Source organism: Arachis hypogaea, chromosome 7 (genome assembly GCF_003086295.3).
Source record: "Arachis hypogaea cultivar Tifrunner chromosome 7, arahy.Tifrunner.gnm2.J5K5, whole genome shotgun sequence".
NCBI lineage: Eukaryota > Viridiplantae > Streptophyta > Magnoliopsida > Fabales > Fabaceae > Arachis > Arachis hypogaea.
The window spans coordinates 17,945,642-18,017,730 of NC_092042.1; the positions used below are offsets into that span (position 1 = coordinate 17,945,642).

A 72,089-nucleotide genomic window follows, 5' to 3' on the forward strand; every position below is an offset into this window, starting at 1 on the left:
TGAAAGCTCGAAACTAATCTTGTACCCATGATAGATGTTGTCTGTGTGACAAAAATGCCCTGGCTTGGATCTGAGCTTGGTTCGTGGGTTTCCGAACCTACGTGGCACTCCCAAACCCTCCCGAATCTAAGCCAACCATTCACCATCATCATCTTCATCTTCTTCACCATCACCATCACCATAACCTCCATAACCTCCATCACCATCACCTCAGTACCACCACAGCCACCTCCCTTCACCACAACCTCCGGCAACAACCCACACCGCCGTTCCCCTTTCTCTTCTTCTTCCCCTCTTCTCACCTCCGCTGAGCCCAGAAACCATAGCGCCAGCTCCTCCTCTCCATCAAAACAGCAAAATTTTCAAATACCAGCATGAATAAAAACAAACCTAAATCCACTAACATGCATTTCTAACTAACCAAATTAAGCAAAATGAACTAAAAGCAAAGAAACAGAACTCAGGAAAAAACGCAGGGGATGGAAGACACAGGGAAAAATGGAGGTTCTGTTGCTGCTTATGGTGTTTTTCTCGCCATGTTGAATTTGTGCGAGGGTACGAGGTCGCTTGAGTATGGGAAAAAGGTTCATGAGTTCTTGAGAAGATCGAGGTTTCGAGGGGAGGTTGAATTGAACAATAGGTTGATTGGAATGTATGGAAAATGTGGTAACATGAATATTGCACGCAATGTATTTGATCGAATGCCAGAGAGAAACATGAGTTCTTGGCACTTGATGATCATTGGATACACTGAAAATGGAGCTGGTGATGATGCTTTGTTGGTTTTTCAGGAGATGAAGGAGGAAGGGACACGGCCTGAGAGTGAAACTTTTGCATTGGTTTTGGCTGCGTGTGCAAGGGAAGAAGCTGTAGAGGAAGGATTATTGCACTTTGAATCAATGAAGGAGTATGGAATTGTTCCCACCATGGAGCATTACATGGAGGTCATTAACATTCTGGGTAATGCCGGTCAGTTGAATGAAGTTGAGGAGTTCATTGAGAGTAAGCCATTTCAGCCTGAAGATGACATTTGGGAGGCTCTTCGAAATTTTGCTAGGATTCATGGAGATATGGATCTTGAGGATCGTGCGGAGGAGTTGTTGGCATGTCTAAATCCTTCAAAGGCCATTGCTGATAAGCTTCCAACACCTCCAAGGAAGAAATAGTCTGCAATTAATATGTTAGAGGAGAAGAATAGAGTGGCCGAGAATCGGTGTGCCATTCCGTATAAAGAGGCTGATGAGAAATTGAAGGGTTTGAGTGGCCAGAGGAGGAGCTGGCGCTGTGGTTTCTGGGCTCAGCGGAGGTGAGAAGAGGGGAAGAAGAAGAGAAAGGGGCGCGGCGGTATGGGTTGTCGCCAGAGGTTGTGGTGAAGGGAGGTGGCTGTGGCGGTGCTGAGGTGATGGTGATGGAGGTTATGGTGGCTAGGAAGAGACAGTGATGGATGGGGATGATGGTGAAGAAGATGAAGATGATGATAGTGAATGGTTGGCTCAGATTGGAGGGGGGTTTGGGAGTGCCACGTAGGTTCGGAAACCCACGAACCAAGCTCAAATCCAAGCCAGGGCATTTTTGTCACACGGACAGTATCTATCATGGGTACAAGATTAGTTTCGAGTTTTCATGGGTACAAATGTCAGCGTTTTCATCTCTCATGGGTACAAATGGTCATTTATTCTTTTATATATATATATATATATATAATGGAATATGAGTTATTTGGTGTCTAATTTATTTTTTTAATATTTTTTATTTTATAATTTATAAAATAAAATATTTTATTATTTATTGGATAATTTCAATTTTAGTATTATATTTTGTAAAATATTAGATTAATAGACCCGTCAATGTTAATACACTAGTTGAAGAAAATGAGAGGTAAACAAATTTTAATTAAAGAAAATTTTAATAAAAAATATAACCTTTTTAATTATTTCATATAATTTAATGAATAAGTATATTTATTATTTAAATACAATATTATGTTAATAAAAAAAATTATCTACTATAAAATTTAAATTCATTTGATAAATATTTTAAACAATAAAATTTAATTTTGTAATTTTATTAATTTATTTTAAATATTAAAATTTAATTTAATTTTGATTGAAATTCTATTTCTAATGGAATTTAATTCAATTCTATAAAATTAAAAGTTTTTAATCAGACTTGTTCGAGTTAGCAATTGACTTGAACATAATGTATTAGAATGGAACCTTAAACATGGTAAAAAGAAAAAAAACTAGTGTTTTAGGTATAACAATGTTCTTTTGTTCATATTGTACCTTCAGAAACTTCGTCATGTAGTCGTATAACGACCCGTATTTTTAAAAAAATTAAATATAAATAAATTTATCATAATTAATTTAAACTCTAATCATCATAAATCAATTTAATTATTCTTAATAAATTAATTTTTAAAAATAAAAAAACTTCAATTAATAAAATAAATTATAATATATTTATATTTAAATTTTTAAAAATTTATTATATTATGATTTATATATAACTTTTTTATTATAACAAGATATTTCAAGAAAAAATAAAATTATTATTATTATTATTATTATTATTATTATTATTATTATTATTATTATTATTATTATTATTATTATTATTATTATTATTATTACCTTCTTTGATTAAAATAAAGTTTAGTTAATATTATTATTTAGTTTAAAATCTGTCAGAATGAGTAAATATTGTAAGGTCCCACATTAGTTGGGGAGAGGAACGAAGCATGTCTTATAAGGGTGTGGATACCTCTCTCTAGCATGATACGTTTTGACGAGTGAGTGTGGGGGGCTTTGACTATCATCCCTATCGTCAAAGGCAAAACTGTGAGGCCTTGTGCGCCAAAGCGAACAATATCGTGCTAGCGGGTGGTCTGGGCTATTACAGATGGTATCAGAGCCGGAACCCGAATCGATGTGCCAATGAGGGCGCTGGGCTCCCTTAGGGGGTGGATTGTAAGGTCCCACATTGGTTGGGGAGCGGAACGAAGCATGCCTTATAAGGATGTGGATACTTCTCCCTAGCATGATGCGTTTTGACAAGCGAGTGTGGGGGGTTTCGACTATCATCCCTATCATTAAAGGCAAAACCGTGAGGCCTTGTGTGCCAAAGCGGACAATATTGTGCTAGCGGGTGGTCTGGGCTGTTACAAATATCAGTACCTTTTAGTGAATTTAGCTTTGCTAATGTTTCACCGTATATCTTTTATCATTATGTTATTAATGTCATTTATATTAGTAACTCATATATATATATATATATATATATATATATATATATATATATATATATATATATATATATATATATATATATATATATATATATATATTATTACTTGTGTTTTAATATATCCGTTTAAGATATTTATAACTTAAATTGCTGACTCAACAACTTAAACGAGTGACACGTGGCCTTAATGACACTTGCCCTTTTACTAATATCATCATACAATCTTCTTCTTCCTTTCTTTTCTTTTCTTTTCAACGAAACCAAGAAAGAGCAAAACGGAGGGAGCTATGCGTGAGAGAGAACGAGAAGCCATGGAAGTTATAACCTTCGGCGTTTGATTTTTTGAGCTCCGTAACTCCAATAAAAAATCTAATCCGATTAAAGTGTTTGTATCTTTCTCCTCTTCACGTTTACGTCACTTTTATTCAGGAGAAGTTGCGGGAGGGAGCCGCTGAACCTTCCATAGCCGCAGCTGTGAGGAGCATCGTCGTCAAGCTGCCACAAAAAGAGTTAGACGAGATAGAGAGAGAGGACGTGATGGAGAAGAAGGGAAGGTGTGGTGGTTTCTTTCACCGCCGTTGCCGCCACCGAAACCGTCAGGAGCTGTCGCCGTTTTTGTTTGAGGCTAACCAAAAGAGTGGAGGTGACGGTGGCGCTTGTAACACCACAATTAGCCTAAACTTTACCTTGCATCATAAAGCAAAGATTAATCAAGGATTACGACAGTTCTAAGCTCATACATATGATATATAGAAGGAATAATATTATCTAGAAGCCTGATGAAGGATATAACTCAAAAACAGGATTTGAAAAGCGCAAAACGTACTAGCAAAACTACTAACTTAAGGCACAAAGAATATGTACGGCATAACAAAATATCATCGAATAATAGTATAATATCATAAGACACTAGCCACGGTTTGCGAAGTTTAACACGACTAGCCATATACAGACAATACATGAACCCAGATAGTAAAAACAGCTTATACAAATTTTGTTCTCTCAAATATAAGCCTCTAGGCGAAACAAAATACAAAAGTGAGAGACATAATTCAAAATAAATCCAAAGACCCAAAAGGAGTATTCAGATCCTCTGCTTCTGTCACCAACCAGACAACTCACCATGGTGGGTTATGACCTGCATATGAAAACAACAACAGAAATATGGTATGAGAACCGGAGGTTCTCAGTATGGTAACAGTGCCCAATGATGTAGGATATAAGACCCCAGGACGCCAAAGGCAATCCTAGACTCCATATTCATCACAAGAATTCAAGCTTAAAGCATTCTAAACCAAATAAGCATAACAGGTAAAACCTTAACAAAACTTAAAACCATAGTACTATAAAAGGGTAATCTATCTTAGGGGATTTCTAATCTAATCAAACACCGCTGTCCCACAGCCTTCACCAACCGATCCTCCATGCGATCCCATCGCCACCGCCTTCCGAACCTTCTCAATCCCAGTAGAAGACACAAATATATACAATACAAGTAAAACACAGATAGAAGCATATATAGCAATTAATTCAAATAGCAATTAGGCATGTTATACAGATAGAAAAATAATATCAAGTCGGCAAAGCATACAAACAGATATAAAATGCACATGATGAATGCCTGCCCTACTGGCTGTGATATCACATTGTCGATTCAACTGCCAACCCGACACATCTCCATGGAGATGTTGCCCTTCGGATTCATGGTGTGGGAACCCCCAAGATATAGTGCTCGGATCACTATCCAGGGTTTTGCGCCTATACGCTCTGATGATCCGAAGGGATGCGAGCGGGATCTATTGCCACCGACCTCACATCTAAGCGCAAGCGAGACGAACCACCGCCTTACGCCGCCGCCGCTACCTCGATAGGCAGGATCCAACCGCCGTCCCTGCCGAGCGCATAGCATCTCATAATCTCAGTAAAAACAATATATCAGTGGTTTTCAGAAAACATTTTCAGTATACATGGATTCATCCTCTCAATTCGAGTCCCCGACTCATCTCAACCACTGTCCATTCATATCTCAGTTTCTACACATCAACAGTTCATCATTCCTCAGCACACCAGAAACCTAGGCCTTTGTTTTCTAAGTTTTTCCAAATAATATCATCTAATATCCCTACATTCTTTCCAAATGTTTTAAAAGTCCAAAACTAGGCCCAAGAGTCTAAGAATAGTGTTAAGGAAGCTTACAACCTCGTTGGGAAGGTAGAATAGTTAAAAACAAATAAAATTTTGAGAAACAGGGCGTGTGCGGCTGCATAGGGATGTGCGCGCACACGCTCCAGAGTGTTTTAAAATGTGTGCGTACGCACAGGGGTGTACATACGTACAGGTGTCAAATCTTACAAAATCTGTTCACTCGCATCACCTGTGCCAGCGCCCCCAACAAACTGGCCTCCCCAACGTGTGCGTGTGCACAGGTCTGTGCATACGCATAGGTTACAATTTCCCATTGGTGTGCGCACGCAAGCTGTGCCAGTGCCGCAAGCAGATTACCTGCGTCTGCGTCTGCAGATGCACAGGTCTGTGCGTGCGCACAGGTCACAATTTTCGCAGAGTATACATGCACACAAGGTTGTGCGTGCGCACACATCAGAAAACATAAAATTTTATAACTTTGCAGATTTTATATTTTCAACACCATTTTTGAATGATCATAACTTCCATTACAAAATTCCAAATTTTACAAACTTTTTATTGATTGAAAGGGTTTTCAAAGATCTTTAATTCTAAATAAATTTCAATCAATTTTTAAAACCAAGGCAAAAGTTATGATCAGACAAAGTTCACTAAAATTCAACTTTTACGCAAAATTACAATTTCCTCAATTTCTTTATAAATCACAACCAAAACCAAACTAAACCATTCCAAACACCAATTCTCATCAAAATTAACACTCTATGGCATATTGCACCAAGCTTACCACATATTTCTCCACCTTTCTTCATCCTCAATCTCCACATTAATATATTCCTAATCAATTAACATCAATATCACAATTATCAACATAATTCACTCCCCAACTTTACAAATCATTCATCCTCATCTTACCACTATCAATTATCAATATAAAACTCAAAAATCATCATTTCATCATGCATCATCATACAATAGCATCCAACAATTCATCAACCATTCAAATCCAATCCTATCCTATGGGTCACTAGCCTAAGTGTCCATGAATATTATATACTACATAGAGGAAACCGAAACCATACCTTGGCCATTTCCCTTTATGAACCAAATGAGTTTTCAACCAAATTCCAACCACCAATGTAACTCCAACAAGCACTAACAAGCACCAACAAGCTCCAAACTCACAATAATCAAGCTATACGCATATAAATCACCAGAAAATCAACCTAGGGTTCCATTTAAACATAATATCACAAGGGTTTAGTGACTCTTACCTTTTTCAACAAATTTAAAAGCAAAAATTCAATGCTAAGCAAAGATTAGAGCAAACCTAAACATCCAAAATCACAAAAACTCATTTAACCCAAAGCTCTAAAAACCCGAAATTTAGAGGAGAGGAACTGGGAAGATTTCGAAATTTTCTTACCAGTTTCTCACATGGATTTTGTAGAGCTCTTCACAAGAAACGCGTAGCCACTGATGGCACGTAAATCGGAGTACCGTAGCTCAATATATTAGCTTGGAAAGATTGAAGTGAATAGTGCTCAAGGGTTTCTCTTCTTCCCCTTCTCTTCAGCTGAGTGTATGTGTGTTTGAGTGTGTTATGAGTGTTTGGGTTCATTAATGAACCCTTATATATGATCAGGGATGGCAGCAGTACCCGTACCCGCGGGTACCCACCCTGCCCCTACCCGGTCAGGGCAGGTTTGAACCCGACCCGGAGCGGGGCGGGTCTGACTCGTGGCGGGTAGATGAGTGGGGCGGGGGCGGGGTCGGGTTCAGGCTAAACCCGCCCCTACCCGCCGCGGAGTGCATATATATATATTATAATTTTTTAGTGATTAGGGTTAGTTGGCTCAGTTCTCACCGTCACTCAGTTACTCACTCGATTAGGGTTAGCTCACTTCCTCTGTTTCTCAGATCTTCTCCTCTCCAAGACCATAGCCTCGCCGCCTTGGTTCAGTTCAACCCACCCAGTGCTTGCCGTCGAATCTGCTCCAGTTCCGCGTCTCCTTCAAGCCGCCTGTGCCTGACTGCCTGTTGCTTATCCTTCGCGCAACTCGTGACCGCGTCTCTTCCGCATGACCGCGTCTCTCTCAAGCCGCCACTACCAGTCGCTCCTCTTCCGCGCCGTCTTTCAGTCCGAAATCCTCTGCGCTCTATCCGGCCTCCAAGTCGCGCACTAGACAAGTCACTCCCGTGCCTCCTCTGCATCGGAATCGCCCCTAGTCCAGCGTGCCTCTCCTGGTCCCGAAACACGCCACCTCCACCAGATTCTCCCCACATAGCATCGGTACAGTTCTTGCCTCTATTCTGTTTCCTTGGTTAACTTTGATGTCATTGAGTTCCTTCATTCAATAATCTTAGCTCAATTACTTTGGAGGAATGTGTCTGTGATTCTGTGAACAGCTTCCAGTGTTTTTTTATTGCCTTTTCACTAATTTGCTTCTTTTTTTTCTTTTTAAATTTCTAGGAAAAGTACTTTTGTTTTTCTCATGGAAATAATATCCAACAAACTAGTAAAATAACGAACTTTAATTTACAAGAGGAGCAAATACTCTAACTTAAAATTTTAGACTTTGTTATGTTGATAAGTTTTGTGGATTGAGGCGACCAAATTAGATTGAAGAATAATGTAACTGTTATCTTTAATGATGGTTTATTCTGGGACTTCAGGTAATCTTGTTAGCTAATATACATTTTCGATATATATTGCTGATTTGGTTGTAAGGAGGTGTCATGGTGCAAGTAGTTGTCAAAGTTTGTCTGACCTGTGTACCTATTCTCTTCCATTATTGTACTCTTACATACTTTGGATAAATTTAAGTTGTTTCAAAAATAATGTAACTGTTATCTTTAATGATGGTTTATTCTGGGAGTGGCTTGATAAACCACTATTTTATGATTTATATTATATTTAATTGAGTGATTTTATCAAGCTTTTCATCCACTTATCCATAGGATTTGTATAATTTTACAATTCCTTCCTAGTTTAGTTCTATGATTGAAAACATGCTTCTTTGGTCTTAATTTAGCTAATCTTAATCCTCTCCTATTACCATTCGATGCCTTAATCTGTATGTTAAGTGTTTCAGGCTTCATAGGGCAGGAATGGCTTAGAGAATAAAGAGGAAGCGTGCAAAAATGGAAAGAACGCAAGGAATTGAGGAGATGACCAGCGAGAAGTCACGCGGTCGCATGGCTCACGCGACCGCACAAAATGGAAGAAATCAGAGTGACGCGTTCGCGTGCCTGACGCGACCACGCGGATTGGAAGCTGCACGAACGACGCGAATGCATGGACGACGCGCACGCGTGATACGAAAAACGCTGAGTGACGCGATCGCGTGGACGACGCGGGCGCGTGACATGCGCGATCTGCAGAATTACAAAAGTCACTGGCAGAGATTCTGGACCGCATTTCAACCCAGTTTTTGGCCCAGAAATACAGATTAAAGTCAGGAAACATGCAGAGACTCGACAGGCTTTCATAACTCACAATTTTAGGTTTTAGATGTAGTTTTTAGTGAGAGAGGTTTCCTCCTCTCTCTTAGGTTTTAGGATTAGGATTTCTCTTAAAGGATTTCAACTCTTCATTAGGTTCAATATTTCTTTCACTTTATATTTCTCTTTTACTTTCAGATACTTTAATGCTCTCATTTAATTACTTATGTTGCCAGATTGACTTATGAATTCTTTATGTTTAGATTGATTTTCTCTTATTAATGCAATTGAGGTATTTCAGATCTAAGATTCTTATTTAGCTTTTTATATTATTAGCTTTAATTGATTAACTGGAAGCTCGTGAGTTATCAACTATTCAGGATTGATTGTTATGTCGACTGATTAATTGGAATTCCACTAACTCTAGTCTTTCCTTAGGAGTTGGCTAGGACTTGGAAAATCTAACCAATTGGTTCACTTGACTTTCCCTTGATTACGCAAAGGTTAACTAAGTGGGATTAACTTCCATTCTCATAGGAGTAACTGGGATAGGACTTCCGAATTTTCATATCTTGCCAAGAGTTTATTTTATAGTTAATTATTTATTTTATTTGTCATTTAATTTACTTGTTCCTCACTTTAAAACCCCAATTTACAAAACCCATAACCAATAATAAGAACATCCATCCCTGCAATTCCTTGAGAAGACGACCCGAGGTTTAAATACTTTGGTTATCAATTTATTTAGGGGTTTGTTACTAGTGACAACCAAAACGTTTGTAAGAAAGGTTGATTGCTTGGTTTAGAAACTATACTTGCAACGAGAATTTATTATAACTTCTAAACCATCAATCTTCAGTTCTTCAAAATGGCGTCGTTGTTGGGGAATTGCAAACTTGTGCCTTATTATTGGTTATTGTAAATATTTTTCTTTTACTTGTTTATTTGTTCCTTCTCTTCCCTCTTATTTCTGATAGCTACTATGAATTCTCACCCCTCTCGCTTTGAGTTTGGTTCTAATTTTGTTGCAAGGAATGGAAGCTATAACAGGACTATGCATCAAGGTCTAAGCAATCAAAGATGGATGGAGCCACAAGGATCTGATCACCACTTTAGGCAACAACATCATCCTAGATATCATGGACAAAGACCATTCTACAATGCATACCCAACTGATAGATTCGGTGGATCGCCTTGTAGCTACCAACAAGCCCCACCCTATGCTCAGAGATCATCCTCTCAACATAACTTCGAACCACCATACTCACAAGCTTCTTTTCACCATTCACTACCACATGATCCTTATCCACCCCAACGCCAATCCAACTATTCCCAAGAACCACCACACCCCTATGCACCATGTCCATATCCATCAAGCCAAGAATCATAGGTTTGCCTCGAAGAATCAGTAAAACAATTTAATGCAACCCTTCATCAACTGGAGCAAGCAATAAATTAATTATCTTCCAGACGTTCAGGCACTCAACAGACTCCCATGGCTTCATGTGGAGAATCCAATGAAGAACGCAGCACGAAAAAGACACTAGAAGCTCCAGTGGACAGCATAGAGCATAACTTCGTACTGGAACAAATAGAGGAAGCTGTCATTGTAGAAGAAGAAGAGTTGGTTGAAGATTTAGGAGATGCCGAACTGCCACCTGAATCCAGAGTTGTGGAGAATTCCGTCAAGGATATTACAATTGATGCTAAAGAAGATGTTGCGTAGCCCCCAATGCAGATATCTTACGAAGAACTGGACGGAATAACCCAAGATACAAGTTTCCTTGATGATGATGATCACAGGCCAAGTTCTCTTAGTAATGAACTTGCATCCGCAAGTAAATTCTTTGAGACAGAAGAATCTTCCCCAAGTGAATATGAAGATGATGCTGAGGTCGACTTCTCTCAACCTCCTATTTATGACTCGAGTGATGAAGAAGATATCAATGACTTTGATCAAGACATGGTTGAAGTTGAAGAAATTTGCAAAGAATGGCAGAATTCACAGAAGACCACAAGGGAGTAGAGCTTGCAGAGCCACTAGAAACACCTATCCCAAGGCCATTACCACCCAACACAGACTTCAAGTGGGTAAAATCATTAGCTTTTATCTTTACTTTTCCACTTGAATATGATTTACTTGAAACAGATGGCCAGCTTAGAGCTCTTTGTGGCTTTAAGAGCAAAAGGGAAATGACTCGCACTCAGAGCTGGTATGCAAGATTCAATGAGGCTTCGCACTTCAATTTGAGGTGCAAGGATTGATGTCAAGCTCAATTGAAAGGATCTCGGAAGCTGTTTGGTCACTACAGTGAGGATTCAGATCACTCATCACCCGGCTGGAAAGATGATGATCAAGACAAAAACGGGTGTAAAAGCAGAATTTGGGATCCTGGAATCTATTCCGACAGTCGTCACCCCGGGAGCCTGAGAATATGTTTGAAGCTGCTCAGAAGCTTTTCATGCCTAGTTTGGGACACCGGAGGATGCTGGCATTCCAAACACTGGTGTAGATTCTTGGACGAATTCAAGCACAAGCCACCCTAGTAGGAAGCTCATCAAATGTCCAACTTAAGGACTTTAACTAAAAGTACTAGGTGGGAGACAACCCACCATGGTATGATCGTTCCTTTTTCAGTTTTTATTATTAGTCTGTTTTGTTCGTATTTCAATTTTGTTTGAACCTGACTTTGTGTATAACATTCACTGCATTCTGCATTCTGCACACTGCATAATAAAAAATTTCGCACGCGACGCGACAGCGTCGCTGATGCGTCCGCATCATAGGTGCGTTAGGAAGAAAATAAATTGAACAGAGAGTCACGCGAAAGCGTGGCTGGAGGCGTGCCTTTGGCATAAATTGATCCACGCGACCACGTCGCTGACGCATCCGTGTCATGTGGGAAAAATGCCTCCCATGCGTCCACGTCACCCACGCGGACGCATAACCTGAAATTCAACGTAAGAAAGGGTGCACGACCGAAAGTTGTGCTTGAGTGGTGCTGGATTGGTGCTGAACGCGCAAGCCTTACCACGCGGACGCATGGCTGACGCGTCCGCGCTATATCCCTATAATGGCCACTCACGCGATCACGTCGACCACGCGACCGCGTCGCCCTGGAATTTGGCAATAATGAATTTTGAACAGAGAGTTGTGCGAGTGCGAGGCTGCCCTGCGCCAGTAGCACAAAATGCGTCACGCGTCCGCGTGACTGACGCGACTGCGTCAATTAATTTCAGCGCAAGTCACGCGACCGCGTCCCCGACGCGTCCGCGTCGCTTGCACCGCACAGCTTACCTTAAATTGCCAAAATATCTTATCTTTTCTTCCGCAATCCTAATTTTTCCTCCCTCCTTTCTTCCTTACTTCTTTCTTCCCTTCCTTCCCTTCTCATTCTTCTTCTCTTTCATTTTATTTATTTGCATATTCCATTCATTGCATTTTAGTTTAGTGTATATTTTTCCTTCTTTTCTAAATTCATTATTTTTCCTTTGGTGTTGAATTTTCTTATTTAACTGTGGCATCTTCTCTTGAATTATTTTGGGTGCTTAGTGACTTGTTTTATTCTGGTTAGGTAATATTATTTATATCAATGCCAATCTTTTGTACCTGTATCACTTTTGCATTGACATGAATTTATATTATCTCTCCTTACCCACACTCTCTTCCCTCATTTTTGCAAATTTTTACATTATTGATATGCCATGTGTCTCTACTGTTTTCTCACTTGCATGTTGTAGCTACCATGTAATTGAAACCCCCATTATTTGGCATTAACCCACCCAGACTTTATTTATATTCTTATTTTTATTTCTGGGTTACTTTTTCTTCTTTTCCCTCTTCTTTCAGGATGGCCACCACAAAAGGAGAGGAAAAGCTTCTTACTGGGAAGACAAACAAGTTCATCTGCTCAATCTTTGGAGAAATGCATCAGTTGGAGCAGCCCATCCACTTATACATCTTAGCATGCACCGAGGACGGTGAAATCTTTAAGTGTGGGGAGGTCGATACCAATCTCCATGGGTTAGTTATTTTCTGACTCAACACCAATGTTCAAACTTTTCTGTAGTTAGTTCTTGCATTTGCATGTTTGATTGCATTATAGTTAGATTTTGTGCATATTTTACCACCACTTGGTTGAAGTAATAAATTTCTTTTCAAGACTTTATTTTATAATATTTCACTAATTTAAATTAAAAATTAAAATTTTCTATGTGTTAAATTTGTTTGAAGTTGTATTTGGAACATGGTTTTTGAGTCAAAGAACACACAACCTGTGAGGTTTGAGCTTATTTATAAGGGTTACATTATTTAACCATAAATTTTTATTCTTGTGTGTTTTCTTCTCTATGATTGTAATCTTTCTTTTGTTCAATCTATATGTCCAATATTTAGTGTATTTATATATTTACATATGATTGAGGCCATTACTTGTTCTTGCTCACTTATCCCAAATAAGCCTACCTTTTGCATTACCCTTGTTAGCCCTCTTGAGCTTTTTAATCCCCTCTTGGTCTATAAACCACATTACTAGCCTTAAGCAGAAAAATAAAATAAAAATCCCAAGTTGAATTCTTGGTTAGCTTAAGATAGATATTGTGTATAATTTAAGTGTGGGAAATTTTATGGGAACATGGGATGATAGAAAAAAGTAGGGAATTAAATTGAATAAGTTATTTGAAAATTTGGGAAGCATGCTCATGTGAAATCAAAATAATTAATTTACTATGTACATTGATAGAAAAAAAAATATTTATTAAGTAATTGAATAAGGGGATACAAAAAAAATACAAAAAAATAATATATATATATATATATATATATATATATATATATATATATATATATATATATATATATTACCCCAAATGCAAAATAAAAAGAATCAATGCACATGGGACAAAACTCAAAAACAAGTTTGATACATGAGCGTGTAATACAAAAGTGGAAAATTTTGGGTAGCTAGGTAAAGCATTTTAAATTGTATAAAGTATGTAATGTTAGGTGAGATCTTAGACTAATCAAGGATTCACTTTGTTAGCTCACTTAGCTTTATATATACATCCCCACCTTTACCTCAGCCCCATTACAACCTTGAAAAGACTTCATGATGTTTGCATTGGTATACTAAATATTTGTTGATTGGTTAGCTGAAGAACAAAGTTTAGAAAGCATGATTAGAGAAGATTAGAGTGAAGTACCCTATACACTTGAGAGACTAGAGTGATATACACTACCAGTGAGGGTTCAGTGCTTGATTCTATGTTCCCTGCTTTCATCAGCTATCTTCTTACAAGTTTACTTGCTTTTTATTGTACGATTTGCATTAGTGGAATTTGATTCATATTTGTCTTGGAGAACTTATTTACTTTTTCACCAAGTAAGTAGAAACATTTTGCATGTAGTTGCATTCACATTCATAGGTTGCATTGCATGAGTCCTGCTTTTTCCATGCTTATTTATTTTGTCTCCTTGAGCTTATCATGAGGACATGCTAATGATTAAGTGTGGGGAAGTTGATAAACCACTATTTTATGGTTTATATTTTATTTAATTGAGTGGTTTTATCAAGCTTTTCACCCACTTATCCATAGGATTTGCATGATTTTACAATTCCTTCCTAGTTTAGTTCTATGATTGAAAACATGCTTCTTTGGTCTTAATTTAGCTAATCTTAATCCTCTCCTATTACCATTCGATGCCTTGATCTGTGTGTTAAGTGTTTCAGGCTTCATAGGGCAAGAATGGCTTAGAGAATAAAGAGGAAGCGTGCAAAAATGGAAGGAACGCAAGGAATTGAGGAGATGACCAGCGAGAAGTCACGCGGTCGCATGGCTCACGCGACCGCGCAAAATGGAAGAAATCAGAGTGACGCGTTTGCGTGCCTAACGCGACCGCGCGGATTGGAAGCTGCACGAACGACGCGAATGCATGGACGACGCGCACGCGTGATACGAAAAACGCTGAGTGACGCGATCGCGTGGACGACGCGAGTGCGTGACATGCGCGATCTGCAGAATTACAAAAGTCGTTGGCAGAGATTCTGGGCCGCATTTCAACCCAGTTTTCGGCCCAGAAATACAGATTAAAGTTAGGGAACATGCAGAGACTCGACATGCTTTCATAACTCACAATTTTAGGTTTTAGATATAGTTTTTAGTGAGAGAGGTTCTCTCCTCTCTCCTAGGTTTTAGGATTAGGATTCCTCTTAAAGGATTAGGATTTCAACTCTTCATCAGGTTCAATATTTCTTTTACTTTATATTTCTCTTTTACTTTCAGATACTTTAATGCTCTCATTTAATTACTTATGTTGCCAGATTGACTTATGAATTCTTTATGTTTAGATTGATTTTCTCTTATTAATGCAATTGAGGTATTTCAGATCTAAGATTCTTATTTAGCTTTTTATATTATTGGCTTTAATTGATTAACTGGAAGCTCTTGAGTTATCAACTATTCAGGATTGATTGTTATGTCGGCTGATTAATTGAAATTCCACTAACTCTAGTCTTTCCTTAGGAGTTGGCTAGGACTTGGGAAATCTAACCAATTGGTTCACTTGACTTTCCCTTGATTACGCAAAGGTTAACTAAGTGGGATTAACTTCCATTCTCATAGGAGTAACTGGGATAGGACTTCCGTTTCATATCTTGCCAAGAGTTTATTTTATAGTTAATTATTTATTTTATTTGTCATTTAATTTACTTGTTCCTCACTTTCAAAATCCCAATTTACAAAACCCATAACCAATAATAAGAACATACCTCCCTGCAATTCCTTGAGAAGACGATCCAAGGTTTAAATACTTTGGTTATCAATTTATTTAGGGGTTTGTTACTAGTGACAACCAAAACGTTTGTAAGAAAGGTTGATTGCTTGGTTTAGAAACTATACTTGCAACGAGAATTTATTATAACTTCTAAACCATCAATCTTCAGTTCTTCATGGCTGCTGCCTGCTGAAATTAGATGGTGTACACAGTTACCATAATTTGCTATTTGTAATATTGAATTTGTAATGTACCTATTAGAGGATTTTAAAGGAAGTAAATGCATACATTTGGCTTGACTACTTTAATTGTGCATTCTGATTTGGTTTATTCTAATTTTGTAATTATGCTGTAAAAAGAACAAATTGCCTTGATATATGTTGAATTTACAAACTAAATTTAATACGGCATAGAACCCAAATGCTCCCCAGAACCTTGCTTCATCACATAGAGCCTGCAAGTTGTGTCACAAAATTTTTTAGTTACCTTGGACCGTAACCACCACAACTTTTCTTGAAGCATAGATATTATTTTATTGCTAATGATGCCACTTTTGATTAAGTTAATTATACAGGAGAGGTAAAACATGTTTAGTATCCCAAGGAGGAAAAATTTAAAGAAAGCAAATGGTAAAATCCACATCATAGTAATATCAAAAAAGAAATAAGTATGGAAGTCAATTCTCTAGTAATATCTACAATTAAGAAAATGTGAAAAAATAAGTATTAAAAACAAAGGTCGATATTCTTTTACAAATGAAAACATCTTATGCATGTGCTAGTTTATTACAACTCATTTTTTTATAATGATATTTCTCTTTTTCTTGATTAATTTGGTTAGAACTCAAACACTTAATAGATAATCTTATTACTTCAGCAGACATACAATAAGTTCACTCCATATGTTATACCTTAATTACTTCTCAGCTTCTTGTTTGAACAATTCTACCGGTACAACACCAATAGAATCATGATTATTACTGCCCAATATATCCTTATCCTGCTTCTCAAAAACCAGAATATGTATTAATTCAATTGAACTATCAAAACATTAGTCATCACATGCTCAATAAATTAATTATATGTCATGAAATGAAACTTAGAAAATATTTTTTTGAATCATAAAACTCTAGAGAATGAAAAACACTTACCAGATTGTTTGATGTTGAACCATTTATCCGTTGTGGCTTGGTATTAAGATCAAACAGTTTCTTGTCCATTTTTCTATGACCATCAATATTATTTTCTAGCATTGTAACTGATATAACCTTGTGATTGTGACTCTGGTGGTTATCTCTTGCATTTAGCTTGATTGATTGACTCTGGTCTCTCCTTGGTTCATTTTGATCCAAAGTTTGCAATCCAAATTCATCCAATCCACCAGTTTTGTCACTTGGAAACTACTTTAATTGTGCATTCTGATTTGGTTTATTCTAATTTTGTAATTATGCATTTATGATATGATTTATGTTAATTTTATACCCTCATGTATTTTAATTTTATTAATATAGGTGTTTTCAAATTACTTCATGGCTAGTAATGCTAGAGAAGACACACAAAGCAACAGTGTTGCTCCAAATGATAATGAAGTTGAAGTTCAAAGTAATGCTAATCCAACTTCAGAAACTCCACAAGCAACGGATAATGTCTCAACTCCAGAAGGATTAACTCCTAATAAAGGTGACAATAAGGCTCATGTTAAGAGTGCTTATTGGGAGTATTTTGATCGTTTGAAAGTTGAAGGTGAATGGAAGGCGAAATGTAAGTTTTGCAAGACTGTGCTTAGTACAAATCCGAGGAATGGTACCAAGTCATTGCGGAACCATGTGGATCGATATTGCAAGAGAATAAAGGTGGAAAAATCTAGGCAATCATCAATTGTTGAATCATTGTCAAAACAATCACAAAAGCAAAAAGTGAATGAAGATGGTTTTGTGTTTGATCCTTCATTTACAAGAAAATGTGTCGCTGAAATGATTATTCTGCATGAGTATCCTATGAGTTGTGTAGACCACCATGGATTGAGGCGAGCTTTTGCTTCAATGCAACCAACTTTTAAAATGCCTAGTCGAAACACTATCAGAAAAGACATCTTGAAGATGTATGTGGACGAGAAGCGGAAGTTAACCTTTTAACTAGATGAAAATGATAGTAGAGTTGCAGTAACTAGTGATATGTGGACTTCCAACCAAGAAAAAGGATACATGGTTGTCACAGCTCACTATATTGATAGTTTGTGGAAGTTGCATATGCGCCTATTGAGGTACTTTAAACATTTTATAAACTTTTATATATTGGGTTGTTTTCATATGTTGAGCTAGGTTAAACTAAAAATGCATGTATGTTTGTTAATCTTTTCAGCTTTTGTTATGTTCCTTGTCCCCATACAAGTGAAGTTCTCACTGAAACGTTGATGAAAATATTCTAGAACATTGATAGAAAATTGTCCATTGTTACATTGGATAGCTGTTCTACTAATGATGCTATGATAGATGGACTGTTGGGGCGTTTAGATTCTTCATTCTTGATGTTGGGGGGGGGTAAATTGTTACATATGCATTACTGTGCTCATATATTGAATTTGATTGTGAAGGATGGCTTAAGTATTGTTATAGAAAGTATAGAAAAGATTCGTAGTAGTGTATTGTATTGGACTGCAACACCGAAAAGGACCGGAACTTTTGTGAGTTGGTGTGCTAAAACAGTGATCTCATTTACTAGGAAATTAGTTCTTGATTGCCCAACTAGATGGAACTCAACTTATTTGATGTTAGAAACTGCTTTGTTGTATAAAGCTATCTTTCCTAGGTTAAGACAGAAGGAACCCCACTATAAAACTTTGCCAGGTAATGAGGAGTGGGAACTTGCGAAGGAAATATGTAACAAATTGAAATTATTTTATGATGTTACTCAACTGTTTTCTAGGTCTAAATTTCTGACTGCTAATCTTTATTTTAATTTGGTTTGTAAAATAAAAGTGTCATTGGATGAATGGGAAATTTCTGCTAATCCGTTAATTGCTAATATGGCATCTAACATGAAGAAGAAATTTGAAAACTATTGGGATGAAATTCATGGCATTATGGGTGTTGCTGCTATTTTAGACCCTAGGTACAAGATGGTTGGGGTTGAGTTTCAATTTGAAAAAATGTATCCAGATCCAACAGAATGCTCCAAGCAAGTTGATGAATTAGGGGTGGCAAACGGGCCTAAACCCGTCGGGCCGGCCCGCGTAACCCGCCAAAAAAGGCGGGCTGGGCTGGAAAATTAGGACCGCCAAATAACAAAAGTCCGTTTAACTCGCACCGCTTAAACCGCGAGTTTTGGCGGGTTTTGGCGGGGCGGGGCGGGCTTCCCCGCCGGGCTTAGTATTTTTTAGTAAGGGGGTATTTTTACAATTTTTTTACCAAAACCCAACTTTTTTCAACCCAACTTACAAAAAAATGAAGATGAAAATTGAGTGTTTTGGATTATATTTATTTTGTTTTAGAGACAATATCTATAATTATGTTTATTTTACTGAGAACAATATTTATAATTATGTTTTGGATAAAAAATTGATTTATAATTATGTTTATTAGATACTTATAATTACAAAGACTTTAATGTTTGTGAATATAAAAATTATCATTTGTTTATACTTTTAGAAATTATAATAGTTAAAAGTAAAAAATAAAAGATATTTTTTATGCCTTTATATATATATATTATTTAATAGTTAAAAGTAAAAAAAGAAGATATTTGGCGGGCTTGGCCCACCGGCCCGCCGTTAGGCGGGGTAGGCTGGGATTCTGGGACCGCCTCACTAGGCGGGGCGGGGCGGGCTTCCCCGCTTGCTGGTGCACGAAATTGTGATCATCAATGGCGCCATCAACATGGTACGCACAATTGTAATCTCAACTCTTTATCACAACTTCGCACAACTAACCAGCAAGTGTACTGGGTCGTCCAAGTAATAAACCTTACGCGAGTAAGGGTCGATCCCACAGAGATTGTTGGTATAAAGCAAGCTATGGTCACCTTGTAAATCTTAGTCAGGCAAACTCAAATAGTTATGGATAATGTATGAATAAAACATAAAGATAAAGATAGAGATACTTATGTAATTCATTGGTGAGAATTTCAGATAAGCATATGGAGATGCTTTGTCCCTTTCGTCTCTCTGCTTTCCTACTGTCTTCATCCAATCCTTCTTACTCCTTTCCATGGCAAGCTGTATGTAGGGTTTCACCATTGTCAGTGGCTACCTCCCATCCTCTCAGTGAAAATGTTCAACGCACCTTGTCACGGCACGGCTAATCATCTGTCGGTTCTCAATCAGGTTGGAATAGAATCCAGTGATTCTTTTGCGTCTGTCACTAACGCCCAGCCTTCAGGAGTTTGAAGCTCGTCACAGTCATTCAATCATTGAATCCTACTCAGAATACCACAGACAAGGTTTAGACCTTCCGGATTCTCTTGAATGCCGCCATCAATTCTAGCTTATACCACGAAGACTCCGATCAAGGGATCCAAGAGATAAACATTCAAGCCTTGTTTGCTTGTAGAACAGAAGTGGTTGTCAGGCACTCGTTCATAAGTGAGAATGATGATGAGTGTCACATAATCATCACATTCATCATGTTCTTGGGTGCAAATGAATATCTTAGAACAAGAATAAGCTGAATTGAATAGAAGAACAATAGTAATTGCATTAATACTCGAGGTACAGCAGAGCTCCACACCTTAATCTATGGTATGTAGAAACTCCACCGTTGAAAATACATAAGAACAAGGTCTAGGCATGGCCGAGAGGCCAGCCCCCAAAACGTGATCAAAAGATTCAAAGATCTCGAGATGAAAATACAATAGCAAAAGGTCCTATTTGTAGAGAACTAGTAGCCTATGGTTTACAGAGATGAAAATGTTCAACGCACCCTGTCACGGCACGGCTAATCATCTGTCGGTTCTCAATCAGGTCGGAATAGAATCCAGTGATTCTTTTGCGTCTGTCACTAACGCCCAGCCTTCAGGAGTTTGAAGCTCGTCACAGTCATTCAATCATTGAATCCTACTCAGAATACCACAGAGAAGGTTTAGACCTTCCGGATTCTCTTGAATGCCGCCATCAGTTCTAGCTTATACCACGAAGATTCCGGTTAAAGAATCCAAGAGATATCCACCCAATCTAAGGTAGAACGGAGGTGGTTGTCAGGCACACGTTCATAGGTGAGAATGATGATGAGTGTCATGGATCATCACATTCATCAAGTTGAAGAACAAGTGATAACTTAGAACAAGAACAAGCGGAATTGAATAGAAGAACGATAATAATTGCATTAATACTCGAGGTACAGCAGAGCTCCACACCTTAATTTATGGTGTGTAGAAACTCCACCGTTGAAAATACATAAGAACAAGGTCTAGGCATGGCCGAATGGCCAGCCTCCCAAAGAGGGTTCAATCATAAAAACATGATCAAAAGATTAAAGTACAATAGCAAAAGGTCTTATTTATATAGAACTAGTAGCCTAGGGTTTACAGAGATGAGTAAATGACATAAAAATCCACTTCCGGGCCCACTTGGTGTGTGCTTGGGCTGAGCATTGAAGCATTTTCGTGTAGAGACTTCTCTTGGAGTTAAACGCCAGCTTTTGTGCCAGTTTGGGCGTTTAACTCCCATTCTTGTGCCAGTTCCGGCGTTTAACGCCGGGCAGTTTTGAGCTGATTTGGAACGCCAGTTTGGGCCATCAAATCTTGGGCAAAGTATAGACTATTATATATTTCTGGAAAGCCCAGGATGTCTACTTTTCAACGCCATTAAGATTGCGCCAATTGGGCTTCTGTAGCTCTAGAAAATCCACTTCGAGTGCAGGGAGGTCAGAATCCAACAGCATATGCAGTCCTTTTTAGTCTCTGAATCAGATTTTTGCTCAGGTCCCTCAATTTCAGCCAGAAAATACCTGAAATCACAGAAAAATACACAAACTCATAGTAAAGTCCAGAAAAGTGAATTTTAACTAAAAACTAATAAAAATATACTAAAAACTAATTAAAACATACTAAAAACAATGCCAAAAAGCGTATAAATTATCCGCTCATCACTTGCCACCCGTAGATAGAATTCATCAGTTGTATAATGAGTTGCTTAATGAATACACTCAAAAAATGAGTTCTGATGTGTCACATATCGGTGTTGGTGTTGGTACAAAAGAACTTAATGAAAGTGAAAATGCAAGTTTATTTGGGGGTGATGATTACATGGTGTATCTTAAAAGAAGAAAAATGACAAGGAGTTTATATGTGAATGTTGAGTTTGATCATTATCTTGAGGAGGAAATTCATCCTCCAAATGATCCTAACTTTAATGTTTTGAAATGGTGGAAGAACAATCAGATGAAATTTAAAGTTCTTGCAAAAATAGCTAAGGATATATATGCTATTCCGGTGTCCACTGTTGCCTCTGAATCTGCTTTTAGTACAAGTGGTCATGTGATTTCTCTTCATCGTGCAAAGCGCAAACAAGACATAATTGAAGCTTTGATGTGGGGCCAAAGTTGGTTGTGGGCACCTTTGGGAAGTAAAGGTGATATATTGATTAATCTTCATTTATGTTAATTTTTTTCATAGTACCAATTAATTTGTTAATTGTTATCTCTTTTAATTTTCAGGTTTAAATCTTGATTTGCAAACCTTTAATGATGATGAAGATGTTGAAAGTGATCAAGAATAAGGGTTGAAAATCATTTTATATCTAATATTGTAATTTCTTTATTATGGTGTTAAATTTGTAGTGATCTAACAATATTTTTTTTTAATTTTAAGTTATTTTAGCTAATGACATTGTATGAATTTTATGTTTGTATTTTAATTTATCTATGAATTTTAAATTTTTGTCTTAATTTATATATGAATAAGTAAAAATTAAAATATTTAATTTTTACAGGGGCGGGTTCGGGTTCTGCTATTTACTACCCGCGGGTAGTGATGAGGGCGGGTAGTATATGCATGTCAGGACGGCGGGGCGGGGTCGGGTAGGGCAAAAACCCGCCCCTACCCGCCCCACTGCCACCCCTATATATGATGGACTTGGGCTCAACTTAGGCCCGGTTCAACCCGTTAGCGTTTTTAGCTCGTTTGGCCCAACTTCGGGCCAAACTTTTAACACTAACGCCTGGCTTTTCATCTCTAATATGTTTCTAAGGTTTTCGGCTGTTTTCACTGCTTCTCGCGCAGCAGCGAGCAGACTTGAACCGGTTCGACTGTCGGTTTGTGGTTTTTCACGGTTTTTCGCAGAAAACACATTTTCTAACTCGGAAGGACCTATTGAGTCCGAAAATCATATTTAAATCCCCTCCTCCATTCCCCCCTTCTTAAACTCCTTCCTTCAGCAAAGAGCAAACTGTGCTAGCCTCCCCCAAAGAAAGCAAAGACTAGCCTCCACCAATAGTTGTCGCCGTCTGTCGGAGTGAGAGATTGCTGCTGCCGTCTGTCGCACTCAAGAACTTCCATCTTCGTGCTCTCGGGTCTCTCGCCGGATCTTCCACGTCGGGTGCTTGCATCTTGCCATTCTCCTCTGTGCTCGGCTGCTCGCGCCTCCCTCCGCCAGTGAGTGCTCGAGCTGTGCATGTTGGTTGCTGCTCATCGTCCGTGGTTGTCTCTGCTCGATTCTACCTGCTCCTAGTCTCACTCGAGTTTCATCTCAGTCACTGGCATCTTGTGGTTCGTATGTCTCGTCTCCAGTTGCAGAAGCAACTCGTGGGGTTGTTTCTTGCTTCGTCGCCTTCTGTGTGGTGGTCGCCGACTCGCCGTCGATTGTTGGTGAGTCCCTGCACCATCGCTTCCCTGTTCTCTCTTTTTCAGATTTTCCTTCTCCCTGTATTTTTGTATGTTCCTGAATTGCTAATCAAATTTGCCTTGTTGCTAATCTAAATGTTGCTGTAAATTGGGACTTTACTTGGATTTGTTAAATTTGTTGCTGTAACTTGAATTTGTTGCTGAATTTTTTGCTTCCCAGTCACAAAATCAGAATAGAATACTCAGTCAGTCAGTGTTTGGTTGATTGGCTTTGCTCACTGATTGTATTTAATGATAAATTTTAAATTGATAACTTTTAAATTTTAAATTTGCACTGCCTGTTATTGATTCACTGTTCCTTCAGTACTTTTTGTTGTTGTTAATCATTGTGATGAGCTTTATTAAAATTGGGTTGAAAACTGTTGAATTTTTTTCATTTTTCATTGTTCTTAACTTTTGTTCTTATTAAAAAATTTGCAATTGGTGATCTTTTGATTTATTATATGCTTCATGTTTTTAATTTCACTCTGCTCCTAGGCTTTGAAATCAGTTTATGATAACTGTGATGCAATTATTTAGTTGGATAACTGATGTAATTATTGAATTTTTTATTTGCAAGGTGATTTTCGGTTGATTTTTTATTTAATTTGGTAATGGTGTTTATGACCGGGGTTATCTAGTTTTTATTATTTTTTAATTTGGTAATAGTGTGATTATTTGTTGCTGTTTGTAATGTTTGTTGCTAAATGATGATTGTTCTTTCTTGCCGCTGTTTAATAATGTTTATTGAAATTTTGTACTTTTTCAATGCATATTTATATATGTGTTATTAGTCAAAGTCATGTCAATGCCATGCAAATTTATTCAATGTAGTTAAGCATTACTTAGCAAATTTATTCAATGTAGTTAAGCATTACTTGCCTAGTTCAGTATGTATGCTCTCTGATTCTTAGAGTAAATATTTTGTGAATTCATGAATATTATAATATTTTTTGGAGACAAATTCACAGTAGAGCATTGTATAATCTCATGTTAACAACAAAGACAAATTTCACCTCACTACATTATATAATCATGCATCTAAGCTCATATCTATTTTCAATTAGTTTGTAATTTTGTACTATACGTGATTTGTACATATCATCGTAAAAGAAAAAATAAAAGAAAAAATAACACTGATTACAATTGTTTGTTGAAAATATGCAAAGTTAAGTCATGAAAATTGTTTGTATAATGTGAGATCTCAGTGAATAAGTAGCTTTGCATTGTATTCAATAATTATGTTGTGTGAATGATATTATTGTCATAGAGACAAAAAGTGGGTTAGAGTTATATTTTAGGATGTTTATTTATAATTTATTTATTATTTTATTTTATTTTAAAATAATTTTTTTATTAAAATACAATTAGATCGATTGGACCAATAAACCAATAAATTAGTGACTAGAGTGGTTCGATGACTGGTCCGATTCTCATTACCTTCGTTTGAAGAGTACTCGCTCCTTGTTAGCGAAACGGCGTAACAAGAAAAAGAGAAAAATGGAGAAGAGGGAAGACCTGAGATCGATTCTGCCGTACCTACCAGTGGTGATGCGTTCTTCCACACTGTTTTGGCCGTCGCATGTGGTTGAAGCGCTCAAAGAACTCGCCAGAGGACCTCTTCACAGTCACGTTGACTCAGGCCACATCCTCTTCACCGCCATTGAAGACATCAGAAACTCTCTTTCTCTCTCTTCCAACTCCTTGGCTCCTTCCACTTCTCTTGGATACTCCCTCTTCTTCGACGAGGTAATTACACACTTCCCACTCAATTTTCAATTTTGAATTGTGGGTTATTCTAAAGTTGGGATTTTGGGGTTATGCGGTGTTGTTTTGTTTCAGCTGATGACTAGGGAGGAATCAAGGAAGTGGTTTGAGGAGGTTGTTCCAGCATTGGGGAGCTTGCTTTTGAGGTTGCCATCTTTGTTGGAAGCACACTATGAAAATGCTGATAAGGTTTTAAATGTGGGAGCTATGATTGGAACCGGTCTTCGCATGTTGGATTCACAGGAAGCAGGAATTGTGTTCCTTTCCCGGGTTTGCTTCTTTTGCTACGAGTTTATGTGATTTTACTCCAACGGCATTAGAATTATAATTACTTGCTGTATTGTATGTTCTGTACTCAATAATATAACTTGCTTAATGGCTGCCACTACTGATGACTATGGTTATTATAGTCAACCTTATCATTTCTTTGCTTTTTAGGAGTTGATTGCTGCTCTTCTTGGGTGTTCGCTTTTTTGCCTATTCCCGGACCATGACAGATACATGAAACAGCTTCAAATAATCAATTTCGATCAATTGTTTGCGTATGGAATCTATAGCTTTTCTTTCTCTTTGTTAATTTGATGTTTTTAGTCTTTTGTTTTTCTTGCACTGTTGGAGCAACAGCTGAGTTCTCTTCGTCTCAGTCTCCGTGTGACCTCAAGGTCACGGGTTCAAGCCGTGAAAACAGCCACGGATGTAATTTTAGGTTAGGCTGCGTACATCATACCCTTTGTGTGTCGCCCTTCCCTAGACCCTGCGTTATGGCGGGATGCTTGTGCACCGGGCTGCCCTATTGATATCAAGATGATGCAGCCAATGTCATGCTGTTTTCTGTGTGAAATGGTGACTGAATGGGTGTGAAAAATAGGAAGAGAGGGTATTGATATTGCTCTAGTTTCATTTTGTTCTAATATTTATCTATTATAAAATTATGTCTGGTTGCAAAAATTTCTGAATGTATTAGTAAAATTGATGTAAATTTTGGATAGAACAGATCAATTATGCTTTCTTCATTTTCAGGAGTCTATATGAAGATTACAGTCAAAAGCAGGAAAGTAAGATTCGATGCATCATTCACTATTTTCAAAGGATAAGTTCTGATATGCCTAAGGGTGTTGTCTCTTTGGAGCGAAAAGTACTACCCTTTGAAGGTGATGCTGATCTAATTTCTTACCCAAATTCTAACTTTTGGAGCACTTCGGCTATACCTCTTTGCAAATTCGAGGTAATTGAAGGAAATTCATTTTCTACTACTAGGAGGCCAATTTCTTTTTGGTTGATAATGAAATATTTACTTTACAAGGTAATACTATGGCATTTTCATAGGTTCACACTTCAGGACACATAGAAGATCAATCAGGTGAAGCTGTTGAAGTGGATTTTGCAAATAAATATCTTGGTGGTGGTGCTCTTGGAAGGGGCTGTGTACAGGTACAGTGTAGTATTACCATGAGACCTAAATTCTTGGCAAATAGGATAGCTGTTTAGATCATAGTTCCTGATACGTTTTACATGCATATGTATATGGTGTGGGGTACATTTTGTATTAGCAACTTTTATCATTTTGTAGACACTGTAGATTGAGGTATTGTTTTGCCAGGTGAAAATTTTTGCCTGCTGATGTGTAATTTTTCTTCTTTTTATTTTTATTTTTATTTTTATTATATCTTTTGTAATTGTCTGATATAGGAAGAAATTCGCTTCATGGTCAGTCCAGAATTGATTGCTGGCATGCTTTTCTTGACAGCCATGGAGGAAAACGAGGCTATAGATATTGTTGGCGTTGAAAGGTTCTCGAGTTATACAGGGTGAGCACTACAAAATGGTTTTCACTTCTATTTGGAGAAGAATATTTTTAATGCCTATTGCTCGAGTAAGGTGGAAGAAAATCATGTTTCTTCATCATTATGCTTAGCATAGTGTATTTCCTCTGTTTTTGCCTCTGTTAATGTTTGTCTATTATTTGTATGTTTTTTTTAAACTGGATAAATTCGACATCTGTTTTTCTTCTCACTGTTTTCTGTTTATGCACCGAGAAAAAAAAGGGTCAAACATTTTATTGTTCTTTGTGTTGCTGCATGTTTTCCAATATGGTATTTATTGTCCTTCGTAACCTAATGATAAAAGTATATCCTGAATTCTTTAGGTATGCATCATCATTTCGATTTTCCGGTGATTATGTGGATGAAAGGGACGTAGACAATCTTGGAAGACGTAAAACCAGGATTGTTGCAATTGATGCATTATGTAGCCCAGGGATGAGACAATATAGGGAAAAGTTTGTATTACGGTTAGTAAATCTTGGTTTATGTTCCTGAATCTCTATAAATGGGTGTTTTGTATGTATCCGCTGCAAAGTTGAAACTCTTTTCAAACTTTGTTTTAGCTTTATTTTCTCAATCATTTTGAGGAATGTGTATGATTTACGTCAAGAGATAATTATAAATAGTAGCCATACTTCATTTTTGTAATTATATTTTTCTTTCATTTATTATGGTCTTTTCCAGTTCAATTCCTTTAAACTAATGCGTATTACAAAAACAATTATTTGGGAAAATATTATTATTTGCAATGGTTAAAAAAGTTCAAATTGCTAATTCCTGTAGAGAGATCAATAAGGCATTCTGTGGTTTTCTATACCAATTTAAATATCAGAAGTATCAGAAAATATTACAAGAGAATGGATGGTCATCTGAACAGGTTGGTTTTCATCATGTCTGTCAATAAACAAAGAAATTGGATTTTTGGTTGAACAGCCATGTTTGAGTATGAAATTCTCATAAAAGATATTTCCGGACATTTTCTCTTTTGCTTTGCAGTTTGATGCTTCAACGCTAACATATATGGAAACAAGTGAAGAAGAAATTTCAAATCATGAATTCGAAAAATTTCAAAATAACTACCAACGGATGGAGCAGGGCAATAATATTGGGGTTGCAACCGGAAACTGGGGATGTAGTGCATTTGGAGGAGATCCTGAACTAAAGGCTATAATTCAGTGGCTTGCTGCTTCACAGGTAACACATATTTTGATTATTTTCATTCTTTGGTGACAATTCAAAATGTTGAATTCGTGTTGGTTCGTTCCATGCAGGCCCTAAGACCTTTCATAGCATACTACACATTTGGCTTGGAGGCGTTGCAGAACCTAGACGAGGTAATTTGAATTTTCCTTCTTAATGGTGTGTTGGCAGCTATCTTTGTGGTTTGTTTTCAATGAATATCATCATTATCCGTTGCTTCCTTCATCACTTGTTTCTCTGCAATTGGTGGATGCTGTCCATCCGTTGAGTATCTCCTTCCAGCTGAGTGCCGGCAACATTTTCAGCTTGAGATGGACTTGTTTTGATGTTAAGATTCTTAGTAGGAACTTTGGGTTCGATATTGTGCAGGTGGCTAGTTGGATTTTGTCACAGAGATGGACGGTTGGGGACCTGTGGAACATGCTGATTGAGTACTCGACAAAGAGATCAAAAGGCGAAACTACTGTTGGCTTCCTCCAATGGCTTCTACCATCATTGTATGGTCATGGTGCTAGGTTCAACTCGTCAAACTCACCTTGATCAATTGTTGATTGCCTGTCCTGCTCTATCTTTGAGAAAAACTTGTAATTACAAGAAAGAAGAAAAGGATGAAAAAGTCGTTCTTTTCTTAGAATGTGTTTTCTATGTACAGTTTGATTTGGAGACTGCACTTTTTATCATTCTTTGGTTTTGTATCATTGAAAATTGTATAACATAGTTGGAATTTAAGAATCCTTCATTCATTGTCACAGGTCCTTTGATGGAGATGGGTAGGGGTGGGCAAAAAAATCCATATTTTGGATTTTAAACCAAATCCAAACCAAACCATTTTAAAAAAACCAGTTTTAAACCAAAAAAAATCCAAACCAAATTACATTTATTTTATAATTTGGTTTTTGATCCAATCCATTTAAATGGTTTTAAATCCGGATCCAAATCCAGATCCAAATTAAGATCCGGATCTAAAAAAACCCTAATTGAGTCTTCTCCTCTTCGACAAATCCATTCAAAAAAACCAAATCCACTCTTCGCCACCGTCAACATTTCTTCCTCTCTGCCTCTCGTCGGAGCTCGCCGGTGGTTCGTCGGCCTCTACCTCTTCGAGTCTATAGTCTTCACTTTGATTCGAGACTCTGTCTCTCTGCCTCAACCTCCCATTCGCGACTCTGTCTTCTCTCTTTTTCGGTTCTCTTCTTCTTTCGTTGGTGGCTCGCCGGAGCTCATGCTCATCAATTGAGGTAAGCCTCCTCCTTGCCCTTGGTTCTGAGTTCTGAGTTTTATTTGGGTTTTTTCTATTTTGTTGATTTGTTCTGTTTTGTTCCTTCATGACTATACTGATTTGTTCTGTTTTGTTGAATCCTTGATGAACTGATTGCCATGCTCATTTATTATTTTTTTGGTTCATGCATGTACCATAATATATATAGTATATATGTAGCGCTAGTTGTTTATATACGGTGTATGAATTTTCAAATTGAACCCCCCTAAAACTTGATTTCATAAAAAATCTACTTGCTGATTTAAGCCAATACGTAAGTGTTCTATATGTATTGTGCTACTTAGTTATATATATATATATATATATATAACCAACAACCAATCTCCTAATCTCTTATAGGAATTAGAATTAGATAGTAGTTGAAGTTGCAGGGATGAATGATGAATTTGAACAATGCTGCATAAGAGGGATAGTAAGAACACTTCAAATGGTGACATTGATTCAAGAACTTTAGTAAGAAGTGTATTAACTGTGGTTCAATTAGCAATCATATGAAAAATCATTATTTAGTTGAAGAAAACTAACTTATCTTATACATGTTTCCGGCTTTGTTGTTCTGATTTTTGTTGTAAATAGAATTTTGTTCTGAAAAATCATTAACTGTGTTCTGCCTTGGCCTTCTTTTTCTTATCATTATTTACTGCCTTGAATATCTCGCTCTAGCAAGTAGCAACTATAATATAGGCAATGGAAACAACTCAAGATCTTAGGACTTAGGAGTGCTTGCTTTCACTAGTCCCCACCTTAATTTTGTTGATATGAAACACTGCTGCTGTCTTGTTCTGCTGCTATCTTGTTCTGCTGCTGTCTTGTTCTGCTCCTAATTGTTTAGCAGCTGCCACACTAAAAGGTCTAATTTTGAAACTATCTGTATTTATAGTCATTGAAACTATCCTAATTGGGCTTGACCAATATTTTTACTCGCAACACTTAACTAAATTATTTAGTTCATGCAGTAATAGCTAGTATTGTTATAGAGATAGATGGAGGTGGCATGCATAGTACTAGTATTTGTTTTAATTTGGGGATGGGGATTGGGGAGAGTTATGAAAAACTAGAACATTTGAAAGTCCAAATATAGCTTCCTCTAGTTGAATCCAATCTGTTATATTAAATGCTTTATCTTTATTCAATATTTCCTTGATTGCATTATCATGTGTACACAGAATATCAAACATTAATATGAGATTTAACATGTAAACAAATTGTTAACTTATCAATTCAGTTTGCTCTTTAGTAGTATGTATTTCATTATTCTGCTTGTTGACATTTGAGATATTTGTATTTGCCACTTGAATTATTCATTGTTCATAGAGCATGTGCTTGCAGGGCTTCCTATCATGATAGGTTAATTGAACCCCATTAAGTTTTCTATTTTAACCTTATCTGTTGTTGTATCTGGTAATGAAACCTTGTAGCATGTTGATATAATCGTTATAGTGGTGTAAATTTTACATTTTATGTATGCCTTTCAACATTATTTTATTAGGTACTTTATAGTTTTAGGATTAGCTTTTAGATATATTTTTATTAAATGCAATTCTGAACTTTTAAGCTGAGGTGTGGAATATGATAGCAAATGAAGACTTAAATATAGGATAGCAAATGAAGACTTAACTTGCTAGCTTCCATTTTCTTTAAACCCCTTTCTGAATGTGTAACAGAAGATGGAAGCTATTGCACTCTAAAATTAATAGGTTAAAAAAAAGGGGATGGCTGAGATTCATGAGCAAAACTAGATATAAAACTGGTTTTAAAACTGGATTTTTGGTTACCAAAAATCTGGTTTTAAAACTGGATTTTATAAAAAAAACCGGATTTTAGATTTGGATTTAAAAAAACCGGATTTAACACCGGTTTTGCAAGTAAAATCGGATTTAAAACCGGTTTATAAATAAAACCGGATTTAAATTTTAAAACCGGTTTAGAATCGGTTTTTGTTTTTTCAAACCGGTTTAGAACCGATTTTGCTCTTCAATCCAGTTCTGGTTTGGTTTCCTAAACCATAAAACTGGTTCTGGAGTGGATCCAGTTTGGATTTTTAAAAATCCAAACCATGCCCACCCCTAGAGATGGGTGTTTGGTAACCTGAAGGTTCTTGGATGGATGAGTTTAGCTATGTCTATATTTCTAGAAAATGTTGTATTGTTTATAAGAACTAATGGATTCATTTATTGTATGTAATAATAACAAATGTGAGGTTATAGTAAGTATTTGGTTTCCTAACCAATGATGTTGAGTTCAAGTCTTAGGAATAGAAAGAACATTTTTTGACAATACCCAAAAAAAATAAATTATGATTTTTAAAGAGAAGAATAAAAGAAGGGTATTTTAAGGAAAAAAAATAGACATTGATTCCCTTTGTTCCCTTTCTTTCCTTTTTTTTTCGTACGTTAAGTGCCACGTTGATCACTGGAAAATGGATAGGGAGTAGGGACCCATTTATCCCTTCACCCTCTCTATCTTCATCCTTTTCAACCTTCTTTCCAAGAATCAAATTCAGTGGTGAACTTTGAGAATATTAGTAGCAACAGAATAAAAAAATAGGCCCTTGTTGGAAGCCACAATAGAGAAGGAAGAGAACATTGTCGGCGTTGATAATAAAGATTCTGATTGTTGCTTGGTGCAACAAGGTAGTAGTTGCAAAAAGAGGAGGTTGATAAGCGAGCAAGTTGAGTTTCTGGAGAAGAACTTCGAGGTGGAGAACAAGCTTGAACTCGAAAGGAAGTTTGATAGGACCAGTAGTAGCAGAAGGATCAAGCTTTATTAATATACCGGGATGGCCAATTAGCTCTCCCTAAAAGGTTCTACATAGCTGGAACTACCAGTTCAGAGAGAGAGAGAGAGATCCTCTCCAATTTCTAACAGAATTCACAATAGAAAAACTATCCTCCCTAAACAACTATATCCTAGTTATTTATAACAACCTCTCAGCCAGCTGGATATCCTAACAACTCCTAAAACACTTCTACTTGACCCCTACTTACCTCTCCTTTTGTAACACAGTCCAAACCTGTTAGTAGTAGGTGGAGCTTCGGAAAGGTGGCCCGCAGTGTCGCTGCTCGCTCCCAGATGTCCTCACAAGGAGATAGGCCCACCCAGTGCACCAAATACTCCAAGGCCTCATCTTCTGCGGTTCGCGATGCCACAATCTGGGATGGCTGCATCACCAGCTCACCGTCCTCAGCCAGCCCTGGTGGAAGCGTCTGTACCTACTGCTGCGGCGGGACAGCCTTTTTCAACTTGCTAACATGGAAGACCGGGTGAAGTCTGCACCCTTGAGGCATGGCTAACCTGTATGCCACTGCCCCTATCCTCTTAACCACTTCAAACGGTCCATAGTACCGAGGGCTTAGCTTTTCATTGACCCTCCCCGCTAGTGTCCGCATCCGATAAGGTTGCATTTTCAAATAAACCCACTCACCCGGCTTGAACTCGATATCTCTTCGATGCCTATCCGCTGCTTGTTTCATCCGCTGCTGAGCCTACACCAAGTGCATCTTCACTCTGCTAACACCGCATCCCTGGCTGCCGTCAATGCTGCCACCTCCTCAACATGTGATGGAAATGTCTCTCCCTGGAAAAGAATAGGTGCCGGAACCCCATAAAGTGCTTGAAATGGAGTTGTTTGGGCTGAGGCATTGTAGGAGGTATTAAACCAAAACTTAGCCCATGGTAGCCACTCCAACCATTTCTTTGGGTAGCCCCCCACAAAGCACCGCAGATAAGTCTCCAAACAGCGATTCACCACCTCGGTTTGGCCATCGGTTTGCGGATGAAATGTCGTGCTGTACTTCAATTTTGTCCCTGCTGCTTGGAACAGTTCGGACCAAAACTTACTCATGAACACCCTATCCCTATCCGATATGATTGACTTGGGGAACCCGTGCAGTTTAACTACCTCTTTAATAAAAGCTAGTGCCACCTCCTTGGATGAAAATGGATGAGCTAAGGGGATAAAGTGAGCATATTTAGTTAACCAATCAACCACTACTAGGATAGTGTCCATGCCTTTGGATTTTGGCAATGCCGCCACAAAATCCATCGTAACGTGCTCCCAAACTCGCTCCGGGACTGGTAGTGGCTGCAACAGCCCCGCCGGTTTCATCGCTGCATGTTTGTTTTGGTGGCAAGTGTGGCAGCCCGCAACATAATCCCTGATCTGTTGCCTCATGCCGCGCCAATGCACTGCTGCTGCCAGCCGCTTATAAGTTCGAAAGAAGCCTGAATGTCCACCCGTCCCACTGTCATGGGACTCAGCCAGCAAAAGTGGGATCTGAGAAGAATTTGCAGGCAACACTGCTCTCCCTTGATAAAACAGCCGACCCTTGTGTAGGGAATACCCCGGATAGTCATTCCGCCCCTGCTGCAAGGCGACCACAATCTTTTGTAGCTCTTGGTCGTGAGCCACCTCCTCTTCCACCGTTTCCCAGAGGTTCATATGTACTACTGAAATCGCCCTTGCCATCATTTACCGTGACAACGCATCTGCTGCCTTATTCTCAAGGCCTGGCCGGTATCGGATCTCAAAATCCAAGCCTAACAATTTAGTGGTCCACTTCAAGTAAGTTGGGTCCATAAGTCGCTGGTCCGTGAGGAACTTCAGACTTCGCTGATCTGTGAGAACAATAAAATGGCGACCCAACAAGTAATGCTGCCACTTTTGGACAGCGAAGACAATGGCCATCAACTCCCTCTCATATGCAGATTTTTGTCGGGCCCTTGGAGATAGTGCTTGGCTTAGGAATGCTATTGGTCTGCCTTGCTGGGACAGCACCGCACCCAACCCTTCACTCGATGCATCCGTTTCCAAAACAAAGTCTTGATTGAAATCCGGGACTGCTAGAGTCGGTAGGTCTGCCATCAGCCTCTTCAACCTCTCGAAAGCCTCTTGTGCCCTGTCATTCCATTCAAACGCATTTCGCTTTGTCAGCTCCGTTAACGGCTTGGCGATTACCCCATATCCTTGCACAAACCGCCTATAGTAGCCAGTAAGGCCCAAGAATCCTCGTAAAGCTCGCTGGTCCGTAGGCACCGGCCACTCTAGCATCGCTGTAGTTTTGTTAGGATCCGCCAAGACCCCTTGTGCTGAGATAATGTGGCCCAAGTACTCCACTGAGCTCACTGCAAATGTGCATTTCTTCTCATTCAACACCAGCTGGTTCTCCACTAAAATCTGGAAAACTTTTTGGAGATGAAGGGCATGGCTAGCCATATCCTGACTGTAGATGAGGATATCATCAAAAAAAACTAGGACAAATTTCCGCAATAGAGGCTTAAGAATGTCATTCATCAAGGCTTGGAAGGAGCTAGGGGCGTTGGTCAAGCCGAAGGGCATGACTAGAAACTCATAATGGCCCTCATGAGTGCGGAAGGCGGTCTTGTGGATGTCTTAATCCCTCATCCGAATTTGGTGGTACCCCGATTTTAAATCCAGCTTAGAGAAAACTGCAGCTCCCGCCAATTCATCGAGTAGCTCATCAATGACGGGAATAGGAAATTTATCTAGCACCATAATACCATTTAATGCCCTATAATCGACACAAAATCTCCAGCTGCCGTCCTTTTTCTTCACCAACAATATCGGACTCGCATAGGGATTGGAGCTTGGCCGAATTATCCCTGAGGCCATCATTTCTCGTACCATTAGTTCAATTACTACTTTCTGATGGTGTGGGTAACGATAAGGTCTTATATTTGGAACTGAAGCTCCTTCTATTAGTGGAATGGCATGATCATGGTAACGATGTGGTGGCAGCCCCGGTAATGCCAGAAACACCTTAGCATGAGATGCTAACACTGATTCGATTACCCGCGGTACCTGTAATACCGTAGCCGCTTGCAAAGTCATGGGCCACAGCTGGACCATAAATCCTTCTCCCCCTTCTTGAATGGACAAAACTGCAGATTAAAGGTGCATACCTCCATAGCACAGCTCCGGGTCCCCCTGCAATGTGACCATGCTATCCCCATTCCGAAATCAAAGGCGTGATTTTTTGAAGTTTGCAAGAACGTCTCCCAACATATCTAGCCACGCCAGTCCCAGGACAAATTCTGCTTCGTCAGTTGGGAAGATGAAGAAGTCTTCCTTGATTGCCACTTCCTTGAATTGGAGTGTGACACCCAAACACCTTCCCTGTCCCTCTGTATTGGTACTGTCCGCTACCCTGACCTGGAACTTAGGGGTGTTGTCAATTCTCAGGCCCAACTCAGTGATAATCTCTGGTGTCGCGAAGTTGTCCGAAGCTCCACAATCTATGAGAACGCGTACACGGCGGCCATTTACCTTTGCCCAGGCTTTGATTGACTTGTGATGTCCACTCAAGCTCATGAATTTGAGCTCCAATTGTCCCTGTTCCCCTGTTTCCGGAACTGCCTCATGCTGTAACCAATCCGCTTCAAAGTCTGGCTCCATGATTAAAAGCTTGAACTCTCTATTCTTGCAATTGTGATCTGCAGTGTATGGTTCGTCACAGAGGAAGCATTCCCCCTTGGCCCGCTTAGCTCTATATTCCTCGTTGCTGAGATGTCTCAATCCGCGCCGTCGCAAGGGGTCCGTCGTCGATTCCACTTTGGTAGCGGTTGAATTGGCATTGGCGAAGTTGGGAGCCAGTGATTTACCGCGTCCCAATGCCCCTCGCAAGGCAGCGTTGCGGTTTTCGACCTTCTATGCCAGTTCCATTAACTCGTCCACTGACTGGTATGGGAACAGTTTACATTCTTCCCCTACTTCTGGTTTTAGTCCATTCAAGAAGAGATCCATCAGCAACTCTGGCGCAATTCCACGGAGGGGCCGCGCGTGAAGCACGAACTGGTCAACATAGTCCCGCACTGAGTTCGTCTGTTTCAGCTTCAGCAGCACTTGATAAGGGCTCCGTAGCCGTTCCGGTTGAAAATGCCGCAGCAGCGCCGCACTGAAAAACCACCACTGCAACACCGGCGCCGTCGCCTCCCACCACCTGAACCATGTGAATGCCCTTCCTTCCATTGCAAAGGTGGCGACTGTGAGCCATTCCTCCTCTGGCACTGCGTGCAGCAAGAAGAATTGCTCCATGCGTTCAACCCAAACCACCGCGTCGTTTCCGCGGAAGATCGGAAGTTCCAGCTTTCGCCATTGCTCCGGCGCGCCGCGGCTTCCGGCCGATGAGCCTGCGGCCAGGTGCAATCCCGGTGAACCACTCTCATTCCGATTAGGCACGCGATTTTCGAACGCATCTATTCGAGAATCGAAGCGCTGTAGCGTCTCCTGCATCGATCGAAACATCTCCTCCATGCGCGATTCAATCGTGTCAAATCGTGACTCCATTTTTCTCGATCTCGATTGCACCATTCAGCGTCGGGATCCTCAAGCTCTTGATACCAGTTGATAGGACCAGTAGTAGCAGAAGGATCAAGCTTTATTGATATACCGGGATGGCCAATTAGCTCTCCCTAGAAGGTTCTACACAGCTGGAACTACCAGTTCAGAGAGAGAGAGATCCTCTCCAATTTCTAACAGAATTCACAACAGAAAAACTATCCTCCCTAAACAACTATATCCTAGCTATTTATAACAACCTCTCAGCCAGCTGGATATCCTAACAACTCCTAAAACACTTCTACTTGACCCCTACTTACCTCTCCTTTTGTAACACAGTCCAAACCTGTTAGTAGTAGGCACCTCTCTATCAAAGTTTCAACTCGTAAAAGAGATTGGTTTGCACCCAGGTTAAGTTGCCATCAGATTTCAAAATTGAAGGGCAAGGTTCAAGACCAAGCAGATTGAAAAAAGACTTTGCTGCATTGAAACAAAGCTTGGATACCCTTCAACAGCAATATGATAATCTTCTTCACCACAATCACAACTTACAAAAACAGGTAATAACAAATAATCAGTATATATATATATATACACACACGCGCCGTTTTTAATTTTATCTTGGAATAATTAGTTAAATTTTGGACATGTATTTTACGTAAATAAGAGTTTCTAGGATTGTGTGAATAAGGGCTACGGGTGAAGATAAAGAGGGTGAAGATGGAACAAATCGGCCCCTATCCGTTTTCTACGGGTGAAGATAAAAATGGTCGGATTGAATCTTCACTTCTTTTTGTATAATAGATAAGTAAATATGTGGTGTTTTAATTGGATATGCATTATCTTTTTTGGTTTTGTAAAACTTCTCGGAAAAACGAGTGTAACAATTTTACTTACGCAAAATTGTATGGAAATAAGTTTACAAAATTCTCTTAAGTTTCAGCATATTATATAACGCCCAATCCGGATACAATAAATTGTATTTTAACCTCATCATATAGTATACCGATAGTCTCTCAAATTAAACATATATTTGTAATTGCTCAAGCAACTTTTTAGTATGCATTATAGTGAAATAAAGTCAATTTTAAAGTGAGGCATGACTACTAGGAAAATAAACAGATTTATTGAGATCTCATCCTTTACGAGCATGCCATGCTTTGCAAAGGTGTTTACATAAAAATTTACTTCTCAACAAGCATGATTAGCAAGCAGGGACCCGTTACTAGCTGTGAATGTGACCACTACCACGCTTAACATCATTGGTGGATCAAAATAGAGAGAACTTATACAATGTGAACAAAACAACATTGTTATATGCAAAACACTGAGAGGAGATGCAGCTCCTTCTTCTCATGTTTAAGGTCCCATTCTGATGCATTATGTTCAAGCCAGTTGCTAACTCTAAAGAGAATTCTACTAAATTCACAATTTAATCTTAGGCTTGGAATGTATCAAGTTCCCCCTTGTGAGTCAGAATAATTAGTGGTTATGCAAAGCATCACTGAGGATCAAATCAACCATCAGTAGTTGCCTTGTCAAAAGATGATTTTTCTGGTTTCTTATTTGGTTCCATATCCACGTACAGAACACGTCCATGCAATATCTGCAACAAAGGAAAAAGTAAAGGGTTGATTCATTTATGAATTTTGGCATTTCACAGAAGAGAAAAATAAAGGTACTAGATTCTTGCCTTTCCATTCATGGCCATCTGTGCCTTGCGGGCTTCTTCCTCCTTAGCAAAGGTCACGTATCCAAAACCCTTAGATCTGTTCTTGGCTTTGTTCAGTACTATATCAGCTGGAAAAGGGAAATGACATTGACAGGTACATTAAGATTTTAATATGGGGACGTTCATGTTCAATGCTTGTAGTGAGAATAGAAGAACATACCATTTAGGACATTGCCATATTCTGAAAAGGCTTCAGCTAATTTCTCTTTTGTGGTAGAAAATGCTAAACCTGCACCAAGATTTTCATTCAGTTCATGTCACAGCAACAGCAAAACAAGAGAACTTAAATTTCGGGGCAAAGGCAAATCAAACACTTCTATAACAGTAATAAATAAAGAAATCATTAAATCTAAAGTAATGCAAGTTATTGCTTGATTCCTACTCAAAGGCGGCTGGCGGCTGCAACTACTTAGTTGCATTGTAATATGCTATTATTTCCTTTTTCTAATTGCTCTGGGACCATTTGCTTTACTTCTATTTCTGAAATCATCTTTTACAGCAATGATGTGCAAAACAGATTTCATTAAGTATAAACCCCCAATGTTGAATCAATCCATTTGAATCCAATGCTAAAACCAATAGCAGGAATAACCAGCCGTGCTCTGCAGTTATTCAAATGTCCATAGTAAAAGCAATTGCTTGAACAGAACTTTAAGATAATCAAGAAAACAGCTCAAATTAGCAGACTATTGAAAAAATCAAACTAAATTTTTGGTACTCAAGTTTGCAAATAGTAATAATGATACTACACAAGAGAGGGAGAGTCCCAGGAAAACGAAAAGGGTGTGTGTAGCTATGTACCTTTGACAAAAATCTTGGAAGAAATTGATCGGAGGAAAAGAAGCTGAGAAAGAGACCGGTGCTGTTGACACCATATTTGCCGCAGACCCTCCATGCTTCAGCTTCAACTTCAACTGTCACTCAACAAAATAATTTATATTCAATTATTACAATTCATAAAAAAAATCCAAAATTATCCACCAAAATCTCATGTAACTAATCTCAAGTACCAAATAAAAAATAAACAAAGCTAATACTAAATTTTATTATCAACCATCATAAATAACAAAGCTAATATTAAATTTTATTATCAAAATCCCAATCTAAAGCTTTTGTATCTACTATTTTTGCAAATGCTGTGGCATAAGCATTTAGGCACCCTCAACAAAGATTGTATATACCATAATATGACCAGGAAAAAAAAGGATTGAACATAACAACCTAATTTGATCAATAATGTGATCAGAAATTTTATCAATAATTTAGTCAGCAATTTAGCAACAGCAGGACCAACAACAATACAACGATAGCAGCAGCAACATTAGCACTTGATTAACAATAAAAATTAAAACAGTGTAGCAGCAAAAACAAAAAAACAGAGGTAGAGGCAGAGAGGCGGAGCAGACCGGTGGAGAGGAGGCGGCAGAGGGGAGAAGAGGAGGCAGCTGTTAAGCAGAAAAGAGAGTAGGCCGCCGCGGAGAAGAAGGGAAGCGAGGTCAGCTAGCAAGAGCCGAGAAGCCTCATTCAGAGAAAGACAAAACAGATCAACGCTTGGGCCTGGGCCTGGGCCCAGGGGCAAGAGGATAATGGGTAAAGCAAACTAATCTAGGGTTGAATAAATGGTCAAATTAGTCCGGAAAGATCACTCGTTTTCTAAATTAGTCTTCTAAATTAGTTTTTGAGAGATTTTTTTAATTAAATTTATCCTTTAAAAATTATAAATTAGTCATGTTTGTCCTTGTAGGTTATTATAGGTTATGACCAAGAAAAGGTTAGTGGACCAAAAAAGAAAGAAAGGTTATTATAGGTTAATGAAGAAAACACAAAAACCCAAGTCCTAAACTAAAACCAAAGTTGTGAGACCTAAACCGGTTAATGAACCAGTCGAGTGATTGGTTCAATCAAGGTTCTGAAAACCGAACCGGTCATCGAACCGCTCTAGCTACTGGTTCACTGGTTCATAGGTTCAACCGGTTCGACCGTGGTTGAACCGAAAAAACCGTTTTATAATAAAATAATAAATAAAATATAAATAAACAGATGAAAATATAATTATAGTCTAATGTAAGCTTTAAAATATCATTCAAAGAAAATGTTTTTCTGAATCTCTTTCAATAAACCTTTAAGGCTTTAACCACTCAAAAGAATCTTAAGTTGTTATATGAGTGCTGAGATAGCTGAACCTAGGAAATTGGCTGCACCTTAGATGGCAGTTTTGCAGGTTTTTTCACTTCAGAAACCAGGGACAGCTGCAAATCAGGCTCAAATATTAGCTAAATATATATCAAAGAAAGTATGGATCATATTAACATTGGAGAAATGGAATACAATATGTAAGTACCTTGCTAAGTAAATCTGTAGGTGGTTCATAATTAAGTCTCTTGTCATTTGGTTCCTATAAAGACAAAAGAAAGAAAGAGGGAGTCGGAATTCAAATAAGAAACATACACAGAATGATTCATTCACATCTCAAATACAAGCATAAGATTAGTACATTACCAGTGGATATACTTTGATACTTCGGAAGACACCTCTTTCACCTTTGTTCGATCGTTGCTAATAAAAGCACCACACCCAGTTATAATCAATCACTTTACTTTACTAAAATAAAACATGAAAAATTGAACCTATTCAAAAATCAGTTTTACAAACCGCATCCTTAGGCTCTCCTTGGAGTTTGTTAGTCATTCCATATTTCTCCTGCCTTGAGCCATCGCTAGAGTTTGTCCTAGAAGAGTAATATAAGCAGATAACAGATTATAATTGCTCACTTAAATGCAAAGATAATGAACAAGTCTAGAATATGAAATTGACGAAGAAGAGGAACCAGATTTCAATTTTGAATTTCAACCACAACAACAATAAGAAGAATCAAACAGAAATTGCAGATCAAACACGAATTCAAAATTCAAATCCAGAAATTCAAAAAAAAAATAACTCTAAATCCAGAAAATCAAGTACGCTTAGAGACAATTGCAAAGAAAGTAGATTTATAAATCAAGTACGCCTAAACAAAGTTCACAGTTCAGTTCACACTTCACAGAGCTTCACAACCTTCACACTTCACAGTGAAAAAAATTAGGGTATCCAACTATTCTGTTAAGAGGTCAAGAGCTAGAAATAAATTAATTTATAGCAGCAGCAGCATAACAAATCCATTTTAAGCAATAATTTCAACAATAACAGTTACCTATTCCATAGTCAAGTGCAAAACCTATTCACAAGAGGAGAACCTGTTCGATTCATATCAATTTATATTTTTTTCTTATTCATTAGAACAAAGATACTTACTAATGCAATGCAGCAAATTGAATTACCCATGAAAACAATATGTCACTCACTTTCAGCTTCACATACACTATGGTTTTTTAAATACTTTTTAGTGATACAGGTGCCAAAAACAGCAATCTGCTCTTAAATAATACCAAAGTCAATTCTTGATTGAATCGTAAATCCTAAATAAAAAATAATATTGCGGATTCACAATTCTTGGCACCGTTTCCAGAGGTAATCTAACTGCCATGGTGTTTAATCACATCAGTAAAAAATCAATAATCAGTAAAGAACCTGAGCTAATCACAAAACATTCATTAATCAATAAAATCGCAACACACAAAATCAGAGCTAATCGCAAAAACAGAGCATAAAAAAGTAGGAAAAAATGAAGAACAACTGAACAACTGAAGAACAAGCGAGCAAGACGTTCACTGACCTTCGAAGGCGACGCCGACAGACCCTTCATTGATGGACGACACCGACCACACGACGGCAAGAAGATGAAGCTGATGGCAAGAAGATGCAAAGAGTAGGGGATGGGGCGAGCTCGCGGAAGAAGAGAGCAGGGGAGTTGGAGACTTGGATGCAGTGGCTACACGGACGAACGGTGGCCGAGCTCGACGGACGGACGCGGCAGTGGCTCGACGGAGAGGCGGCAGTGGGTCGAAAAGAGTAGCTAGGGTTGGATAAGGGAGAGTGAATGATTTGGGCAAGCAGAACATAGGCTGAGAGGAGTGAGAACTGGTGACAGTGGAGGCTGAGGCTCGAGAGGAGAGGAGAGGAGTGGGTGGCTAGGGTTCTCTTTTCGTTTTGGGCTTTTGGCCCTTTTACCATGCAAAACGCAGCGTTTTGCCTAAATTTAAAAAACCGGCCGGGTCACGGTTCGGTTCGACCGACCGGTTCCCGGCCGGTTCGGCGACTCAATTCCGGTTTTTAAAATTGGCGGTTTTACTATCTATCCGAACCGTATTTAACAGCGGTTCCCGGTTCGACCGGTTCGACCGGCCGGTTCGAACCGGTTTTCAGAACATTGGGTTCAATAGTTCAATAGTCTAACCGAAGTCAAATTGTGGTTGAACCGGTTTAATTAAAAATAAAATAAAATAATTAAAATTTTTAAAATGAACATTATGTTTCATCGTTAAAATAAAAAATTTCTAATTAATTTATAATCAACAACAAGCCAACAACTAAGAAATTAACTCAGAATTAGAATAATAGTACAAAATTAACTAAGAAAATTAACAACAATCAACAATAATTAAAGCAGAACGAAAACAACAATCAATTCCTGATTTTTTCTGATAGTTACATGTAGTGACACGGACATAAATGCATGTATTTGAAAAACTCTCTTTATTGTTCCAGTAATAGAAAAGTTTAAGGAAGATAGAGTCTCGAACTGAACAACTATATCTGAGGTTTGAAGTGTTAAACAGCCCAATCAAAAGAGTGAGATTTCAGAAATAAAAACACTTCTATTCTATCACTAGCATAAATATCTTCGTCAAGGCACACTCGCATTCAATTAATAAAACGTATCTTCTGCTACAGGATCTGTAGATTTAATAAACAAAAGATATATCATGTATGCATTGTGGCAATTCAGAAATGGCATAGATATTTAGAAGGACAATATATTAATATTAGCCTTAACTAATATGAAAGAGCAAAAGCTAACTTCCAACCCTACTACGACATTTGCACATTTGGATGCTACGACTGTACTATCAAGAGGATTGGCTGCCAAAGGTATCTATCCAGCTGTAGATCCTTTAGATTCAACGTCAACTATGCTCCAACCTCGGATTGTTGGTGAAGAACATTATGAAACTGCACAAAGAGTTAAACAAACTTTACAGTGTTACAAAGAAAAACAAACTTGAATACCCTTCTTTCCAGCATTAAGTCATTAACCATAGAACCATAGCTATAGTCTGCTTGCCACTTGCAAAGAAAGAGCTTTTTAGAGTAAAGTCAGGGTAAAGCACATACATGGCATGCGAAGAATCTATTTTTACAGCTGATTCTGTCAGACCTTATTCTGTAACAGCTCCTGAATGCTTTACCTCCTAGTCTAAAGTGTTCAATGCTTATGCTTATGTTAAAAGGATCTTAGGAGCTATCTTCCTATCATTCCCATTTTGGAATCCCTTGCTCAGATATAGTTGTTCAGTTCGAGACTCTATCTTCCTTAAACTTTTCTATTACTGGAACAATGAAGAGAATTTTTCAAATACATGCATTTGTGTCCGTGTCACTACATGTAACTATCAGAAAAAATCAGGAATTGATTGTTGTTTTTGTTCTACTTCAATTATTGTTGATTGTTGTTAATTTTCTTAGTTAATTTTGTACTATTGTTTTAATTCTGAGTTAATTTCTTAGTTGTTGGCTTGTTGTTGATTATAAATTAATTAGAAATTTTTTATTTTAATGATGAAACATAATGTTCATTTTGAAAATTTTAATTATTTTATTTTATTTTTAATTAAACTGGTTCAACCACAATTTGACTTCGGTTGGACCATTGAACCATTGAATATGTCCCTCCTCATGTCAACATATTTTATTGTTTAGGAGGAATTACACTTACTTGCTTTTTAGTCCAAGTAGCAACGGGATTTGCTATGACCTTTTATTATCGTCCGACCGTTACTGAGGAGTGGAAATAGCATTTCTCTTCTGCATGTCCATGGAGTTTTGAAAAATCCAAACATCTCAGAAATAGATAGAGAGGTAGGACCCATAATAGCAGCATGTATAAGAGCAAAAATTGGAGTAGGCCCCTTCATAGCATCCGGTAACCATACATGAAGGGAAAATTGGGCAGATTTAGCTACGGATTTTGTTATCATTTTTATGTTTTTTCTAATTCTATTTATGTTTCCATTCTTTTTTTATCTGCTAATATGTATATAAAAAAAGTAAAGGAGCAATAGAAACTGCGTTGATATTGCTCCTTTATTTTCAAAAACTCGTATCCCTTAAGACAAAAATATTATCCATTTAGAGATGGAGCCTCGACTGCAGCTAGGATCTTATCTTTTTCTTTTTTTAAGAAAAGAATACCGAGTCGGGTTCTTCTCCTACCCGTATCGAATATAACATGCTGAGACATATGATATATCGAGAGTTCAAGACCATAACGTAAATCATTTAGAGAATGCCGATGAGAAAGTAGATCTGGTTCCGAGATATAGAAAGCTATGAATACAGTTAGCATCCCGAGTTGAATAGTGAAGTAGCCACGGGCTAATTAACATTTCATATTGAAGGCTGTTCTAGGAGCAACAGAGCTAAAGACCAGAATCCTGTTATGGTCCAATTCTGACCGATAATAGATACCAGGGCTTTCCAATATTTGATTGATTATAATTCTATAAATTCCATTTACTATAGAAGTTCCCAAGGAGTTCATTAGAGGAATATTTCCAATAAAAATTGTTTGTTCTTGGATATCCTTATTGAGAACAAATTACATACAATAAAAAAGAGGGGGCCCGATTTTTCCGATTTTTTTTCATAGAAATTCAAGAATTAAGTTAAACAACAAAGTTCTTTTTTATTATTATAAAAAAAAATTATTTTATTAATATTTTTTTAATTCTTTAGCCATATTTCGACCCGGACGTTTTCGGGATGCCCCTAATAACCAACGAATGGCAAGTGCTTTTCCTTGTGTGGATCCTATTTCAATGGGATCCGATAAGGGGCTTTGAGCCCGACCCTTTTTCATTCTCATAAAACAAAACTTCAGCAGTAGTATTGATCTTTTGTAGTTTTCTCTCACTGTTGGCATTTCTTGTATTTGGCATCGATTTTGGTCTTATTTGGGAGAAGGTTAAGTCAATGATACTTGGAAGGTGGATCCGCATTCACTTAAGTAGGCTTTGATCAATAACATTGCCAAAGCTCATGGCGGTGTATCCGTATTTGGCGGAGTGGGGGAGCGTACTCGTGAGGAAAATGATATTTACATGGAAATGAAAGAATCTGGAGTAATTAATGAAAAAATTATTGGAGAATCAAAAGTTGCTCTAATGTACGATCAAATGAATGAACCGCCTAGAGCATGTATGAGAGTTGGTTTAACTGCCCTAAATATGGCGGAATATTTCAGAGATGTTAATGAACAAGACGTGCTTCTATTTATCGACAATATCTTCCGATTCGTCCAAGCGGGATCCGAAGTGTCAGCCTTATTGGGTCGAATGCCTTCCGCTGTAGGTTATCAACCGACCCTTAGTACCGAAATGGGTTCTTTACAAGAAAGAATTACTTCTACCAAAGAAGGGTCTATAACTTCTATTCAAGCAGTTTATGTACCCACAGATGATTTGACCGACCCTGCTCCTGCTACGACATTTGCACATTTGGATGCTACGACCGTACTATCAAGAGGATTGGTTGTCAAAGGTATCTATCTAGCTATAGATCCTTTAGATTCAACGTCAACTATACTCCAACCTCAGATTGTTGGTGAAGAACATTATAAAACTGCGCAAAGAGTTAAACAAACTTTACAGCATTACAAAGAACTTCAGGACATTATAGCTAGCCTTGGGTTGGACGAATTATCCGAAGAGGATCGCTTAACTGTAGCAAGAGCACAAAAAATTGAGCGTTTCTTATCATAGCTTTTTTTCATAGTAGAAGTATTTACCGGTTCGCCAGGAAAATATGTAGGTCTAGCAGAAACAATTAGAGGGTTTAAATTGATTCTTTCTGGAGAATTAGACAGTCTTCCCGAGTAAGCCTTTTATTTGGTGGGTAATATCGATGAAGCAACTGCGAAGGCTACGAACTTAGAAATGGAGGAAAAGTTGAAGAAATGACTTTAAATCTGTGTACTGACCCCAATCGAATTGTTTGGGATTCAGAAGTGAAGGAAATTATTTTGTCCACTAATAGTGGACTGAAGGTTGTAGTAGGCTTAGAGAAGGGGGGTTGAATCTATGCCTTCTTTTTAAGTTGCTGTTATGACCTTTTTAGTAGAAGTTACAGATCTGATTCTGTTTGAACTCAGCAGCGGAAATTTATGAGACAATTTATTTTTGTCTCATGAATAACGGAAAACAGAACATGACAGAGAAGAAAAGGTTTACACCAGCATATATCCTGGTTCGGTTGCTTTGTACTATGCAACCTACATCCAGTCTCCTCCACAAATATGGAAAAATTTCACTATAGTTAACAGTATTACATACACCAATTTCACACTCAAGTTCTAACCTAACTTGATATTGGCTATGCTAACACCTAACTATTTACTCTTAGTGCTAACCCAACTAAGAAAGGGATACCAAACAGGAATAAGATACAAGACACTTAACCAACCTAAAGAAATCTGAAAATAACTCTAGGCTTTTCTCTCAAGTGTATCTCTCAGCCTTTTCACTCATGGCTTTTTCTTAAGCTTTCTCACTTTGCATTTTCTCTCAAGAAATTACAGAAAGATAAGCTTAGAAAAGTACATTACAATCAGAAAAACATGAAGGAGATTGACTTCAACAACAGCCTCTGTGCTATGCGAAAAACCAGATTAGCAAGCCTCTGATTCAGTTCTTCATACTGGCGGAATGCACCTTAGAGTAGGTTACACTGTCCAGTTAGTTGAACTTCTTCAAAGAGCTTTCTCAGAACAAAACTTTCAAACTCTGATTTTCTCTCCTTGCTCCTGAATGAACAGCAAGCTCCTTTTTATCTTCAAGCATGTTCCTTGGTTCTTCATCCAAGGTCAACACCTTGAGCCTTGAGCTTCACCAACTCACAGATTCACTTTTTCATTTTTAACATCAAAGAGTAACCTTTGCTTCTGACTTTTCCAACTTGACCGAAAGCCATGAAGAAGTAACCGAACTTGTTTTCCAATGGTCGACCAAATCTGAACCCTTGAATACCAACTTGGTCCCCAAGTCTTGATTAAGACCGTAGATACACAGCAGAATAGGGCAGAGAACAACTTTCCCTTCAAGGCCATTTTCGGATAGAGCAGAGAGTAGGGAAGAAAGGATGAGATCTGATGCATGCAAGATGATATGGTTTACCTTTCTTAAGCTTGATTTAGCTTGGGATTTCTGTTTTAGCTTCTGTGCTTCAAGCTTCAACTCTCTCTCTCTTGCTTCTTTGGTTAATGGCTTATGGAAAGAAGCTTTTCTTCTCTTTCTCTTTCTTGCTTTTTCTGAAATCTTGATGTGACTTGATTAGAAGGAAGAAGAGCGTTGCTTTTAGTTAAGCAAGAGAGAGGGAATTTCAATTCTGAAACCAGTTCGGGCTTGGATCGGTTATTAGTATGCATGGCCCGATTTAATTTCTTTGGTTTCTTCCTTTGCTTTTGCTTGGGCTCTTTATTTTGCTTTTAGCCCAATATTCTTTGCTGAATGCCTTTTATTCCATTTGGGCTATTAACATTTGGCCTGCAACAATAAACAATTAGTTAATAAGTAGATATAATTAATCAACACTAATTATTTATTTTGCTCAAAAATAATGTTTGTCATCATTAATTAATTTAGTTAATTTCTTAACTCAACAATCTCCCCCTTGATGACAAACATGATTTAAGCAATAATCAAAAGGAAATAAGTTTGAGTTAGGTTTAGAAAACTCCCTTTGATTTTTGTCATTTGCTTTTATGTTGCTCCCCCTTTCTTTTTCAAGATTAGCTCCCCCTGAATTTATGCTTTCCTCTTTGTTCTTGTTTATGCATTGTACTTAAAGAAAGCACAATAAAGAGCTATACACATTTATCTTGTCTAAGAGATATCAAATGAGCAACATCACATAATCAGCCCAACATTAATTAAATGTTAGCAGCAAAAGGATTCATCATGTGAGATCAAATTTTAGTGCAGCAATTAGACAAAAATTCGAAAGAACTACTAGTAGCTGCATCAACATCAAAAAATACCATCATTACTCCCCCTTTTGTCATCAAGGGTGGACAACTCAAAGGATCAACAAAAAACATCAATGCAAATCCTGCAAGGAAAGGTTAGATAGTAGTTCAAAAGTTCTAACTAAACCAACAAAAGTGCAGCAGTATTTAGAGTTATTACAGTCATCCAAAAAATTAAAAAAAAGTTCAACAGATGCAGAATAAATAAAATTCATGAGACAAAACGAGAGCATCAGCAGCAGTCTTCATGAGACAAATCTTAGGCATCAGAACCATCTCCTTCCGAGGCAGCATCCTCTTCAACATCAGTGGCAATGTCTTCATCATTGTTAAGGTTATCAATGAAGGTCATGAGCACAGCCACCCTATCCCTTGATTTCTTCAGAAAGTTCTCATGCTTGCTAGCTAACTTCCTTTGTTCCTTGCTCATGGCAATCATGTGATTTGATTGAGATACAAACTCTTGAGCTACATCCTTGACCACATTCAGCAGAGTGGATTTCTTCCCAGTGGAAATGGAAGTACCCTCGGTGGAAGGAGCAGGAGAATTCTCAGGGACACAGTCCTCATCTTCATTATCTAGGACGACTCTTTCAGATCTAGTGGGTCCTTTGTTCTGTTTCACTGAACCACCCCCCTTTAGGTATGAATGTCTATTTTCATATTTCTCATTGGTCAAGTCAACACCAAAATGCTCAAATATGCAAGTTAGAAACATGCCATAAGGAAGTGCTTTATCTTTTGTACTTCGAACAGAATCAAACATGTATCTAGCCATCAAGTATGCAAAAGAGATTTCTGTTTTTGTAATAAGGGCATATAAAACAAGTGTGTCAGTGTAAGAAACCCTTTGATATGAACCACTTTGAGGAATCAAAATGTGGTTGACAATGCGGTGTAATTGAGCACGTTCATATCCTAGGGCTTTGTGAGTGGGTGTGATGCCATCAATTAAAGAAACATGTTCACAAATGTGAGCCAATGCATCAAGATAAGAAATTCCAACACCTTCATCCCACTTAACCGAAGTGTAAGCACAAGGCCCAACATCAGTATACTTCAATGCATCACTGACAGTTTCATTATTTAAAAAGATGTCTCTGCCCTTAACATAAGAATGCACACTTCCTTCATGATAAGTCATGTTCGCATAAAATTCTTTGACCAACTGAGGATATACAGGTTTTTTGATGTCAAAAAGGTGATTCCAGTCTAAAAATTCCAAGTTTTCAACAAAAGGAAAACCTTTCTTTTTCAAATCAGGTAAATCAGCCAGAAAAGATGGACATAGAGTACGATACTTAATAACTCCCTCATAGAAATCGTGGTTCATGGCAGATTTGAAACGATGGGGGTTAAAGTCAGAGTGAGATGTCATATAGTGTGATTTGTGAGCAAAAGGATCAACTTCTGGTTCTCTAACAGATGAGAGAGGAACTCGAGCTTTACCTCTTTGAGAACGTGATGGAACAGACCTAGATTTTGGTTGTGTGGACTCAGGTGGAGGTTCTGGTGCTGCAGGTCACTTTCCTTTGGATGAACTCGGTTTCGATGAACCTGGCTTGAATGGTGTGACTTTCGGTGGTGGCGTTGGCTTGGCAGAGGCAGGGAACCTTGGAGTATTTTTGGTTCGAGCCATGGGGTCACAGCGAGGAGGAGAGGTAGGAGGAGAAGGAGAAGGGGTAAAGGTTCGGTCTTGAGAGCGAGTGGAAGGCTTTGTGGGTAGTTTGTAAATCTTCTCACGAGGAGCCCTTTTTGCAATGACTTTCTTCCTCATTTTGGTTAAAATGATGCTTTTGATGAAAGGGAGATAGTGGTGTGAGAGGGAAGAAACCGAAGGGTTGAGGATAAGTTATGGAGGGAAGAGAGGGAGTGTTGGTAACCGTACCCAAAAGTAATTTTCCAAAACCATGCAACTGCATCATCATCTGAAAAGACTTGACAAGACATGACATCATAAAAGAGAAGATCTTATTTGATTTTTAAAATTAAAACAGGAAATTAATTTTAAATTTTGAATGGCAATCAGAATTAAATTTAAATTCATTTTGGACCAAAGTCAAAAATTAAAACAAAACCTTTGTTCGGGCCATAAACAAACTTTTAATGAAAACTTTAACACACAAGTAAGAATGTAACATTCACATTGGGCCCAGATGTGGTTTGAATTAGTGAAACATATAGGACTACCCAGATCTGAATTGATGTTGGCCCAGATTGATTTTTCACTTGCTATGAACCCAGAACACGCTATTTTGAAGGAAACATTCATCATCTGCCCAAAATTGTCTCATACCTGTTCATGAGACAAAATTCTCCAGCAAGCACATCAGCATTTTTCAAACAAAGAATTATAACTCAAAATTCCTAGACAAGTCCTAAGCATGCAGAATCTATCTTCAGCTAATGGTTTAGTAAAAATATCTGCTAATTGCTCTTCTGATTTAACAAATTGAATACAAATATCCCCTCTTTGGACATGTTCTCTTATTGAGTGAAATTTCACTTCAATATGCTTAGTCCTAGAGTGCAAAACTGGATTTTTAGAAATATTGATGGCACTCATATTATCACACATTAAAGGAATATTTTCAGCATTCAATTTGTAATCAGCAAGCTGTGTTTTTAACCATAAAAGCTGAGAACAGCACGAGGAAGCAGCTATATACTCAGCCTCTGCAGTGGATAAGGCCACTGTTGGTTGCTTCTTACTTGACCAAACATTTAAGGACTTTCCAAGGAAGCAACATAGACCAGAAGTGCTCCTTCTATCAACTCTGTCACCAGCAAAATCTGCATCACAATAACCAACTGCAGAAAAATCACCAGTCTTAGGATACCAAAGACCAAAGTTGGATGTGCCACGAACATATCTAATGATCCTTTTAACCGCAGAAAGATGTGACTCCTTAGGTTTGGATTGGAACCTAGAACACAATCCAACACTTTGCACAATGTCGGGTCTAGAGGAGGTTAAGTACATAAGAGAACCGATCATCCCTCTATACCTAGTCTCATCAACATCTTTTTCATTTTCTCCCTTATCCAATTTAGAATTCGGGTGCATGGGAGTTCCCATGGTTTTGGCATTTTCAAGACCAAATTTCTTAACTAATTCCTTGGCATAATTTTCTTGATGAATGAAAATACCATTTCAGTTTGTTTAATCTGTAGCCCAAGGAAAAAATTAAGTTCACCCATCATACTCATGTCAAATTCACTTGTCATGAGCTTTCCAAATTCAGTACAAAGGGATTCATTTGCTGATTCAAAAATAATGTCATCAACATATATTTGGACTAAAATAAAAGAATCATTAGAATTCTTGATAAATAGAGTTGTATCAGTGGTGCCTCTTTGAAAATCATTTTTCAAAAGAAAGGAGCTAAGTCTCTCATACCAAGCTCTAGGAGCTTGTCTTAAACCATAGAGAGCTTTAGACAATTTAAAAACATGATTGGAATGCTCTTTATTTTCAAAACCAGGAGGCTGCTCCACATATACTTCTCTATCTATCACACCATTTAAAAATGCACATTTCACATCCATTTGGTATAATTTAAAACCACAAAATGCAGCATAGGCTAGGAGAAGTCTAATTGCTTCCATTCGTGCAACCGGGGCAAAGGATTCATCAAAGTCTATTCCTTCTTCTTGGTCATATCCTTGTGCCACTAGCCTTGCCTTGTTTCTTGCAATGCTACCATCTTCTCCTAACTTGTTCCGAAATATCCACTTGGTGCCGGTCACTTTCTTTTCACTTGGCCTTGGAACCAAAGTCCACACTTGGTTCTTTTCAAACTCAAGAAGCTCATCCTCCATAGCTTTAACCCAAGAGGGGTCATTTAGTGCTTCCTTGACGTTTTGAGGCTCTATTTGTGAAAGAAGGGCAACGTTTGAACTTTCATTTTCCTTTCTAGTGGAAGACCTAGTTTGCACTCCATGAGAGACGTCCCCAATGACAAATTCCTCAGGATAATTCTTCAAGAATCTCCATTCACGAGGTTTGGTGGACTTGGATGCGGATTCAGTCACCAAGGGATTCTGTGAGCTACTGTCTACAGAGTTTCCTTTAGATTCATGAGACAAAATGGAATTGTCTCTTGATTTTTCAGCATTTGCAGTTTCTGGTTCAGCTTGTCCAGAATTTTCTTTTTCATGATTCTGAGCAATATCATCTTCCATTTGAGCCTGATTTCCTGCATCACCATCTTCCAAAATGCTTTGCACCAAGTTAGTATCACAGAATGTAACATGTATGGACTCTTCAATAATTCTAGCATCTTGATGATAAACCCTATATGCTTTACTAGTTGTGGAATATTCTACAAATAAGCACTCATAAGCTTTTGGATCAAATTTTCCCAAATTTTCTTTGTTATTTAGAACAAAACATTTGCATCCAAAGATGTGCAAGTAATCTAAGTTTGGTGGGTAGCCTTTCCAAAGTTCATAAGGGGTTTTCTTTAAAAATTTCCTTATGATTGTTCTATTTAAAATGTGGCAAGCTGTATTAACTGCTTCAGCCCAAAGGAATTTTGGAACATTACTCTCACACAGCATGGCTCTTGTCATCTCTTGTATGCTTCTATTTCTTCTTTCCACAACACCATTTTGTTATGGCGTTCTTGGACAAGAGAAATTGTGAGATATTCCAAATTCCTCACAGAAGGATTCAAACAAATTATTTTCAAATTCAGTTCCATGATCGCTTCTTATAGAAGAGATTTTCAAATCCTTTTCATTTTGAATTTTCTTGCAAAAAGGTTCAAAGGCCGAAAAGGCTTCATTTTTGTGTGCAAGAAATAAAACCCAACCAAACCTAGTATAGTCGTCCACAATTACTAAACCATAATGTTTACCACCTAGGCTTTGAGTTCTTGTTGGACCAAATAAATCAATGTGTAGCAACTCAAGTGGTCTTTTAGTAGAGATGTCTTCCTTTGGTTTAAAAGAACTTTTTGTTTGTTTTCCCATTTGGCAAGCATCACAAGTGATGTCTTTGTCAAACTTAATCAAAGGGAGACCTCTTACTAACTCTTTCTTTACAAGTTTGTTTATTTGAAACATACTTGCATGGCCCAATCTCTTGTGCCACAACCACTTTTCAGATTCTTTAGAGTGAAGAGAAGCTACATTTTGATCCTTTAGTTCATCAAGAGTAAGTCCATACATATTATTGAAACGCTTGGCAACAAACATAACTTCATTTGTTTTTTCATTAACAACACAGCATTCAAGTCTTTTGAAAACAACTAAATATCCTAAATCACACAGTTGGCTAATACTCAAAAGATTGTGCTTTAAACCACAAACTAGAAGCACATCATCAATGAAAGTAGATTGCTCATTACCTACTTTTCCAACAGCAATGATTTTTCCTTTACCATCATCTCCAAAGGTCACAAAACCTCCATCATACTTATTTAGTTTGATGAAGTAGGTTGACCTTCCAGTCATGTGCCTTGAACATCCACTATCCATGTACCACATGTCCTTTTTGTTCTTGGATGCTAGGCAAATCTGCATGATGAGTTTCAAGTAGCCTTAGGTATCCAAATTAATTTGGATCCTTTGAAGTTAATCCATCTTGGTTGCCCAAGTGCATTGAAATCACAAACAACATTGTAGACTTTGTTTCCTACAACTCTCTTCTCAATGAAGCATTGTACATATGAGTGACCAAATTTCTTGCAGTTAACACAATGGTTTTCTTGTGTGCGTTGCTGAAACTGATGTGAGTTATATTGCTTGAAATGATTAAAGCTTTGAAATTTTCTGGTTTTTGGAGGAGATGCATTTCTTTTAACAAACTGATTTTTATTAAAGTTATTCCTCTTTGCAGAAGTATTTTCACCAGATTTTTTTTGAACATTATTGCCTTTCGAATATGAGGTTTTGTTGTAAAATGGTGGTTTCTTGAAAACAACCTCATTTTTTGAAACATAGCCCAAACCTGGTCGGTTTGAACTCGGACCAGTTCTTGGTGAAATTTCAGTTTTATTTGTGTATTCTTCATCAGATTTTTCTTCACAAGTGGAAACATATCCGATACCTGATTTATTTGGTATGGATTTAGTATTTGATGAAGAGGCCACAAATTTTATAGAGGAAGTGTTAGAAACAGCATCTTCCTTGGCTATGTAGCCTAAACCAGATTTTTCAAACAATGGTCTTTGACTTGCAAGTAATTTGTCCAAGTTACTAGAACCTTGTGCAAATTTTGCCAAGTCACCATTCAACCTTTTAATTTTGTCATTTAATCTTTCATTTTCAGCAATTAACTCGTGTGAGGGATCCACAATGTGCTTTCCTTTTAATTTTTCAAGTTCAGATTTTAGAAATCTGTTTTCTTCAATGATGTCTAAAGCACATTCAGTTTCCTTCACTTTTTCTTTTAAAAACTCATTTTCAGCTCTTAACACATCTCTTTCAGATCTGCATTCATTGTATTTATCAAGCAATTTTGAGGTGTTTGAGGTAAGATCATCAATAATAGCATGCAAGTCCTCAATGGTCAAATCATAATAGTTTACCTCATCGAGATTGTTGTTTCCAGCCATGAAACAGTCCTTGTCATCTCCTTTAGATTCTTCTTCTTCATTTGAGTCATTCTCAAGATCCTCCCAAGCTGCCATGAGTACTCTCTTCCTTTCCTTCTTTCCTTTGTCCTCCTTTTTGAGCTTTGGACAGTTTGACTTGAAATGTCCAGCCTCCTTGCAATGATGACATGTCACCTTGCTCAAGTCTATCTTGTGCTCCTTTGAACTTGAGCCCTTGTATTTGCCTTTGCTCTTCAACATCCTTCTAAATCTCCTAGCAAAAAACAGAAGCTCGTCATCTGAAATACCATCACTTAACTCACTCTCTTTCGGTTCTATTTGTGACTTAAGGGCTATTCCCTTTTTCTTTGAGTCTGTGTTTGTGTGTGTGGCTTCATAGGCAAGGAGTTTTCCTCTCAGCTCATCATAGGTTATTGGACTTATGTTGTTACTTTCGGTTAGGACAGTGGCAGTGTTTTCCCACTCTTTTGTGAGGCTTCTAAGGAGTTTTCTCACCAAGGTTTGTTCTGCATAGTTTGTACCCATAGCATCAAGGTTGTTGATTATGATTGAGAATCTCTCAAATGCTTCATCAATGCTTTATCCATCCTTCATGCTAAACATCTCGTACTCTTTTCGCAGCATATCAATCCTCGTTTCTTTGACTTGTTTGGTGTCTTCATGTGTAACCTGGAGTTTTTCCCAGATTTCTTTGGCTGTCTTGCATCTAGACACCTTCCGGTACTCTTCAAAGCTGATAGCAGAGTGAAGAAGGTTGATTGCTTTCGCGTTCATCTCTATCTTCTTCTTATCATCTTCATTCCATTCAGCTTCTTCTTTTGGAGTCACCACTCCATCAGCACTTGTTTTTGTTGGGATCTTTGGACCGCTCACAACGATCTTCCATAGGTTGTAGTCAATGGATTGGATGAAGATCCTTATCCTTTCTTTCCAGTAGGAATAGTTTTTCCCGTTGAAGAAAGGTGGTCGGTTGTTTGACTGACCTTCAGTGAGGGTGTAGGCAACTGTGGTTGTGCCCAAGTTGTTCACCATTGGATCTTTGCTCCAAGCGGTTAAGCTTGATTCTTGAGACCTTAGCTCTTGATACCAATTGAAGGTTGTAGTAGGCTTAGAGAAGGGGGGTTGAATCTATGCCTTCTTTTTAAGTTGCTGTTATGACCTTTTTAGTAGAAGTTACAGATCTGATTCTGTTTGAACTCAGCAGCGGAAATTTATGAGACAATTTATTTTTGTCTCATGAATAACGGAAAACAGAACATGACAGAGAAGAAAAGGCTTACACCAGCATATATCCTGGTTCGGTTGCTTTGTACTATGCAACCTACATCCAGTCTCCTCCACAAATATGGAAGAATTTCACTATAGTTAACAGTATTACATACACCAATTTCACACTCAAGTTCTAACCTAACTTGACATTGGCTATGCTAACACCTAACTATTTACTCTTAGTGCTAACCCAACTAAGAAAGGGATACCAAACAGGAATAAGATACAAGACACTTAACCAACCTAAAGAAATCTGAAAATAACTCTAGGCTTTTCTCTCAAGTGTATCTCTCAGCCTTTTCACTCATGGCTTTTTCTTAAGCTTTCTCACTTTGCCTTTTCTCTCAAGAAATTACAGAAAGATAAGCTTAGAAAAGTACATTACAATCAGAAAAACATGAAGGAGATTGACTTCAACAACAGCCTCTGTGCTATGCGAAAAACCAGATTAGCAAGCCTCTGATTCAGTTCTTCATACTGGCGGAATGCACCTTAGAGTAGGTTACACTGTCCAGTTAGTTGAACTTCTTCAAAGAGCTTTCTCAGAACAAAACTTTCAAACTCTGATTTTCTCTCCTTGCTCCTGAATGAACAGCAAGCTCCTTTTTATCTTCAAGCATGTTCCTTGGTTCTTCATCCAAGGTCAACACCTTGAGCCTTGAGCTTCACCAACTCACAGATTCACTTTTTCATTTTTAACATCAAAGAGTAACCTTTGCTTCTGACTTTTCCAACTTGACCGAAAGCCATGAAGAAGTAACCGAACTTGTTTTCCAATGGTCAACCAAATCTGAACCCTTGAATACCAACTTGGTCCCCAAGTCTTGATTAAGACCGTAGATACACAGCAGAATAGGGCAGAGAACAACTTTCCCTTCAAGGCCATTTTCGGATAGAGCAGAGAGTAGGGAAGAAAGGATGAAGATCTGATGCATGCAAGATGATATGGTTTACCTTTCTTAAGCTTGATTTAGCTTGGGATTTCTGTTTTAGCTTCTGTGCTTCAAGCTTCAACTCTCTCTCTCTTGCTTCTTTGGTTAATGGCTTATGGAAAGAAGCTTTTCTTCTCTTTCTCTTTCTTGCTTTTTCTGAAATCTTGATGTGACTTGATTAGAAGGAAGAAGAGCGTTGCTTTTAGTTAAGCAAGAGAGAGGGAATTTCAATTCTGAAACCAGTTCGGGCTAGGATCGGTTATTAGTATGCATGGCCCGATTTAATTTCTTTGGTTTCTTCCTTTGCTTTTGCTTGGGCTCTTTATTTTGCTTTTAGCCCAATATTCTTTGCTGAATGCCTTTTATTCCATTTGGGCTATTAACATTTGGCCTGCAACAATAAACAATTAGTTAATAAGTAGATATAATTAATCAACACTAATTATTTATTTTGCTAAAAAATAATGTTTGTCATCATTAATTAATTTAGTTAATTTCTTAACTCAACATGGACAAATTGGAGTATTACCAAATCATGCACCTATTGCTACAGCTGTAGATATAGGTATCTTGAGAATACGCCTTAATGACCAATGGGTAACAATGGCTCTGATGGGTGGTTTTGCTAGAATAGGCAATAATAAGATCACCATTTTAGTAAAGAATACCGAGAAGAGTAGTGACATTGATCCAGAAGAAGCTAAACAAACTCTTGAAATAGCAGAAGCTAACTTGAGTAAAGCTGAAGGCAAGAGACAACTAATCGAGGCAAATCTATCACTAGCATAAATATCTTCATCAAGGCACACTCGCATTTAATTAATAAAACGTATCTTCTGCTACAGGACCTGTAGATTTAATAAACAAAAGATATATCATGTATGTATTGTGGTAATTCAGAAATGGCATAGATATTTAGAAGGACAATATATTAATATTAGCCTTAACTAATATGAAAGAGCAAAAGTAACTTCCAACACGTAATATTCCATGATATTTGTTTACAGAGTCAAAATGTTGGAGCCTTAAAATGAAAGATTTGTTGTGCTTCAGAGAAAAAAAGCAATACAAATAAAATTTCAATCTCAATCATTGTGTATCACTCAAGAGTATTAAGAAAAGTTTATTGTGTATCACTCAATAGTATCAAGAAAAGTTTATTATAACCATTAAAAGGCTCACAAAATCCCTAACAGAGTAATAGATGATAATATCCGAAAATCAGCATGGATTTGGAAGCCTAGAACAAAAATTGAAATATGTTATCCTACTCACTCAGATTATAAATTTACTAGATTCACAAATATAAATAGTTCAAGCTAGAAACAATGAAGAGAGTTTTTCAAAATACATGCATTTGTATCACTAACAGCATAACCTCAACATGTCAACCACCATAGCAGAACAAGAATACAAGACATTCAACAAGAAAACGCTAAGGATTAAAGGACACAACAAAACAAAATTAACAAACTCAAGAATACACTAAACTCAGAGAAATTAACAACAATCAACAATAATTAACTCAACAAAAACAATAATCAACAATCAAGAATCAAGGAAATTAACTCAGAAAAACAACAATTAACTCGGAAAACAATAATAACAAAAAATACCTTCCAAGGCATAGAGCATAGAGGTGAGGGAGAGGGAGCACGACGGACACACGAAATGGAGCGCGGCGAAACTGGACAGAGGAGGGCTGGAGCGCGGCAGAACAGGGGCTGTACGACGGAGGAACGAGTGGTGACACAAGACGCGTTGCGACTGCAGAGACGAGCTTGAGCAGTGGGATGGCCACTGGAGCAGATGCGACGACGGCGGTGAGATAACGGTGGACGTGAGTTTTCGGTGATGGAGAAGGCGGCGGGGGTGAGTGTGGTAGTAGGGCTACTGAACTCTGATATTGGTTCTCCAGTGTATGCGAATTTGGGTGACGGAGGATTTTGGTTTCTCTTTCACTGGTTAACTACTAGTCTCATAATCCGTTACCGAAAAATAAAAAAGTTCTTTTAAAACGTTATCAACAAAACTTTTTCTAAATTATTTAAAATACAATAAAAAAATTAATAAATATTATATTTTTTATAAATAATAAAAAATATATTTAATAAACAGTTTATTTATTAAATCTAAATTTATATAACAATATTTAAATAAATATTTACAAAAAATATAAAACAAAATTAATTTTTTAATTTTTTATTTATTTTTAAAAAATATATGGTAATTCACAATAATTTTTTAAAAAAATATATTTAACAAAAAAATCAAAATTTTAAGGATGAAAGAATTTTATTTTTTTAATAATGATCGTAAAAATTTGCATCAAAAATTAATTTCTAAAATTGTTTTTTAGAATATATATTTAATTAATATTTACTTCTTTTTGACGTGTCTTTCAATTTTTTAGAGATTTATTTGTCGTTAATATTTTTTGATTTCTTTTTTATCACTGATGTAAACTTTTGAATACCAACTTTTAACTAACAAAATCAAAATACCTAACTGTTTATAATGATATTCTAGTTTCGGATGTGTGGATAAAATACTTACATGAGTTTTTTATTTAAAATAGAGAACTTTGCTATATGAGAGAACAATATGGTTTGCTATATGAGAAAACAATATGGTCTCTACTAAAGAGAGAGAGTGTGAACAAGAGATTGGTAATGATGACGTTAAGAGAGAAGGAGAAAATAAAGGAAATGCTTTATTATAGTGATAAGAAATTAGAGACTCTTTAGTTAATAAAGTTTAAAATAAGAGTGGTTCCTTAAACATAGGAAATTTGATTAATTAAAAAATTAAAATAATAAAATATTAGATTTAAAGACTGACTAAAGGCTGATTTGTGTTGTACAAGTAGCATTTTCCTAATAAATTTAGGATTATAATTTAAAATTTAGCGCTTAAAATAAAAAAATAATTTTAAAATATTCAAAATTATACTTTAATTAATCGAAAAAAAAACAAGAATAATATAAACACATCCAAAATTATGATGCCTTTCATTAAGAACAATGCTAAGGAACCAAAAGGGTATTAGCCAAAAACCAGCCAAATACCTTTGGGTGAATTCAAAATCTCTACGAGTTAATATATATGGATGTTTCTTCTGCTAAGTATCAGAATGTTTCTTTTTCATACTAAATGGATTTTTTTATATATTTTTTTGAATTTTTTCGTATTGCAAATGTGAATGTCTCTATTTCTTTAAGAATTTCATATTTTTTTAAAAAATTTATAGATATTTAATTATTTTTACTAAAATATAACTGAATATTTCTTTTATTAAATATTAGAATATTTTTTTCATACTAAATGAATGTTTTTTTTTATATTTCTATAATTGTGTAGTTTGCGATCTCTTTAATCATCAACCTCCTTACTCTTCTTCCTCGAATCCTTACTCGGAGAGCACCAGAAATGCCCCACTCTTCGAGGTGGCGAAGGAGAAGGTGAAGACGCCGAACCAGAATTCTTCATTTTCACTTTGTTCTTGTTATTATTATTGTTACCCTTTTCTGCTGGTTTGAACATTGAAGACAGTGAACTCTCTTCAGACCCATCGGAAGAGCCAGAACCAAATGAAATGGAGCCAAGTTTGGATTTTGACTTCAACCCATTTCTCCCATACGAAGAATCGGAAGGAGAAAAGACACACCGCTGTTGATATTTCGGCAGCAGCGCGGTGGGTGGTGGCCGAAAAAGACTTGAGCTTGCGGAAGCAAGATTCGAGGTGGGAGGGGAGAATGAAAGAGGTCAGTATGTGTGATTGTTGGAGGTGGGTAGATTAATGTGAGAGAGAAGAGGAAGATTTTTATAGGGTTTAATTAAGTTTACTTAATTAATTTTAAATTTTTTAAATTTTGAATTTAAAAAATTTAAAATTAATTATTAATATAAATTAATATGGTTTTGTTTAGTTTTTGGCTGGTAACCTCTTGGTTCCATATACTTTTCCTTTCATTAATCGTGAAAAAAAAAAGTCAGCAAGAACAACATAAACACGTTTATTAACAGAAAAAAGACAAAACAGGAGAAAGCACTACAAATCCTCCAGAATAGTGAACAAACATTATCAATACAGTCGCATCCAAATACCCGATGAGTATTTTCGGCGCGGGAGGAGCGGCATGGAGGAGGAAGGCGGCCCGACTGAGAAGCGACGTGGAGGAGGAAGGCGGCACGATAGAGCTGCGCAGGGGGAGTAGCGCGGCGTGACGGAGCTGCACAAGGGGAGGAACGCGGTGTGCGAGAGCTGCGCAGGGGCAAGAGACTGACGCGGGAGGAAGAGAGTGCGGGCAGAGACCGGTGACAGTGGTGATGAAGATGAGCTTGGAAGGAGAGGAACGCAACGTTGTGGATGAGCCGAGGTGGAGGAAGGCAGCGTCGAGGATGAGGGCCGAGGAGGACGGTGGCGCGGACGAACAGAGGATGACTTCTTTGGTTTCAAAGTGCGCCATTGAGTTTTGGATGTGATCCTCTGAATTTTGGATGTGGGATAAATGCGAATTCTCTACTTCTATGAGAGTTTTGAACGTGTTTAGTTAATAATTAGATAATTTAAGGTTTATTTTAGAATTTTAAAATTAAAATTTTGAATTGTGAATAATTTGATTTTTAGATGTGTATTTAAATTATAATATATTAATAATTAAATATATTAAATTTAAAATAGAAATTTAAAATTTAAATTTTAAATTTTAATTTTATTTGTTTATATTTTAAATATGTATTTAATTTTAAAAAGATACTAAATCTATTCACAATTTTTAGAAGTATTTTTTTAAATTATAATAAAAAATTGAATATTATACCATTTTAAAAGAATACCTAGTTGAATTAAATTTATTAATATTGACTAATGAAAAGTTAATTTTTTTTATACTTCCTCATACGTCTCATATAGCTAGTACTTCATGCAGATTATGGTTGGATGGTTATTCAGCTGTGTCGTTGAGAATACGTGAAATTCTTGGTCGAGCATGATTGATTTCTTTGTCGCATTTTGAATTTGACTGGAAAGATGCTCATACCCATCCTGCATAAATTAAAGTAAAGACTTCAAATTCATATATAAACTGACATTGATATACATGAATTCTGGGCTATTGTTGGGTGCGGGGGCCTCATTATGATTACAATCGAAGTAACGAAAGGGTTCTCTAGTTTTTACATTGTTTACAGAAAGGTACCCAAAGCTTTGCAAACTTTGAAGCCTCCACAAAAGCATACAAGTTAAGAGGGAAGCAACCATCTTCCGAGACATAGCAATCATTAATAAAACTATAAAAAAATGAAAAAATAAAGATGAAGAATTTTTATTATATGTTATTTTGTTGTATATAGAAAAATAATGCTATTTATTTATACTAATTACTAAATTGATTTTAAATTTTAAAATAAGATAAAATAACCAGAATCACAATCATTCCGTTAAAAAAATAAGCATAAATAATTTAGAAAAAATAAACATATTAAATTTTTTTTCTAAAAAAAATAAGATAACAAGTTAAAATAACACTAAAAATTTAATATTTTTTTGTTAAATATGTAACGGACCATTTTGTCTATCAAATTAAACTTTCAGCTTCAGAACGTGAAAACAAAAAAGCAAAAAAGCATAACACTAATATTAATGTTATATGTAAATCAATCAACTATTTTGTATTTTCCCTTCATCAGTGCTAAATTAAACGGTGCCAACTCTTCTAACACATGTAAAACAAATGATAAATTTAAATTAAAACTATAATGTTTCCAAAGATACGAAGGATGGAAAAATAGAAAGTGATATACAACAGAACTATAATTAATAAAAGGAAATTGATGTGGGAACAACTCCTGCTACCATTTGTTTGAAAACTCTCCTTGTGTGATTGTGGCTATCATCATCCTAACCAGATCCGATGATGATGTTGTTAATAGGAATGAAGATGAGCTTGACGAAGAAGCCAACGAATCCTATAACCGTAATTCCGATTGCAGTATGAACAGCAACCTTGAAATATTCTTTGCGATCGGGTTTATGACAGCGCTTGACGAGCCTTACGCTGTCCTTGGAGAACTCTCTCAGAGGTTCGAACACTGAATCAATGGCGTCCATTGTCAGTCTTGTGCTTTTGAATCTGAGATTGAATTTTTATTAAAAGTTGTTGTTTTGTTGTATGTAGAAGAATGATGTTACTTATTTATACTAATTACTAAATTGATTTTAAATTTAAAATAAGATAAACTAACTAGAATCAAGATTTTAGATTCTGTTAGGGAAAAAAAATATAACTAAATTAAAAAAATAAATATAACAAATTTAAAAATAAATAAATAAATAACAACGAGCTTTTGTTGTAGTTATTGTAATCAACGAGCTTCAGGGAAAGTCAGCATTTTAAAGACAGATCAACACTTCCCCTGCTCGGCTGCCATTTTTTTTTTTTTTGTGAAATATTCAGGTGTTGATATCTTCACATAAAATATAGTATAGTTAGAGAATTCAGTTAAATATATTTGATCAAATATATCAAATTATCTAAAAATTTATAATATTATTTTTATATAAAGATGTTATTACGAAAATTTTTATATTTTTTAATTATTTTTGGTCTACAAAAATGATGTTATTAGTTATTAACATTTAATACTCGTATTCGCTTTTTGTTTTTTATTTAGAAATATTGTTGCAATTTTTCAGATAATTTTCCTTTTATAATATTGTATTTGTTATTGAAAAATATTAAGGGTCATCAAAATTTATTATTTTTGACTATTATTTAGTCATCAATTCAATTTTTTAATTTAATTTTTTTAGTCTAATAATCTAATATTATATTTTATCTTATATTTTAAACATTGATGATTAACTAATAGATAAAAACAATAAATTTTAATGATTCTCTAGCAATTTTTTGTTATTATTAACTCTCCGGGTTCTATTTTTTTTTTGTTTTTTAATTGATTTTTTTTATTAGGTGAGAGTAGTTGATTGTACTGTTATTTGATCCTCTATACCTTTTCATTCCTAAATATACAATGTACTTTGTATGTTGCAATTATTAAATATCAAATTGTAAAGTAATTCTAAAATAGAAAAATATTAAGTTTATTCACAAGTAGTGCATGCTATGGTATAGAGGGTTGAAAATGATCTATACTTGTATGACTGTGCTGTTTGTAATCAGTATGTGAGAGGAATGAATAAAATTCACTAATAACACATCATAATATTTTGCAGTGTTTTCATATTAATCTCACCGTTGCAGCCTTCAGCAACCTTTACACCATAATTATTATATCTGGGCCAAAAAAACAAAGCTCAAAAAGTCTATGATGATAATTAATTTTGGTTATATGAAATTTAATGGTTAGTAAGTTTAATCTCTTAGTTATAACACTGTGTATACATACTTGTTATAACCTGATACTAATAACACACTTTTACAAGTGTAGATGATTTCCAACTTTTACACCAGGGATGGAACATTTTCTGAATCGCTATCTGTGTTTGTTTATTATCTTTTAAATACATGAATACATACAAAAATATACAAAGAGACATATATATAAAGATACACAAATTTTTTATTGTGTTTGGTAATATTAAACAAGACACAATATAAACTAAATATCAATTTTATTCTTATATCATCACTAATGGAATAAGGACAAGAGTAACTTACTAAAAATAAAAAAGTAACTATTTGTATCTCATCAATATATTTTCGTGTCTAATCTTTTTTAAAGGATACTAAATAGTAAATACATATATTTTATATATGTTTGTGTGTCATTATATCTTTTAAAAATTTGTGTTTCAGCAAACAAATATGAACGATAAATTTTATGTATTAATGTCTATATCTCATCAAATAAACGCAGCATATAGTAACACATGAGACATGTTCTCATTGCAAGCTTTTTCATATCATACTATCGATAGTTTCCATGTGTGTCGCCTTCTTCCGCATGGTTCACAAGCTGTATGTTTCTGCTCCTGTGTGCAAGTAGCATGAATCTAGCTGAAAGGAGTAAAATTTTCATAGGTAAAATTATCGAAAACTTCTGAAAAGTACTCCCAATTCAATATTAAAATTATGAAAGATTGAAAAATAATTGAAAAAGAGGCTATATAAAGACCCAAGATAAGGTTGGTTTGGAGCATGAGAAAAGAAAAGTTTGTTCTAATTTGAAAAAGCATATGTAAAAGGTTTTAGTGAACAAAAGAAAAAAATAGTTTTAAAAGAATAGAGGCATAGATTGATTTTAGGTTTAGTTGTAATTAAAAGAGAAATGAGTTAAAAATATATTATTGAATTATTAGACTAAAAAAATTGAGCTAATAAAAAAATAACGATTAAAAATAATAAATTCTCATATATGAATATCATGTGCCATTTTTTTTGGGCTAAAGAATGGCCGAATATCATGTGCCATTTTGATTCTATGAAAAATATTGACTCTTCATCACCATTTTCACATAAGGTCTGCTAGAAGCACTGGTCTTCCACCATCATTCTCACGCAATGTTCCAAGTCTCTCACCATTTTTACGTAATGAAACATCTGATGGAAGTATTGATCCTCCACCACATTTTCAGACAATATTACATCTGAACAACTTACTGCATATATTCCTTCTAAATATTTTTTTATCATTTTATCACTATTTTTTATTATTAAATTTGTATTCAAGTGTGGTATGAAATTTCAGTTTTAATTTTATTTTTTTCATATGTAATTTTATAGCTTATTATTATTTTCATAGTTAATTATAACAAGTTCTTGACCTCAATAAAAGAGAAGAGAATTCTAATAGGAATAAAAATAAAAAATAAAAAACAGCAATAAAATATATATTGACACATATTTTATATTTATTTTTTATTTTCACCTACCATATCATACACAATATTAGTGATTAGGTTATGTAAAATCAACATTCAATATTGAAAAGTATTTGTTATCATCGTTATTTTAATATTCATTCTCTCTTGTAAAAAAAATTTATCTTTTGAGTTATTTATCCAAACGCTACAATTTTAAAATAAGTACTTTTATAACTAAAAATCCAAACACAAAATAACTTATTTATAAGCTGCTATTAATAAAGGTCCTTATGTTTTAAGCTCCTTTTCCAAAAGAACTTATTTAAGTTATTTACCCAAACTGGACCTAAGTCTTATACAATAACAAATGATAGGCTAAATGTTTGACAAGTGGTAAAGCAACAAAAATTAATAAAACAATAAAAGCTAAAAGTTTTTATAACATAGAAGAGAATTGGACGAGAGTTTAATGGAATTATATAACATAGAAGAGTATTGAGTCGGAGTTTAATGAAGTTTAAATTTAAAATAATTTAGTTCTAAACTTCTAACTATCTATCACTTCTAAAATAATTTTTTCTCTCATTTCGTATATATGTTTGTTTTTTCACCTTTTTTATTAAAAAAATAAAAAATTTAAAAAATGAGAAGGGATGATCAGAGACAGATATGCAGCGAGGCGCTAGTTGTTAACGAGGAGAAATTGGATCTAAATGCATTCCTCGAGGATGGCAATAAGGAGGGCGCATGCAGCGGCGGAGGAGGAAGGATGGAGAGACAGTGGTTGACATCGAGGCGAAAGATGGACAAAGCAGAGAAGAAAACACGACGGAGAGAAAAAGAGAAGGTGCCGACGAACCCGTGTCTATTGCAGAATTGCATCGCAACCGCTTCTTCGCAACTGGGTAGCAGGTACTGCGAATGTGATTATTATGACATTGTTGTACGTAGAGAATTTGAATCTTGAGATCGACGAGAGTGATTTTGATTCAACCGGAAATAAAGTACTTAAAATCTTTCATGTTTCCTTTTTATAATTTTTTATCCAAATATTTGTAATAATATATTTTATTTAAAGTATTATATATAATATTATTTTAATAAAATTAACTATTATATAATAATATGTTTTTTAATGTGCATAAAGTTATTCGATATTAATATATGTTTTAAAATATTATATATAATATATAAAAATATTAATTTTTTTCACACTTTTAAAATGATGTGTACCCTGATATACTCGGCAGAAGGACCGATCATTAAGCCCAGAAATGATTAAAAATCCCCAACCAACTCATTCACACATCAGCATTATCTTCAGAACCGTTACTCACAAACAGAAAGCCACTACAAAACACGATCACAAATCAAAGATATCAACAACAGCACTTACCAAATATCTCGGAGCAAATAAAGCTCTCACCAATGTACCACCTACCTATATATACCAGGCTACACAACCCACAAAAGACAGGTCACAGAATTTATTCTTATTTATTATTCTCTACTCTCTTATAACTCACATACTTACTTGAGCGTCGGAGTGTCTTGTGCAGGTGCTCCCGCCGCCGTGTTTCAGAGGACCGAGGTCATTCCGTACCATTGAGCCAAGACGACGTATAGCTTAACCAAGAAGTCAAGTGCTCAACTGAAAGCCATATACCTCGGCGTACTCAGGACGGAACATTTGGCGCACACTGTGGGGCCCGAAATTTAACCCCACTCTATTTCCACTTTCCTTTTTATTTTCTTCTTCTACGCAGGGTTCATCAAGCTGGTGACATGGCTGACAACGGAATTCATCAACCTAGTCAGGCTGAACTTATGGCCCAGATGGCCGAACTGCAAGCAGAAGTCAAGAGACTAGCTGAGCTATCCACCCAGAGCAGCAAACAAGAGGAAGGCAACTCCAAGGGTTCAACCCAAGGCGGAGCCGAACTCATAGGTGTCAACCCCCCAAGGAGAAACTGACCTTGGACAACCCGTTTTCTGAGGAAATCACGAATTTCCAAATGCCAAAGCGTTTCACACTCCCTTCCTCTGTTGAGCCATATAAGGGGATTGGTAACTCCCGGGCTCACATAAAAAAATTTTAATCTATGATGTTTTTTAACGGACCTAATAATGATCATGTGCTTTGCAGAGCTTTCCCTACTTATCTGGACGGGGCTGCCCTACTTTGGTTTTTGAAATTATCTATAGGATCAATCGCTTCCTTCGAAGATCTGGCTAGGTCTTTCATCGACTGCTTTGCAGCAGCTCGGATCTATGTACATGGATCAGACTATCTCAGCACCATCCGCCAGGGCCCACAAGAAAGTTTAAAAGATTATATGACTAGGTTCACAGATGCCACCATGGAAATACCTGACCTGAACCCTGCCGTCCACCTACATGCCCTCAAAGCCAGACTCAGGCCCGGAAAGTTCAGAGAAATAATCGCGGTTACCAAGCCAAAAACACTGGACGAATTCCGGGAAAGAGCAGCAGGACAAATGGAGATCGAAGAACTCCGAGAGGCCGACAAAACCGAAAGGAGACCAAGAAAAGAGGACGACAGACCCTCCAGATCGGCGAACACTAGAGACCTCGGCAAACCATTCAAGCTCACCCCAAAATTCGATAACTACACCAGATTCAATACAAAGAGAGAAAAGATAATCAAAGAAATACTCAATGCCAAGATTATAAAACCACTAACCAGAGCGGGGAGCTACCAAGATCAGCGATTCGTCGACAAAAGCAAGCACTGTGCCTTCCACCAGAAATACGGACACACAACTAATGAGTGTGTAATAGCTAAGGATCTGCTGGAAAGATTAGCTCGCCAAGGCCTCCTAGATAAATACATCGAAAGGAGAAAGCATAAAGACAACAACAGAGACCGAGACGAGCGCCGACAGACCTCGGAAAGTAAAGAAGACAACAAATGGCCACACAACACACCACCAAAAGCCATCATAAATTGCATATCCGGAGGATTTGCCGGAGAAGGAGAAACAACCTTAGCACGAAAGCGAAGCTATTGAGCAATGCTGGCAATCGAAGGAACCATGCAGCTAAACAACAAAGACAATCCCGACCTCCAAATCACCTTCAGCCAGGCGGACATCAGCTCGGCAGCACCGAACAGTGGTAATATCTATCCAAACAGGTGAACTATTGGTAAGAAAAGTCCTCCTGGACCCAGGTAGTAGTGTAGATGTACTTTTCTATTCTACCTTTTTAAAAATGAACTTATCCGAAAAACTTGTGCAACCCTTATCCGGGGAGCTAGTAGGTTTCTTCGGAGAGAGGGTCCCCATCAAGGGATACATATGGCTAAAAACAACCCTAGGGGAGAACTCATTATCAAAAACTATTGACTTACAATACCTGATAGTTGACTGCCCCAGTCTTTACAATGTTATCCTCGGAAGACCTGCTTTGAACATGTTCAGGGTAGTAGTATCCACTTACCATCTATGTGTTAAGTTTCAGGCACAGGAAGGACATATAGTGACACTCCACTCAGACTGACAACAAGCTCGGCAATGTTACAACGCAAGTCTAAAAAGATCGGCCTCGGGAAAAGAACACCAAGAGGTCAGAAACACTCACAACACACACGAGGTATTATCTCTCTCAGAGCTTGACCCGAGGGAGGACACTCAAGAAAGACCTCAGCCGTCAGATGAGCTCCAGGAAGTCTCGTTGACGGCAAAGCCAAGACAGGTCACATACATCGGCCAAGCCCTCCAAGGAGAAGAAAGGTCAGAACTTATCAAAGTACTAAAAGATAATGCCGACCTATTTGCATGGACCCCGACAGACATGCCCGGCATAAACCCTAACATCATATGTCACAAGCTCGCCACAAACAGCTCTGCCCGACCTATAGCTCAAAAAAAAAAAAGAAACCTCGGAGCAGAGAAATCAAAAGCGGCCCTAGAAGAAACTGGAAAGCTCCTTAAAGCTAATTTCATCAAAGAGATCCGATTCACAACATGGTTATCAAACGTGGTAATGGTAAGAAAGAACTTAGGTAAATGGCGCATGTGCGTCGATTTTACAGATTTAAATAAAGCATGTCCTAAAGATGCTTACCCCTTACCTTGTATCGATAAGCTTGTAGACAATGCATCAGGTTTCAAAATCTTAGCTTCATGGATGCATACTTGATGAGCGGATAATTTATACGCTTTTTGGCATTGTTTTTAGTATGTTTTTAGTATGTTTTAGTTAGTTTTTATTATGTTTTTATTAGTTTCTAGTTAAAATTCACTTTTCTGGACTTTACTATGAGTTTGTGTGTTTTTCTATGATTTCAGGTATTTTCTGGCTGAAATTGAGGGATCTGAGCAAAAATCTGATTTAGAGGCTGAAAAGGACTGCAGATGCTGTTGAATTCTGACCTCCCTGCACTCGAAGTGGATTTTCTGGAGTTATAGAATCCCAATTGGCGCGCTCTCAACTGCGTTGGAAAGTAGACATCCTGGACTTTCCAGAAATGTATAATAGTCCATACTTTGCCCGAGATTTGATGGCCCAAACCGGCGTTCCAAATTAGCTCAAAACTGCCCGGCGTTAAACGCCGGAACTGGCACAAGAATGGGAGTTAAACGCCCAAACTGGCACAAAAGCTGGCGTTTAACTCCAAAAAAAGTCTCTACACATGAAAGCTTCAATTCTCAGCCCAAGCACACACCAAGTGGGTTCGGAAGTAGATTTTTATGTCATTTACTCATTTCTGTAAACCCTAGGCTACTAGTTCTCTACAAATAGGACCTTTTGCTATTGTATTTTCATCTTTGGATCTTCGCATCTTTGGATCTTTGATCATCTTGAGATCTTTGAATCTTTTGATCACGTTTTGGGGGCTGGACTCACGACCATGCTTAGACCTTGTTCTTATGTATTTTCAACGGTGGAGTTTCTACACACCATAGATTAAAGTGTGGAGCTCTGCTGTACCTCGAGTATTAATGCAATTACTATTGTTCTTCTATTCAATTCAGCTTATTCTTGTTCTAAGATATCACTTGTTCCTCAACTTGATGAATGTGATGATCCGTGACACTCATCATCATTCTCACCTATGAACGTGTGCCTGACAACCACCTCCGTTCTACCTTAGATTGAGTGGATATCTCTTGGATTCCTTAATCAGAATCTTCGTGGTATAAGCTAGAATTGATGGCGGCATTCAAGAGAATCCGGAAGGTCTAAACCTTGTCTGTGGTATTCTGAGTAGGATTCAAGGATTGAATGACTGTGACGAGCTTCAAACTCCTGAAGGCTGGGCGTTAGTGACAGACGCAAAAGAATCACTGGATTCTATTCCAACCTGATTGAGAACTGATAGATGATTAGCCGTGCTGTGACAGAGCGCATTGAACATTTTCACTGAGAGGACGGGACTGTAGCCACTGACAACGGTGATGCCCAACATATAGCTTGCCATGGAAAGGAGTAAGAAGGATTGGATAAAGACAGTAGGAAAGCAGAGAGACGAAAGGGACAAAGCATCTCCATACGCTTATCTGAAATTCTCACCAATTAATTACATAAGTATCTCTATCTTTATTTTATGCTTTATTCATAAATCATCCATAACCATTTAAATCTGCCTGACTGAGATTTACAAGATGACCATAGCTTGCTTCATACCAACAATCTCCGTGGGATCGACCCTTACTCGCGTAAGGTTTATTACTTGGACGACCCAGTGCACTTGCTGGTTAGTTGTGCGAAGTTGTGAAATTATGTTTAGACCATGGTATTGAGCACCAAGTTTTTGGAGCCATTACCGGGGATTGTTTG

At 37.1% G+C, this 72,089-nt stretch overlaps 3 protein-coding genes and 1 pseudogene across 6 annotated transcripts; 2 read left to right on the forward strand and 2 right to left on the reverse strand.

The window, feature by feature from the left end:
• The first annotated feature begins 479 nt into the window (after positions 1-479).
• On the forward strand, positions 480-1,310 carry LOC112701229 (pentatricopeptide repeat-containing protein At2g15690, mitochondrial-like; annotated as a pseudogene).
• Positions 1,311-24,846: 23,536 nt separating this feature from the next.
• Positions 24,847-31,717, forward strand: LOC112702688 (poly(ADP-ribose) glycohydrolase 1). Its single transcript, XM_025753827.3, has 13 exons — positions 24,847-25,167; positions 25,261-25,455; positions 25,624-25,727; positions 26,206-26,410; positions 26,512-26,616; positions 26,875-26,993; positions 27,332-27,475; positions 27,792-27,885; positions 28,005-28,202; positions 28,280-28,342; positions 28,578-28,723; positions 28,961-28,978; positions 31,558-31,717. Exons 1-13 carry the CDS (start codon positions 24,919-24,921, stop codon positions 31,577-31,579), a joined length of 1,662 nt encoding a protein of 553 aa, XP_025609612.2. The 5' UTR covers positions 24,847-24,918; the 3' UTR covers positions 31,580-31,717.
• A 6,171-nt stretch (positions 31,718-37,888) lies between these two features.
• LOC112702689 (uncharacterized) lies at positions 37,889-42,626 on the reverse strand. 4 transcript variants are annotated; one of them, XM_072199240.1, is made up of 11 exons: positions 42,229-42,590; positions 41,169-41,244; positions 41,016-41,072; positions 40,858-40,911; positions 40,718-40,765; positions 39,923-40,016; positions 39,318-39,430; positions 38,899-39,118; positions 38,677-38,745; positions 38,478-38,584; positions 37,889-38,390 (listed from the first exon to the last, which is right to left on the reverse strand). In XM_072199240.1, the coding sequence occupies exons 2-8, from the start codon at positions 41,202-41,204 to the stop codon at positions 39,086-39,088; spliced, it is 435 nt and encodes a 144-aa protein (XP_072055341.1). In that variant the 5' UTR covers positions 41,205-41,244; positions 42,229-42,590; the 3' UTR covers positions 37,889-38,390; positions 38,478-38,584; positions 38,677-38,745; positions 38,899-39,085. The 4 variants fall into 4 exon arrangements, with proteins under 4 accessions (XP_072055341.1, XP_025609617.1, XP_072055342.1 ...); XM_025753832.2 differs by lacking the exon at positions 38,899-39,118 and having other exon boundaries at positions 42,229-42,626; XM_072199241.1 differs by lacking the exon at positions 39,923-40,016.
• Positions 42,627-63,267: 20,641 nt separating this feature from the next.
• On the reverse strand, positions 63,268-63,609 carry LOC112704007 (protein transport protein Sec61 subunit gamma-like). The gene has a single exon (XM_025755600.3). The coding sequence runs from the start codon at positions 63,567-63,569 to the stop codon at positions 63,360-63,362; it is 210 nt and encodes a 69-aa protein (XP_025611385.1). The 5' UTR covers positions 63,570-63,609; the 3' UTR covers positions 63,268-63,359.
• Positions 63,610-72,089: the final 8,480 nt, after the last annotated feature.

What these genes read in the sequence shown, in the direction of transcription:
- LOC112702689 (XM_072199240.1), bottom strand. Translation starts at nt 41,204, where the DNA reads ATGACTAACAAACTCCAAGGAGAGCCTAAGGATGCG. An exon ending in AAGGAGAGCCTAAGGATGCG is followed by an intron (nt 41,073 to 41,168) that starts GTTTGTAAAACT and finishes TGCTTTTATTAG; the next exon opens with CAACGATCGAACAAAGGTGA. An exon ending in CTGCAAAACTGCCATCTAAG is followed by an intron (nt 40,017 to 40,717) that starts GTGCAGCCAATT and finishes GGCTCTTGCTAG; the next exon opens with CTGACCTCGCTTCCCTTCTT.
- LOC112702688 (XM_025753827.3), top strand. Translation starts at nt 24,919, where the DNA reads ATGGAGAAGAGGGAAGACCTGAGATCGATTCTGCCGTACCTACCAGTG. An exon ending in TACCTCTTTGCAAATTCGAG is followed by an intron (nt 26,411 to 26,511) that starts GTAATTGAAGGA and finishes GCATTTTCATAG; the next exon opens with GTTCACACTTCAGGACACAT. An exon ending in AGTGGCTTGCTGCTTCACAG is followed by an intron (nt 28,203 to 28,279) that starts GTAACACATATT and finishes CGTTCCATGCAG; the next exon opens with GCCCTAAGACCTTTCATAGC.
- LOC112704007 (XM_025755600.3), bottom strand. Translation starts at nt 63,569, where the DNA reads ATGGACGCCATTGATTCAGTGTTCGAACCTCTGAGAGAGTTCTCCAAG.